Below are 56,759 nucleotides of genomic sequence, written 5' to 3'. Positions count from 1 at the left end.
TACAGGTAACAGTTGCACAAGCTAACTAATATTTTTTTCTACATTCTCAATAAATAAATGCCTACATTAAGTTTCTATTATCTTTGCAGTTATGACCCCAGGATCAACGTGTTCCCGAACGGCACTATAACCATTCATTCTGTGACTGACAAAGACAGTGGTGACTATCTGTGTGTGGCACGTAACAAGATGGGTGATGACTACGTTTTGCTGCGGGTTAACGTGCTGACCAGGCCGGCTAAAATCAAACAGAAGCAGCAGCAATCCAGTCAGGAGGTGGTGTACGGTGGAGACCTGAAGGTGGACTGCGTGGCTTCTGGTCTCCCCAACCCCGAGATCAGCTGGGCACTCCCGGATGGGACCATGGTCAACCCGGTCAAACAAAGAGATGGTGTAAGCGGAGGGCGCAGTCGCAGGTATGAGCTGCTTAGTAATAGTGAATCTTAGATTTGTTAATACATTTTATTTATAGAGCACTTTTCTAGGAACTCAAAGACACTTCACATAGGTTAAAATTTGATTAAAAGTAATTTTCACCTCTAAGATGCCTCCATTGGCCTATATCGCAAAGGAAGTTTAAAGGCATACTATGCAGTTTTCCGGTTTTGTCAAACAGCTACCCCTAGAGTCGCTGTGGAGTACTTGTATTTAACGTTAAATGTCCTAAATACCACTCACCAGAGCCGTCTCTATATACGGCTCTGCGTCTCTGCACTCACGGCCTGATCCCCTCCCCCCTGTATACCGGTACATGTTCAGTAGGATGGAAGTGTCGGACATCGAACAGGCAAAGATAGACTCTGAAGATGTCTACTGACCAGGTAACTGCTAGTGTCTTCCATTGAGGCTGCTTCTTATGTCGCTGATGTATGTGATGTCGCGCCGTAAAGCAATTTGTGATTCTCGTGAGATTTGGCGGGACGCCACCCTCAGACTTGCATTGCTGGTCGTGCCAATGGCGTCCCTCTCCTGCTTTGCTATCGGGATGATTCGCTATACTACGAGTTTGTTTACCATCGAAATGACTTCGAAGCCTACTATTAAGGTAAAAATCTTGCATAGTGTGCCTTTAACTAAGCCCGCCTCTCTTTCAGCTCCATGGCTACGAGCCTAACATTGATTTTAACCCCTTAAAATCAATCCTCTTTTTTCTCTGAATTAGCTTTAAAGTTAGAATTCCTCATATTGCATACTCTGTGACAGTATCCTCGGCCTACATATACACTCAGTGTACCTGGTCCCCCCAAGCTAAAAAATAATCTATGGTCCAACTTTATAGTTATATTGGAGGCTGTGCCTCATGTGACCAAAAAGCTGAGTTAAACCCAAAGATAGCTGGCTAACCCTTTATTCTCACAATTTTACTCCATCCAACTGGCAGTATGTTGTCCTTCTAATACTCTAGGATGGCCAAAAAGAAACCTCTATTGTATCATGTTGCAAAATGGTACTTGCATCCCAAGTTCCCTTTATTAATTGACTGACTTCCTGCTCAAAGTGGCCAGCCATTCTCAAATTCTTCATAAATATTTAATATTTATATTTACCAAATATTTCAAGAAAATTGTTCCATCACAAAAAATAAAACTGCATAAACAGCGATTAATATTGTATTTTTTCTTTTCAGTAGAAATTTCTGGCAGGGCTGTCAAAACTGGGGCCTAAAGGCCAAGGTTGGCCCAACATAAGCTTTGATTTGGCCCGCGGGACCCACTTTGGGCTGACACGGAATTAGTAGCATAAAGATGTCAATATACCAGGCTACTATGTACTAAGTAAAATCAGTTTCAACCCAGTTTCTTCTTAACTGTTAAAGATCTAGTGTGTAGGATTTAGTGGCTTTTAGCCGTGTAGTGTAGTTGCAACTTCCTCGCCTCACCCTCCCCTTTAAAATGCGAAGGAGAAACAGCGTCTGTGAAATGCGTGAAAAAACGTGGTGGTTCAACGTAGCGGACTTGCTCCCTCTGTAGATAAAAACCGCTCATTCTAAGGTAACAAAAACTAATTTTCACATTTCAATTCAATACAAGGTTACACTCTGCACCCTGCATAAAAAGATAAAAAGAAAGAAGTGTTATTTAAAAGAAGTGGTCACTTTTGGTCACCACATAGACGTATACAGGAATTCCAACAAACATCCCTGATCTCTGATGATGAACCAAACTCCCTGATACAAAATGAAGAAGATTAAGATTTGCTGCTCATGATTGGCACCTTTCTACCTTACACACCTCCTTGTGTGGGTCAGAGTGTTGCATTTTAATAAAATCAATTCAGAGCAGCTGAAGGGATTGTTAAGAAGTTGTAGTTTTGGAATACAAAATGTACATGGAGTATAGTCGCTCTAACATTGAACTGATTTTAAATGTAGAGTCACTGAACTGACCCATCACTATTGGCTAGTGGTGTTCAACAAAGAAATCTAATCTTTAGCTTTGCCAGTTGGTCCTGTTTAACAATTAACCCACATTTAATCAACTAAGACATTGAAAGATTCATTAAAAATGTCCATATGTCCATATAACTTATTGGAAACTATTTCCTGACTCTGCGCTACAGTGGCAGCTCACCACCTTAAGATTAATGACTCTTCACTTCCACGGAAAATTACTTCAGGAACCAATTTGGCATGTGCTGCTACAATACAAAAACTCCTTCATATTTCAGCTGTATTTATTGTTTCCTGCTATGACACATAGAACATACTGTAAATACTACTTGTCAGTCTATTAAGGTTGTGCAACCTAACATGTTTCTTTCTGACACATAATAGCTGACTGGACATTGAAAAAAGGCTCACATAGCAGCAAATACCAGTACCTTTGTACTCATCTGTTTCAAAATAGCCTTGAAGATAAATACAGAACCTGCCATACTAGTATGCAAAAAAAATTCAAAAGCAGATTTAGACTTTATTGTCCCAGACAGAGATTTATTTTTACAGTTTAGTTCAACATAGAAACACACAAATATAAACACAGCAATATACAGATAAAGGCAAAACGTAGATAGATAAACAAATTGCTTCCCAATACAACAGTGAATGCAATGGCAGAGGGGACAAAACTCTTGCTGAAGCAAGCTCTCCTCCATTTTAAGGGCCCGCCCATCCACATGGCAGTGATGTGAAGTGAAGACTGAAGGGGTAATCAGTGTCATTTGCTATTGTGAGTGCCAGGCGTGTGATGGCTCTGTCGTTTATGTCGGAGAATTGATGACTGTAGAGGCAGTATGCGTGACGGTGGTAAGTTTGTTTTTGTTAGAGATGGTCAACACGTTGAAGAAGCAGGGGAACAGTACAACAGGATGGGCTGTATTATGATTTTGTAAAGCAACAAAGGGGGGGGGTGCTCAGAGTTTATAAATAATAACAGAGGAGTCTGTGCTGGGATCGTTTATGCATAGAAGTGATGTGTTGATCAAAACTTTATTGCCTGTTGTGAGTAAGATATTTTAAGTTATTTTTCTGCCTTGCCATGGAAAGGCAGGAGGGTGCTAATGACTAGCTGCACGTAGTTATCAGTGACCCATTATGTGAAGTGAGAGAGTTTCTATTGGTTGTAACAGAGTTATTGTAATTAAATAGTCCTAGAAGTGCAACAGTGTCATCAGAGTATTTGAAGTATGTGGTGATTGGTGAGGGGCTGGTCCATATAATAATGTTGAAGTGTAAAGGAAGGGGACACAGCCCTGAGGGGCTCCGGTTTTGGTGATGACAGTTGATGATGATCCTCTACCTATTCTAACAAGTTTTGAAGTGGATGAGGAGTTGAGGGTGTTGAAGTTTCTTGGCCATCTTGTAGCATCAAATTGAAGGTGCAGCTAAGTAATCAAAGGACTGTAGCAAAGTTTCCTGGTGATTCCAGACGTTGGAGGAGGGAGTGGAGGAAGCAGGACACAGCATCCTCCATCTCTCGTTTGGCCCTGTAGTCAAACTGGTGGGGGTCCAGCTGTGGTCTGACAGCTGGTAGGATGATATTCAGGATTAGTTTTTCTGTACATTTCATGATTATTGAAGTAAGTGTGACCTTCAATTCAAGAGTAGTGGTGGTTGGGTTATGTAGGGCAGGGTTTTCTTCGGTACTGGTATGCTGGTGAATGTTTTTCAGAAGGTCCATATTCTGTCCTGTAGGATTCTCAGACGATAGAGCGGAGAATTAGAGAGAGCTCCATGGCACACAGCTTGAGTACCTTAGCTGGGATGCCATTTGGCCCTGGTAACCTTGAAAGCTGCTTGAAAGCTGCTGGCCTTTAAAGTCACCAGGTATATGCAGTAACACCATATAAAGGATTGTTTTGTATTATTTCCATTTGAATTTGTGTGGAGTATTCTTTCCTCAGTAAGAAAAGAGCTATACATGATGGTAGTAAGTCATAATGTATGATGTCCAAATCTTAAAAATGTTTAATTTCATTCCATTATGATATTATGCACACAACTCTTAACTGACAGCCGCAGTCATCCTCAAAAGTATAACAATCAGTATCCCTGTCCTTCCTTTCCTTTCTGAACTGTCTGTAGGTATGTGGTGTTTGACAATGGGACACTATACTTCAATGATGTCGGCATGCCAGAGGAAGGTGACTACACTTGCTATGCTGAGAACCAACTTGGCAAAGATGAGATGAAGGTTAGAGTCAAAGTCAAGGTTGCACCTTCCCCACCAAAAATCCAGGATAAAGACAAAAATATTGTCAGGGTTTTCTATGGTGAAACCACTACACTAAGATGTAACACCAAAGGGGAATCAATGCCGGTCATCACATGGATATCCCCTACAAATAGAGTGATATTTCCTGTTTTAGACAAATACCAGATCCTGGATGATGGGACACTGGTGGTTCAAAAGGTCCAACGTTTTGATGGAGGTAACTACACCTGTATGGCCAGGAACAATGCAGGACAAGATCATAAAGTAATCAGGCTGGAGGTCCTGGTAACATCTCCAGTTATCAACGGCTTAAGTGGAACTGCCAACACTATCAAAGTAACCGCAGTACAGGATCAGCGGAAGTTGGTGGACTGTGTGGCAAAGGGAACCCCGACTCCCCGTATCATGTGGGTTCTACCAGGAAATGTGATCCTTCCTGCACCGTACAATAGCAACAGAATGACAGTTCACCAGAATGGTACCTTGGAAATCCGGTCACCCAAGAGGACAGACTCGGGGCAGCTGGCTTGTATCGCTCGTAATGAAGGAGGGGAGGTCAGGCTGGTGGTAAACTTGGATGTGAAGGACGTTGAGAGGCAACAAATGAGAGGACCAAAAACAGATAGCCTGTCACTGACTGTGGGAAATTCCATGACTTTAAATTGCTCTTTTGAGGGCTCACCACTACCTCATGTCACTTGGATCTTACCCAACGGCACACCTTTACATAGTGGTGCTCGGTTCTCTAAGTTTTTCCACCAGCCAAACGGCTCCTTGATCATCAGCAACCCCTCTGTTGCTGAAGCTGGTATGTACCGCTGTCTGGGGCGTAATTCTCGAGGGCTTGTGGAGCATACAATCACATTGTCTCCAGGGAGAAAGCCAGAGATCAATAACAGATACAACTCTCCTGTCAGCGTCATGAATGGGGAAGGACTTTTGCTTCATTGTCAAGCCAGTGGCGAACCTCTCAGAATAACATGGACACTACCTAGTGGGGTTGTCCTCAACAGGCCACAGAGAGCTGGACGATATGCTGTATTGCCCAATGGGACCCTTGCCATCCAACAAGTATCAGTCTATGATCGGGGGTCCTACGTTTGCCGAGCTGCAAACGAATATGGAAGCTCTCTGCTTTCTGTGTCAGTAATTGTGATTGCATACCCACCTCGAATTACCAACGGCCCTCCCCCTGTGATTTATGCTAAACACGGAGTTGCTGTTCAGTTGAATTGCATAGCAACTGGGATCCCTAGAGTGGACATAGCATGGGAAACGCCTGATAAAACCCGCTTGGCTGTCAGTGCACAGGCACGCCTTTTTGGAAATAAGTACCTCCATCCGCAGGGTTCCCTCATTATCCAAAACCCAACACAAAGAGACGCTGGCGTCTACCGATGTACAGCCAGGAATGCCATTGGCATAGACACTAAAGCTACATTTCTCAATGTGTTCTGAAGAATTTCACTGTTCGTCATAGACCATTTCCATACTGTATGCCCAAGCAACTGCCAACTTGAACATTTTTTAATGATCAAATGTTTTAAAACTGCTGTCACAATGATAAAATAATGAGTTGATTCAAACCTGCAGTGGTGCTTTGAGTGCATCCTGTATAGAGGCTAAAAGTTGATGGTATTTTGTGTATACATAATGTGGATTATGCATAATCCACATCACTGGGAAATATCAATGGGAACCCCATTTTGAGTATTTACTTAAAATGCTATTTTTTGCTAAATAAATACTATTCATTTGAGGAAACTACAATAATGCCTTGATTTGAGACGATCATATGTTCCAGTTTGCCGGTATTGTTTCATTGCATAATGTTAATAGTTATTGCTCATAGACAGATGCTTTTGTTGTTGCCATGTTTTCATTATTTTTGGTTACCTTTCAGTTGTGTTTTGCAGTTTACCTTTAGGCTTATGACTTGTATAGCCTGTTTGGACAGTACAACATATCAACTAAATGATTTACACACTACTAGCAACAATTAATAACTGTAAAATGATCAACTTATGCATCTCATTCCACAAGGTAATGGCACAGGCATGAACAGTTGTAGTTACCTGATATATGCAGGCCCAACCCCAATTTTGGCCAAATATAAATAAAATATATGGGCAAATTTCTAAAATAATTATTTCAAATCACTCAGGGAGGTGGGGCACACCATACTAGGAAAAAAAATGCCAACCATTCGTAATGGCTATTGCTCTTCTATGCCATTGCCTTGTGGAATCCTGTGACTACTATAAAATGTACTTAAAGGGCATACATTGCCAAATAAATTGAGATAGAAAGTATTTAGACAGTCCTTACTTTCACAGAAGGTTTTTTTTAATTCTTTACTTTAATAAGGTAAATTGTAGTTCTTTAATTGTATCATGTTGCTGGAGCATGACTGATTAGCAAAATGCTATCAATCAGAGTTCTTATGTGAATGTATCATCTAAATTTGGACAGTGTGTTCAAAAATCATGGCCGTTGGTCACATATGCCACGCACATTTGTCAACCAGTTACTATATGGGAAAAATATAACAAAACAAAAACAAAAAAATACTTTTGGGGTGCTGTTATCGAAGTTGTAGCTTTACGTCAGATTAAATGGAAGTAGTTTTTTAAATATTCAGGACCAAAACCATAATTGGAGGAGGTATCACACGCTCTCTGTAAAGGAAAATCTGACAATCTAAGTTTATTTTACATTTCATGTTTGGGACTACAAAGCAAGTGGTTAAGCAACAGCATACAAAATTACATCAAACTCTGCCCATAAGTGCCACTCCAGGTATTAACAGTAAAGCAAGTGATTTGACTGATCCTGATCAGTAAGCAAAGACTCTGTAGCATTCTCAGCTGTACATGTATGTTACTTCTGACAATGACAGATTATGTCAAGCTGTAAAGAACTGCATAACTTCTCATCATGAAATATTGTTTAACTTAATTACAGAATTCATTGAAAATATGTAATATGTTGCTAACATTTTTTGAGAGGTGATTTTTGTTTTTTATTTCGAATTTGATACACCATCGGTATCCTTTGCCTTTCATAAATATCCATCTTAAGTATTTTCTGTGTGTTTCCATAACTCAAGTCATATATTTCAATAACTGTTTACCATCTTAGACTCATGCTTCTGAAAAGTGCTGATGCAGGTTCTATGTCCTCATTTGTAAATTATTTGTCTTTGACAGGCCGTGATGCATAGGAATTTCCCCATATTTTAATAAAAGATTTCCCACTTGTTTCAAGTCAAAAACTTTTTATTGCTGAGGCAGGGAAAGCAAAATGATGACTCAAGAATGTTTGCCATAAATGACATCCATAAATGAGAATAATGTTTTTTAAATACCTCAGCAATGGAAGCAGTTTCAGGAAACATTAGTCTGTGACTTTTTCATAATGAAATTATTCAGAAGTTGAATGTAGTTTTTGTTCAGCTGGCCTTGGAGAGCAGAGCACAGATAAAAATCTGAGAAAATGCTCAACTTAGCGTTTTGGATGAAGGAAGTAGGTCACCATTACTCTCGAAGACTAGAAACTTGCAATCATCGCTCTGGGAATACAGCCGCAGTCTCGTCTTCCAGAAAGAAGAAACATCTGGAGCCACGAGGAAATCCCCAATCAGTTCGACAGATTTGGCCTAAAAGAGTCACACTTTGAGAAATTTCAGTATGGGTGACTGTCTTTGTTGGGCCTGGCATTCATTATAAAAGTCATGGCACTGGGGTTGACCAGCACTACACTATGCTGCCTCGTCTACCTTTCTCCCTAATTCTCTTTAGCTTCCTCCTTGCAGATGAAATCAACATTTTCCAGCCTGAAAGCTGATTAGACTGCAGTGATGCATGTTTTCCCCTGTGTAGCTAAAGAAGCCTGACAGCTAAACCAGATTGCTCACCGGGCTCCACTTTGCCATGACCTGTGCTATAACGCTGCCTGTTTGTGACCCAGAACCTGCATGAATACAGCTTGGAAACACTCACATCTTGTGCCCACCTGTTTGCTCTCCTTACTAAAAGAGACAGTCATCAGCATTAAGTAATGCCACACTTTCGGATGTTTATGCTGTTCAGTCACTTTCCTGCTCTGACTTTAGATGGTTTATTTGGGAAATGGACATCATAAGAACCTGAAAAAAGTCACTCTTTTAAGGGATTAGTGCTAATCAAGGCATATCCTCTTCCACTCAGATGCAACAAAACGAGGAGAAGCTTCAGTGAGGGAACCTACTATGATCTATGAATGAGTAGAGATTCTCACATGGCACTGCAGCTGATTGACGAATCAAAGACAGCACAAGGGAGCTCTGGCTGTGGAGAGTTTGTGTCCTACAGCAACACAATCAATACATCTGAACATCAAGGCGCTTCATGTCTGAGCAGCAGAGAAAGTGAGTTTGAAGAAAGGTTGAAAGGACTGCTCCATCAGAGCTGCTTTCTTCAGTGCATTAGAACACTGGGTGGATGTGGAGATTCCTTGGTAATGAAAGCAGCACTGAGCTCACCCCCTTTCTTCCTCAGTAATGGTTGTGATGTTGAAAATATTTTCATCAGGCTCAGATTTAGCGCTTTGAGCTAACTGTAAGTGTGCAAGTGTGATATATTGCTTGTTTTTGACAGCGCGTTCACGAGTGCCAGGTTGCCTTCGTGAATGCTCACGTTCATAGTAAATCATATGAACACCGGTCTTGGTAAATAAGCTACTAAATTGAAAAAAGGTGACAGAAAATTCTGTGGCCTTGATGGTATTTTGTGGCCCGGGGAATCAGCCTGCTGTGAGTTCAATCTACTAATAGTCTATGTGAACATTTCAGATTTCCAAGGCGCATTCTTACTAGGATGGGGTTATCAAACCTCATACTTATTATAATCTATAAGTAATCTGTAGCATCAAGTATTGAAATGACTGTGATGATCGCAGTCAGTACTAACCTCTGTGGTGTACAGTTGCCTATTTCCACATCCAGCCATGTCCAATATTTAACTCAGTTTCCACTAAGTCCTGGGAGAAATATCTGGAAATATATATGTTCACCAGCTATTATTTCATTGTGTCTGCCTGCTGTTTTCGTGCTGGGCAGGTAGTGTACAGTGGCTTTATCAGAGCTTTTTCACTGAAAACAGCCTCCCACTGCTGCTGGAAATAACGCTCAAACATGCTGAAGGGACCTGTGGGTGATGATTCTCTGTGAGTTTGTCTCTAAGAGTGACACCTTTCACATTACACACAGTCATTTCACCCATTGTTGATATGTAAATACTGATAACCGGTGTTGGACTAATTACTTTAAAAAAATATATCATTGGGGGGTGCCAACAAAAGTATATTGTAACTAATTATTTTTTGCGGGGTAACTAATATAATTACTTAAATGTATTAGTAATTAGTTACACTACTAGTTACTGGGGAAAGTAACATTATTGCTGTAATATTATTACAGTTACTGCCCAACACTGCTGAGTACACCTTGATGTTTTGGGAGGTTTGGTAAAACATTTTATTGTATAAATAATATTGTAAGTGGTTAATGGACAGGACTTCACACATTGATGGTTCTCTTCAATCTCCCAGTCAGATTGAACATGTTGTTTAGTTAATTATTGTATGTAAAGTTTTTGTTTGTTGTCTTGATTGAGGCAAAAAAAAAGAAAGACAAAAAAGTCGGACTCGGATGCCGCAGAGCAGAAACGAGTGCCTACCACTCCAAGGGGTTTCTCGACGGTACGCAGAAAATAGCACCATCAGGGGGCGCTGTGGCCTGTTTGTACTGTTCAATACCCCCGTAACAAGGCCCCTGCCAGTCACTCTGCGTTAATTCGGCCGCCGGGACTTTTAAAAGCCCGCAGCCTGTCTACTGTATTTCAGAGGCCGGAGGAAGAATAATTTTGCCTCAACTCAACCCTCCATTTCTGACAGAGTCCTGCTGTTAGCTCTACTTACCAAACAGGTGCACATGTTAGCAAGGAGCAGCAGCTATCTCACTGCAGGTAGCTGAAGGCAACCCTGATGATGACGATGGTGCTGGGAGACGTCATTTATGCTGGATTGGACTCAAACTGACAGCTGCTGGATGAAAGCATCATTGGTAAATTGTTCATTATTATATTCATTATTATTATTTGTGATGACAGACTTGTCATAAATGCTGGCTTTTTAACAAATGGCATTGTTTGTTGCTACTTGTTTAGTAAACCGCTGTGTCTGTTATCGATTATTGGAGAAAAGGCAGGACACACATTGCTTGCACACTTGTAGCCTAATTTGTTGTGCGGGCTGTTGTATAGGCATTTCTAGAGTATTCTTACTAGGGCTTGATTAACAAACCTCATACTTTTTTGTTTAAAATAATAATTTATAAAATAATCTGTAGTATTGGGTATTGAAATCTTTTTTATTCCAATATTCTCTTAAATAAAGTAGGAAATCTGGAAACCTTTCCAATAAAATGCCCCAAATTACCATTGTTTCATAATTTTTTGATGAATGATCGCAGTCAGTGCTAACCTCTGTGATAAATACATTGCGTTTCCTGTGGCTGCTTACACAATAAAGGCCACACTGTGTGTTTCAACCATTGACTATGAGCTTCCGGCTCGGAGAAAACCTGCATTCTATGTAAAGGCCAGCAGGGGGCGCTCCATTGGCTGCAATAAAAAAACAATACCATGCACTCTTATGGTGAAATTACCCGACTTCTCTCTTGTTTTTTTAGCTCAGTAAACAGTTTCCTAATGGGTAGTTTCCAGTCTTATTCCATACAGCATGATGTTCATTGTGTAAATTATGGTCTAATTTTAAAGTTAAATAGACAGCAAAGCAGGCTATGCTTTAGGGCGTGATTGACAGGTCAGTCTCAGTGAGTCCATCCAGCTCAACAACCAAACTCAGATCAAACTGTCAAATTAAAAAGTGATGATCAGATCAGTGTTTTTAATGTATTGTTTAGCTGTAATACGACATTGTGTGACTGGACGAGCCGCCATTGTTTCCTGCTACAGATGAGTCAAAACTGCACAGCCAATGAGAACAGCTCAACCTGAGTATGTCACCTCCGCTGGCTCCGACAAACTGTCATGGCGATGATCATAATGTCAAACTCGAGGCTTCAAGCTTCAAACTCAACCAATGGATGACGTCCCAATAGGTTCACACCTGGTTTCAACACTTTTAATACAAACTAGCAGCAGTTTGCATTAGTAGTAACTTACAGTTAATATAGCCCTCATGTAAGTACAGTAAACAGTAAACTGCTGGTTTACATACATTGTTTTCTGTAAATCCCTCATCTGTCTGAAGGCAATTTGAATCCAGTTCAGGAATGGTGGACTTTGGCAGTTAAAATAACCAAAGAGCTAATAGAACAATAAGAACAAAACACTGAATTTGTTAGAAAAGAAGCTTATTAAGTATGTATGATTGTTAGAAATAAAAAAACACAAAATACAGAGAATTGTATAAAAAGTTCCTAGAAATATCTCAAAAACTCCTCTCCTTTTACACAATCTCCCTGCAGTTATTGTGTTCACTATTTGGGTTCATTGTACAGTTTATCAGTTGTTCTGTGCTCTTATTGTCATGCATTAAAAATATGGCACTCAGTTTACTCACTGATAGAAAAGGTGTCCACTAAAGTAAAAGGCTGGGATCCACTGGTGTAGGCTATATGGCTGTGTGACTGTATGGGCATCCAGAATGTAAAATGCTGAATACTTTTTTATCCCTTATCTGACTGACCGAGCAGTTGTGATGCTAAAATATCAGCAGTTTGCTGTTTAATGATAAACTCATGGTGCTCTGCCAAAATAGCACACTTCATTGTGACTAAATACAGTAATCTGCATTTCTGATGGCAGGCTACATCTTGCCATCTAGGACCTCAACTCTTTTTCAGTGTCAAATAATAATTCATGAAATAATGTATCTGTTGCATTGAGTATTAAAAACTGATTCCTAGTCTGGCATGTTCTTTAATCACATATTGTCTGATATAAAGCAGGAAACCAAAAATGCTAACCTTTGTGACAAATACACAGCATTTCCTGTGGCTGCTTCACAATAAAGGCCACCCTTTGTTTCACCACTTTAACACTTTTAATGTAAACTAGCAGCAGTTCTTCACAGATTACCGGTCTCACATACTCCTCTCAAGATATATTGAAAGTTTACAGCTGTAAGAACCTTCTTGGTCACATATTTGAAAAAGATAGCATTGTTTATTAGAGCCTTGAAATTACAATCTCACAAAGTTTTGTTTCTTTAATGCTGACAAACTGTATTTCATCCGCTTTGTTTTAAACGTATAACAGATACAAGACTTTCCCAAAGATTCTCTCAGGTTCCAGCAGCTGCGTGGTAAACTTTGGACCTTTGGATCCTCTCCCGCTCTGGGAATTAGTGTCTTAAGTCCACGGGCAGATGTGAACATGCCTGTAGGCCAACACGCTGCTGAATTTTGTTTAATTTATTCTGCCTGGGTTAGATGGGATTCACAGAATTGATGTTCTGGACCCCAGTAGTAGAAACAGCAACTGTGAAATCCTCTTTTACGATCTCACTGAAAAATTTATCCCAGCAAGACAAGAGGTAACAAATCGACCTTGAATGCTCCTGAAGATGCATCTGTCTACTGAATTGCAGAGTGCTTACTTGTCTAATTGTGGGAATCTGGTTTGGTTTGTGGCCCAGTTTCAGTCGGCAGCCTGCCACTGGAAGGACAAACTCCACCCAGCCACTTTGCCCCATCAGAAGCTTCGAAATGAGACCAGAATCCCCTCCACAGCTGACTGTCATTACTCTTGCAGTCCCCAATTAGCCCGATCGAAAAAATTGTGGGTCATTAGAATCTGAAGCCGCCAGTTGAACCGCTGATCAAATTAGCTAAACGGCTTTGAGCATAAATCATGCGCCGGCTACCACACATGATGAGTGGAGGAGGTGGTTCAAAGCAGTTAGCCCAAAAACATATGGAGGTGCTTAGGAATCTGTGACAGTTATCATATTTCCTAGTGTTTCTGATCAGCTGGCATGGACACGTAGCCTACACCTGACACACACACACACACACACACACAAATCCTCTCCTTCCTTTTCCGCTGTTCTTTCGCTCTCACTCATCCACAGTCATCACTGAATCACAAGCACTCCATCAAGCAGAAAGCCAGTGTACTCATCAAGCCACAGAAGAGTTCCAGATGGGGGCATTATCAGGTCTATTTGTTCATCTAAACACGCTCAAAGAGCTGGGAGAAAACGGAAAACACTTTTGTTGAAAATAAAGAATAAACAAGTGAAGGGAATAGATCCCAGGTGCTTCACCAATCGAGAGCAAACAGCGCTCAGAGCTCCTGGTTATTTGACCCAGCGCGGTGTCCGGTTTCATCCTCTTCGTGATTTGCGTTGACATTGTGGAAATTCTTGGATGCACATGTGGGTGTCAGTCCCACACTGTCAAAACAAATAGACTGGGTCAGTATGGTGAAATTCTTTGTGGGGTCAGTGCGGTGTCAGTGCTGGTTACGTAAGCGAGGCTGAAGGCTCTCAGTGAGTTATGTATCTGAAGATTTCATTCAAACAAAAGGCAGATTTTTGTTTTCTACTGACTTTGATTTGCTCTGGCTGCTGAAATTGACATTGGTCAACTTCCATGTGGAGGGCTGGCTAGAAACAGGATTTTAGCGTAATTAGTTTATTGCCAAGAGGTGGTCATATGTATAACTGGCCTTTTTTATATTTTTATGGATCACTGTGTGTTGGTCCGTCCAGAACTTTGGTCAAGACTGAAATATCCCAACAATTATTGTAAATTCTTTACACATTTGTTGTCTCTAGAGAATGAACTTTGGTGATTTTCCTTCCAGTGACACTATCAGGTCAATGATGTTAGATTCTCAATGATGTGAGAATGTCAGTTAGCATACTTGCTAATTAGAAACCAGAAACAGGAAACAATGTGCCAACAATGTATTCAGACATCTGTTGTTTTATGGAGTGCTGCAGGAATAAATGACAACACCCAGAAATGAGCTAGCATTTTGGCATCTCCGGTTCCTTCTCCTCAAAGTCAGTGGGTTCTTTGAATGGGTTTTTGGTTAGATGGCTGAAATAAGGTCTGTGGTTAACTTAAGAAATGTTGTTCTACAACATAAAATATAAATACAATGTTATAACAACTCCAGCTGTGACTTTTTTAAGCTCTTGCGTGTTGAAAGCGATTAGAAGCTAGTGAGTGGGTAATTGAGACTACAGAGGTTGTCTATGACTTATCTACTCACTAGTCTGCCTTTACAGCAGTGACATGCGGTCAGGAGAGGAGGGGGAGGCAGAGCTTCACCCGTCATCATGGAAAAAATCAAATATATAATAAACAAATAAATTAAATGGTTATATTTATCAAATGGTTTCAGCGATAAACTAATCTTCTATTTAACTTAAACAATTTTGATTTTTTTAAATTAAAAATCGCTGAATTTTCGCTTTTCCCGTTCAAATGCGGGGAAGAGACGCACGGTGCAGCAGCAGCAAGCGGAGCCTCACCTTGGATTGCACAATCCCTCACAAACTGTGCTCTGCCATGCAATAAGAGCGTGTTACTGTCTCTCTGTATGTCGCCAATCAAACATTTCCAACACTTTTACTATATATGCCCCCCTGACTTTCCATAGTTTAGCGCTGATCTGTATAATATATGTGTGTGTAACCTGTTTCGTGTGCTCAGCGATCTTACAACGGCAGTGAAGAGGCACTAGGTGAGGCAGGCAGTTCACTTGCCTCATGGTAGGGGGCACTTGTGAGCCCAGAGATTCTTATGCTACTCTGCAGCTGCAGAGTAAGTGACATCGAGCTAGCAACAATCTTACAGTCCGTAGTTACAATTAGCAATTTTGTAAAGTTTGTATGTGTAAAGAATGCTGATATGAGATATGAAACATAACCCGTTCACTGCTGCCGATCAAATGGTGAATAATCTACTCTGTTGGGTTCATATATTTGTAATTCTGATGAAGTCAGTGCCTCACCAGCCATGAACCTCACCGCATGTCTTTACAGCCACATTGTGTTTAAACTCAAACTTATATTTTAGTTACACAATTTTATTACAAGTTGGAAGTTTCGTGGTGGTAACATTGAAGTCACGCGACTGTGGTGTTGTTCGTTTATAGACTAACTTTTAATCCTTTTGCTTCTGACTAACGCTTCAAAAATCATCAAAGTGTTCATTTGTGAAGATTATCTTGCTAAACAAAACGTGCAAGAATCATAAACCTTTGTTCGCCATAGGGCTTATTTTCTGCAATTTCTCCATTGGCTCTTTGTTGAAACAACCAGGCCACCAAAATACGTCATTCCTTGGAGAACAGCCAACCAGCAGGCCTATGCTTTTTTTCACTTAATAGCAAAAGCACAAGGCTTTACAATCTCATTTTCCTTTGCTTTTTGTGACTCATGGTGCAACTCAATAATCATTTAGTATGCCCTCTTTTACTTCTCCTCAGCGCTTGGTTACTCTTACCTCCGTACATCATCATAAGTTGCAGAGCAATGGTCTGAGAGCAGAGGATTGAAAATCAAACTCGCCCTCAAGCAGGGCAAATAATTTAGTATTATCAATGATGGTAAAATAAGTGCAGAAAAGTCAAGAATAAAGTTGTAGATAGATGAAATAGATAAATTGGTTTTGTTTACTTACATTTAGCCTATAAATGATTTAATTTTCTGTTCCACTGTCAGGTAGGAAGGAAATGATGAAGTGTAGCCTTGCACAGTCAGCCACTGAAGGGCCGATAAGGGAGTGTTAAAGTGTGTTGGTTAAAGAGCCACTCCACTAATTTCACAAATCAAGATCAGTTTACTTGTCATGAGGAATATTATTGAGCCTGTGACTGGACGAGAAGAAATGAATATTTCAGGGTTATCTCAGCTTGAACCATCGTCATCTCCCACTGTACAAAAATGAAGCCAAAATGTCCGGGATATGACTGCTGCCATCTTGCGCTGGTGATGTCATTTGGAGCCAGGTCAGTAGTGATTGGGGTTGCCGCCGTGGCATCAAAGTCCTGCACGTACGCCTGGCCAACTCAATCATGTCGTGAAACCCTGTTTTTATCGCTACAAATAACTAATTTGGCCCATGTCCCATCTGCTAACATGGAAGCAACAGGCTTTTCATTTATACTGCAGCCCGCCACAAGGGGGCGATCTTGAACTTTTGGCTTCACTTTTGGGGAGATGTCATGTCATTACGTCATCTTGATATATGCTGATGGCTTGAACATGCAACAATATACTATAAACTATATTACAAAAGGTCTGCGTTACAAAGTTGGGGTGTGGGGTTTGAGTGGGTGTTTACGAGGAAGGAAATAAGCTGTTGAGTTGAATTGTGGGAAATGAGAGCGGGACTCAAAAAGTCAGGATAATCGCTGCCTCTACTGCTTCGATTTTGACTCTTCTTTTTTTAGATTATTTCTTCCTCCAGAGACTGTCATAGTCATGGAACAAACCTCACTGGACCCAGCAGGATCCATATGTAACATACTATATACAGTAACCTATTTCTTATGTGCCATCCCCAACATTAAAGCCCCCTCTGCTCAGAAATCTTTGTTTTTCTTGTTCCTACAGTTGAATGTTTGGTCTTCACTGTGCAGAATGCTAGCAAGAAAAGAGCCTTTGTGTGTAGTTTCCTATAGGCTATTAATAATTGGCTCACTGGTTGAGGCTCTTGCTGTTCGCCCGTTTTAAGCCCACGTTGCCCAATTCATCCCATATGGATCGGCTAGGCTGCTTGGGAGCGACAATTTTTATTTGCTGAACCATAAATGAACTGCAGCAGACTTTGCTTAATATTCCTAACTGGTTTAAATACTGTCATTATATAGAACTTGTAATTTTGCCTTTGATTATCTCAGACCACCACACTGGTTAATTAATATCAGCATTTGCAGCATGTGTTGACACACTTTGTCAATCTCTGCTTGTAATTACCACCAGGAGGCTGACATGAACGACTTCTCCCAGTTGACAGGTCATATTTATGCTAAATCACACACACAACGCGAATGCAGGATTAGACTCCAGTCTGCCAGCAAATCGTTAACAGGAACTGATTTATGCTCATTCAACCTGAGAGGAGAGCTTAACAGTCAGCTCAGCTGTTGTCTGTTTGCTAGGACTGAACCTGCAGACTCTCAATAGAGCCCCAAATAAAGATATCTCTGTTCCTGTTAGGTAACCTGGGTTTAGAGCAGCTTCTAACAGCGTCATTCAAAGAATGTCATCGTCTGCGGGGACTGATCTCTGATTCCTTTTTCCTTTTCAGGGCTTAATGAATGAGGCGGTCAAGGGAAAACAGCAACTTATCCCAGATCTGTGCTCGCACTTTAATCTTGATGAATCGGAGTCAAGCGGGAGCCGCTCAGCCGAGAGCAGCGATGTGCCAGGTTGCCTTTCAAAGCAATCATCATAAGGCCCCTTCTCAGTGACAGCACAGCCCGTGGCCCGAGCTCGCCTCCCGCCACTCGTTTTGTATTCAGCACACTATCTTCCATCGCTGTGTCACAACATTATGGGAGGAATGACTATGAAAATTACATGCACCATGTGCCCAGTGGATACGGATCACACAGCATACTGTTGACTGCAGTCAGACATCTATTAATCTGTGTTCCTGCTTCTCTGATTTGGTGCCATGATGGAGACAGTTCTGATAGAAGAGCCACAGTGCCCCCTGGTGGAAGAATTACATACAAGTTAGGAGTCTGTGTGTCTGTATGTGTTGTGGGGGGGGGGTTCTATGTGGACTCAGATGACACAAGTAAATTGGTATTGGTACAAAAAGGAAAGAGAAATGTCTAATCCTTCAATGTCAACATGGATACATTTCAGAAGGTTTAGTTGAGCATTCACAATTTGAAGACCTTGAATCATTAACTTCAAGTCAATATTTTCCTTTTTGTAATGTAGTATATCAAATAGCATATTTAATAATGTTGAAATAACTGCAATTTGGTACTAATTATAATGAAAATATGAAGAGACAATATTCGAAGACAGTTGTTGGAGTTATTTGTGGTGAGTTTATGAGCGTTTTTTCAGAAGAAACTCCTTACGAGAACTGTTCAAATATTGAAAGCAAAGCCTCTATTCGCTTATCACTAGAAACTTTACTCTCTGTTAAGTTGTATTACCTGGCCTGTATAGAGAAATTTTGACCTGCTGGGCACTGACTAAAAGACTCTCTAATGTTTCAACATCTTCTTCTTCCATGTATTACAGTATTTATTACTGCAGAGCACAAACAGACCACAAATATTACAGTTTATGGGAGGACACCACAGGTGAATAGGGTAGAAATTAACTTAATTTAACTCATAGATATCACCATGATACTCCCTCAATTGATTACTTCCATTAAGACAATACATTTTTATATTACAAGTTTTCGGAAATGTTAAGTTCAAATATGTTAATTTGCATACATTTCCATACATTTCCAGAAATCTGAACATTGGATAAAGCCAGGTTAAAAATTCTTAATTCATTTTGTTGACATATTTGAGTCAAAGGTTTTTACAGAGGGAATTTTAGATATCTATCTTTATCACTCCATAAATCAGAAAATACTGTCAACAGCTTTAAAAATAAATCAATGAAACTTCCCCAGCTGATTACTTTTTGACAATTATTTTTTGTATTACAAGTTATCTTAAATGTTATGTTTGAATATGCAAATGAGGCATTATGTAATGCTAACTTTTGGTGAAATCTACAGATGCAAACAGACTCAGTGTAGTAAAATAAACACCTAAATGTGTATTTGAGCTAAAGTGTAGAGCTAAAAACAAGCAATGTAACAAGGACTTGATGTGCCATTGCTTGAAACAGACCTATGGTAGGTTTGGTGCAGATGGAGACTCAGAGGGTGGGAAGCAGAGGACATAATGTTTATATTTACCTGTGTGCAGTTACCTGAAAGTTTCTGTGCAATATTGATTCTTTGTTTGATTGAAGATGATTGTTTGCTACTGTTGCAGCAGCTAATCAAAATATCAAGATATTGCATCAACTGAAGCGACTGTCAGTTTGGTATTAATAGAGTAACATAGAGTGCTATCAGAGTGTGAACAACATAAGTGGATGGTAAGAAATTCTGGAGTCAAAGTAAAGAAAAGACAAGTATTTCTCTGGAGTACATTAAATATGTATGTTTGAACACTACTACATATAAAGGTGCTTCATTCCTTGGAGTTTAAGTGATTCTGCGATATAGACTTGAAGGATAGGTTGGGTGATATTCTATCTTTTCTTTTTTCCAAAACAACGATGAATGTACCTACTCAAACTACCAAGTCAAACCTGGATATAGAGTTCAATAGACCTTTTTCACTGCAGCCATTTGAAATAGTAGGGTAAACACAGGCGTTACTAATGATACTAATTAAGGTTCTGTTTCATTTAGGTCAAACATAGTCTGGTTTTGTTTTCATTCCATTTTGGCTCACTAAGAAGGCTCTGCTACACTAAATGGAATGTAACCGTAATTATGTTTACCCTACTGTTTCATGTCAAAATTATTGTTTAAGGGTTAGGGTTGTTAAAATTGTTTATTGACAGTGGCACAAAATATCAAATATTAAAGTGTAGATTTTATCATCTTTCAAAGGATTCGGTTTTTGTTTGTAGAAAAATGAAACAATCTCGGTGAAGTTAGTTCAGTGTATGTGTTTGTTTCCGTCTCCAGGTCAGTCACAGTGTGGTTGGGAGTGGTATACCTCACTCTTAGCTGTATCATCATGATGCTACTACTAGGTGTCAGAAATCCTAAACATAGGGACTTTAAAGACAAAAAACACATATCAGTCAAATCCTGACATCACAGCATAGAAAAGCAGTCACTCTTGTGTTCAGACTAAACTCTACCAAACAGGACACTTCAAAAGGACACAGGTCAGTTTGGGTTATAGAGCTGCTCCTGTGTGTGATTTGTTAATCCAGGAAGCGGTCCAGCATCCTCTGGATGTTTTGGAAGGCATCTCTGCCCAGGTAGTCAATCTGCCCGACCTCCCACTGCCTGCGATGCTCCAGCCGCTCTGCTTCCGTGTCTGCTGCCGTCTGCCATGATGAAGTGGGAGAATAATAAATCAGTCTTCAAAGGGAATTTATCACAAGGAGCATCAGATTCTCTATTCAGGCGGAATTTTGGGTTCTAGTTTCAAGCTCTCAGAATGTGCAGTTGAGCATATAAATTTTCAGAATTGGTAGATTGTCATTATTCTTTCATGCTCATCTTATGAAGACTTTCAACTAACCTGGGTCTCATTATAAACTCATACATTCCAGTATCATCTCTGATCTGTGTTGAGTTTCAAATAAGGCACCTTTAAGTGTTTATTATTATTATTATTATTATTTTAAATTAAAGGTTTAATTGTTAAAATAAGTGGTAAATAGCTCTACATTCCAGAAGCCATCACTGATATAGTGTTCAGTCAGTAACAGGTGTCACCCAGTCCCTCCTTTCTGCAGTAAACAGAAAATACATTTTCTGGTATCCCGCTCCCACTTTGTCCAATCAGGAGAGAGAACTCCACAAAGAGGCGGCCCTTGGATTTGTAATTAATAAGATAACTCTGGTAATGTGCCTCCCAACTCACTGCTGATGTTTCGAAGGTACAGTACAGCTGTGGAGTTGGAGCTACAGAAGAGAGTTAGAGTCAGCATGAACGATCACATCTGTCAGTGCTGTCAGTGAAGGAACTTATTTGAGGCCTGTTTATGTGTATAAAAATAACATGTAAAAAGAGCAAGGCACACCTCAAAACACACCTCATGCTATGAGAAATATAGATGTGTTTATCTGACAGTTATTTTTTAGATCATGATTTGATATGTGAAACATATACTCAATGTATAAAATATACATAAATATACATTGTTATAAATTAAACTACCCAGTATATAAAGCTATTAAAATATCCTCCTTGACATTAAAATGCTGCATCATTGTTAACAAATCACTCTGAATTGGGGCCATTTTATTTGTAATAGGGTATTTTTCCATTGCCGTACTGTTACCTTTAGCTTTCAAATTCACAGTCAAGTTTCAAAATCTCAATATTGAGCAACTGGAATCATGGAGAGTGTATCTTTAAACCACTGGCTCTTATATTTTGACCAGTATTGTAATCAGGTAGGTATAGCAGTCAGATGTTTAACATACAGGATGTGTTTCCGTGTCCGTGGCACCCTCGCTGCCCCCGCTGCCCCCGCTGCCCTCTGCTCCAAACAGTGAGTCCTGGATCTCTGTGCTCTCAGATGATCTTGACTCTTCCTCCAACGGTGTGTTATCTGTGAGGGAACTCTACAGACACAGTCATGTCACTCACAAATGCTTTACAAAATATGCTAACGTGAGCACATGATGTGAGGCTAAAAGTGTGAAATCATACAGTGGCAGAGCAGAAATACGACTTGGTTCTGCTTCATTCTCACTGTGGAGTGCTTGATAAACACTGCTGATGTATGTGGGCGTGTGTCTGTTCAGGCTAATCTTACAAGCTTGTATAAACACAATACATCAAGTTGAAAATGAATGAAACAAATGACAGAAATGCAATGAGAAGCTCTGAGGCCTGTGGCAGATAATAGGCTCTGTTGTTCTTTTTTCTGCTGGAGTCAAATGCAGTCAAGCAGAAATACTCATAAATTAACAGTCTCATCTACTGGAACTAACAAGAGGCACTCGAGCTGCCTAATAAGCCACCATAATAATCACAATGATATATCATAAACACAAGCTGCTATGCTAATAAGGCCATTCATTAAGCTAACTAATGGATTGATTAGCAAATATCTCTAATGACTACAACTTCAACAAATATGTGTGACTTTAAATGAACTTTGTGTCTAAAGGGTTTTTTTTATGGGTTTTTCTTCTTTGTTGATGGAGCTAGCAGTTTCCCCCTGCTTCAAGTTTTTGTGCTAAGCTAGGCTAACATCCCATTTCTGTCCCGGATGCACAGACCTGGGGTGGACATACCGTGGGTGTGCAGGGCCTTTACTGTCACTTGGGAAGAACACAAAAATCTGTAATCAGCAGCTTCTTTACACATCCAGCAGATACAGCATCCAGCAGTGTTAATACATAAATACCGATGGATGCAGCTTTAAAGATTCTAACTTTGGGCGGAGGAGTGTGGCCATAACAGCGTAATATCTGACAGAGTCGCAAAAGAAGAGATGATAAATATTTTGATGTCTCGGTTTACCGTCTTTGGTTCAGACGGTGAATGAGGCCTCTCAGAAGGAGGTGAAAAATGTGTGAGCAGTGAATTGGAGCTGTCCAAGGTTTTCCTAAATGGCATCTTGGCTTCCTGTTCTTGGATCTGCAAAACAAGGGAGGATGTTGAGTGTTGGGATGACAGCCGATGCCAGGGCTGGGCAGCCATGTGTCGCGTTTGGCTGCCGGTCCGCATGTTTATGTCACAGCCAAACTCTGCAGCAGCTTATGTGACTGATTAACAAACCTTCAACTAAAGAGGGGGAAGTCATCAGTGAAATGTGCCGCTCGAGTGTTTGGAGTGAAAATCTGCAGAGCGTCCACCAAACATGGCATATGCTTGACTTCCTGCACAGCAAGTGGCACTGCTGAACAGTGCATTTAAAATCTGAACCTTATATAGATTATATACAGCCCCAGTCAAACATATACCTATAGACATTTTTAACTGTGAAACTATTGGTGAAATGTTGTTTCATGGGTCCCATATTACTCTACATCTACAGTATACTCTGATTTGTCTCATATTAAGCTCAATGCCAGTTGTGTAGCAGCTAAGTTGTGCACAAGAATATTGCTTTGACAGATATAAACAATTAGCAACAACACTAGTCATTATTCATGATGTTTTAGCTTTTCTTAACTTGTGTGAGTCATTTTTTAATTCATGTCACATTAGCTCGTAGATAAAACATAAATCCAAACTGAGCAAAGTGCCGTACTTGAATCAGAGGCCTTTTATTTTATTCATAAACTTTCATTCCCTGACTGGTGTAGCATGTTAACAGCGTGGTTGTATTAAAGTGGGTCTGGCCACTGAACCAACTCTTTGAAGTGGTTCACTTTCAGGCAAGATATGACTCTCCAACTAATCAGACAGATAAAGATTTCAGATCACACAGATGTTCGTACCTGTTCTGGTTTCTCCCGGTCTTGGCTGAGCTGTTCCCCTGGTTGAGAGGATTTTGAGTGACTGACGTATTCCTTCCACCACAGAGATACAAAGTGTTCCATGGTGTGTGAGCTGCCGTCGTCCGCCTTGCTGCTGGAGCTCCAGGGTTTCGCTGGTCCTAAGAAATGGACGATCTTTGCATTGTGGCCGAATCTGCAGGGACACAACTGCAGTGTATCAATTAAGTTACTAGAGGATGGCACAAACAAAGGTAAGGTTCCAAACCAAGTGTCAGTGTGTACACACTTTTTTATAGGACTTTATATGCCCCAGATACTGTTTTTATGGTAAAAGTGTTGTCAATTTTGTCGTACTTCAACTGTTCTCCAAACTAATTTACGCTACAATACGAAATGTTACAATACGATACGGGACGATACGATACGTTACAATGCGATATGTTAATATACGTGAGGATACGTTATAATACATGACAATACAATACATTACGATACATAACAATACAGTACGATACACACAGCTGCCTCCATGTAATAATAATTGAAAACAAACAACATTAACAACGTAGCACATACTGTTCCAAATCACAACCTTAATTCAATTTAGTTTCCATACAAATATGTCAAAGAAGCATCCGTCTCAAGGTGTGTTTCAACAAAACATTCAGCAAATTTTAGACACAGCACTATAACACACAAACTCAATAAAGAGAGATGTAAGTGGATGCAAATAAACTCAAGTTTAAGCAGAACAAATTGAAGTGAAGTATTTAGGTGAGTACAGTGTTATTGTTACTGAGAGAAAAGCCCAAATTATCTGTTAATCTACTGATGAAGTAAACAGAGTAACAACCTTTAATCATGGCTAATGCAAACATTCTGCAAGAAAAATCTATGTGAGCCTGAAAATGTGGTTAACTCTAATCCACAAAGTGTGTAAAGTATAATGGGACAGAGCTAGCGGCGGTGCACACACACTTACTGCTGGAAAGCAGGGAGGTAGCTGTAGACGGAGCTGGCACTGAGGTTGTAGACAAATGGCAGGTGTTTACTGATGTCTTCCACTGGCCAGCTACTGAAGAAAGAGTTCAGCAGGCCCTGGTCCCCCCCTGATAGCAACCGATATGAGAATAAAAATTAGTGAAACATGCATAAGTAACTTCTATTCTCTTCTTAGGGGAGCTGTCCAATAAGAACCTGCATTAAAACATTTGGATTCTCAATAATCAAAGTGTGTCAGTGACGGCTGCACTACATAATGATGGTCATAAATGATGGAAAACGACATTATAACAATGTCCAGGTTGAAGAAAGCAAACCTTACCATTAATATATGAATACATCTAATTTCTACTGATGGATTAATATAAAGTTGAAAAGAGGTTAAGAGTATATGTCTTCTTTAAACTCCTGTGTATTAACATGTATTTGTATTTGTGTCCACCTGATGAATGTAAGTCCAGTTTTCACTTTCTTTTAACTCTGGTTTAGCAGGTAGTGGGTTTTTTAGAGCTTTTTCACTGGAAGCAGCTGCCTGCTGCTGCTGCTGCTGGAAACAAGGTTGCTGAGAGCGCTGAGACTGAACCAAAACAGTACATTTGTGGGCTGTGATACCAAAACAATATCCTTCTGCATGTGTTGCTATCACAGCCTCTACGGTTTGTTTAGTTAGCTGGTCTGCTCCGTGTGCAGCTGAGTGACTGAAACTGCTGTTTTTCTCATCTACGCTAGTGAACTAAGGATTTATTTTCGACCAAACCAGAGTTGGTTATTGTTGGAACAGTGGAAAGGCTAACAAAGACCGATCATTTTGTTTCTATCCACTTTGAATGAAGTGATGGTGTCAGAATGATATGCGAGATTAGATTACAGTTTTTATCTATGGAGTCTGGTGGGGAGTGACGATAATATGGCTGTTTCTGTAGGGATCAGGATAATCTGAGCCTGTCAGTGGTAAAAACAAGAACTTTTAGTGGATGCTTCATTTGTCCCCAAGGATTAACTTTAGCTTACTTGTTGTAGCCATTGTAACTCTTTTCATGAATATTTTCACATCTGTTAATTAAGGATTTATTTTGACAAAAACTGTGTTGGTGATAATTGCAAAGACTGCAGAAAGACTGATGACAATTTCTATCCTGTTGTTTTGATCTGAGATGCTGTTGCTAAAAGGAGTCATCCAGTGGCAAGTGAATTCTGAATCATCTTTTGTACAGTCTACTGCAAAAACCACATACTGACAGAGGCAAAATTTCACAATTGAGAGCCTATGAATTAATAATTCCGTAATATTAGTATTCTTTCATGTGTTATACATTGCCAAGATAAATGTCTGTACTGAACAATGGACCACTTTTACCACAGAGAGAAACGCAATGAACAAACACATCCCTCGCTTTCTTCTTTTAATTTCGTATGAATGTATTCAGTCAGTGTTCAGAGCACACAGCGTTCTCTACTTGTTAGTCTCAACCTAGACATGTAGTCATGTATTACCGTCAAAGCTGCCATGCTGCAGGGCGTGATCTAGGATGCTGGCGTGGGTTTGGAGGGAGGGTCTAAAGACAAACACGCCAGAGTTGAAGCAGTCAGGCCAGCCAGGGTCGGGAGCCGCTGACAGCTCATCTCTCTCAAACAGCTCGTCCACGTTACACAGAACCTGAGAGGGAACCATCAGAGGTCAAATAGGTTTGTCTGAGAGACTAACATTTTTAGGTTGCATCTGCCAAGAGACAAACTGACAGTTTATTTTAGAGGGTCAGTTCACCCAACTTACAGAGAAACAAAACATGTTTTCTAACTTCCCTCTAGTGGTATCATGCAAATAGATTGGATAGTTTTGTTCAGGTTTTCAGATTGGTCTCTGACATTTCTGCCTGCACCCCAATGAAATGCACCTAAACTGCATTTCATTAAAAAATCTAGTTTGTGCAGCTCAAAACACTGCAAGCGACTATTAAAAAAAAAAAAAGAATTAAATTGGATGTGGCCTACGTGACATCACCCATAGGTTTCTGAAGAGCTGTTGTGAAGCTCAGTGTGGTCGGCTCTGTCCATAGCCATCTTGACGGCTCCCAGCTAATCCAAAAATTAGCGGCTCTGGCTCGGAGTAAGAGCGGGTCATTCACTAATCGGAAGGTTGTCGGTTCGATCCCCGGCTCCCCCCGCAACATGTCGAAGTGTCCTTGAGCAAGATACTGAACCCCAAATTGCTCCCGATGCCGTGCATCAGTGTGTGAATGTGTATGAATGTTAGTTTCTGTTCGATGGACTTTGCCATCATTGACTGAATGTGTGTGAAAGGGTGAATGTGGCACGTAATGTAAAAGCGCTTTGAGTGGTCGGAAGACTAGAAAGGTGCTATACAAGTACAGGTCCATTTACCATTTACCAAATGCATTGTGTGTGTTAGCCGGGCTGAATGAATGTTTGAGGAACCACAGTTTATGTTACTTCCATGTTGGCTTCATTCGCCAGCTTCTGAGGTTGCCATTTGAGTAAGACATATACAAATAGTCTGCTTTGAACAAAAATCGGTGTCTGATGTGTTTTTTCAATGAAAAAAGTATAATTTCCACCTTAAGTTACCTAAAAAGGCATCCTTCTACCTCATTAAAAATCCCATAATTTATGAATATGCTAATTCCTGTTAGACACAAGATGTCTCCTACTTCACTAGTCCATTCTCAGTGTATGTGCACTGGTGGCTTCAGGTTTTTACATCACTATTTGTGATGTCATAAATCATGCTCGTAGTCCCCGCCCCTTAAAATCAGATTTAGTGTCAAACTTTAAATGTCATATCATTCTGCACAGTGAAGCTCAAATATCCAACTGTAGGAGCAAGAAGAAACACTGAGATTTGACTGGAGGTGCACTTTAAGGTGCTCACAAGCCAATATTATTAACATGGTGATAAACGCCACTCATTCTATCCTTTAAATATATGATGACTTCAAAACTTTCAAGTCATCATTGCCCTTATAAATCTGAATTTCCTTAAGACATTTGTAAAATGTTTTACTGCTTGAATTATTTAGATTTTGCAAAACATATCCAACAAATTTAAGAAAATCACTGTAAAATCATTGCAGAGTAATAAAGTCCCATGGGGTCTAAATAAACTTTTTAAAAACAGAATTCTTTTTTTTTTAAAGATTGTAGTGATTCTGCCCTACTTTCTGACTGTGTTTAATGAATTGCTAGAAAATGACCCACTTTCTCCTACTTGTGCATAAATCTTACAGTAACTTAAAAAAGATAAAGACCCCACCCCACACAGCCGCTTCCCTAAACTTTTCAGCATCACAGTGGACAAGACAGTCCCAAACAACGCTGCTGTATGGCTTTAAAAACTACTAAATATTTTAAATTTTGAATATTCTCTGATACATATTTAATTTTAGTGTTATTAAAGCCTTTAAAACTCTTTGACACATACAGTCATCTCTTCACTGATACCCATGGTAATAAAAAAACATTTTGGAAGTGGCATCTGATGAAAATGTGACATTTGAAACAATTTATCAGTATATCACGACTGGGACATTCCAAAATACAAAGTGACCTCTTCAAATTGCTTCTTTGTCCAGCCAACAGTCGAAAAACCAAAGACTCTTTGTTTACCATAAAAAATGACAGGAAAATTCAGCAATTCATTACATTTAAGAAGCTGGAAACAGAAAATATTTAACCTTCTTGCTCAAAAAATGCTCAATTCGCAAAATAGTTGGAAAGGACCTTTTGTGGCCAAAAAGGAGAAGTTGCAGTATTTTTTGTGGAAAATATGGACACGATGTACACTACAAAATACATTTTGTAGAAACAACAACTTTGGGTTTCTTTCATCCCAAATAATTAAATTATATAAAAAAGAATCTAAATATTAAAACCTTTTCTCTTCTGGATCTCAGACAGCATTTATTCCAGCTCCAGCCAGACTAGCCACAGACACATACAGTACATGTGTACAAGTAGCTGCATGTGCGTCAGTTGCGGTATGACCTTGAGACTCCGTGTCCATCTCTGTTTACGGAGCTCACTCTTCAAACATGCCTTCTCCTGCTAACATGAGAACATGTTTGCAGTGGCTAAACAGAGGAAGAAGCCACAGCAGCGACATGTTCCAGACATGTCCCCTAACATCTGTGTTGGCATCGATTTTGATATGGACATTGTTTGACATTGGCCAACAGTTCAGGGCACCTGTGGCTGACCCTTGAAAGAGTAAAGACGGTATGTTGGCTGATAGATAGCTATAGATAGTAATAGATAGTGATGTACAGTTTGACATGCTGATATGCTGTAGCGGGATATGCGCAATATCTGCTTTGGTGTAGTATCACTTTATTAGACGGAGCTCTCTGTGTTTGTTTCAAGGAATTATTCCTTTTGAAGAGTGAGCAAAGCTGGTGGTTTAAAATATGTAAAGACAGCTTATGTGTATTATTGTGGCTCTTAGTTTGTTCTTGGTTGTTAGAGACATGAAACCTCTTAGACTGTTATTCTCCTACTGCATTGAAATGTATAGCTCAATAAACATTCCTGGTACTCATTTCTAACAAGCTGCTGAGGTCGTTCACAATAAAAGCCTCCCAATGTTTTGCCAGTGGAATGTTGTTAATGTGAAGGAACACTAACATGAAATATTTGGTTTGCATTAGCAATTTACACCTTAGCATTAACAGCTCCAATATGTGTGGGGAGTGTCCAATGATGCTAACATTTGTTTGATGAAAAAAAATAATAATAATAATAATAATAATAATCGAATGTTCTCTCCCATTGCCTGTACATGCACATGACTACCAGTTTTGGCCATAAGCAAACATCACAATCTAACTTCTGCAAAGCGCCATGAGGAGAAAACTGAACAAGATGCCAATTTCTGTGCCACCCCAACGTGAGAAAATTTTAATTGGAAATTGGCTCCGCCACTGCACAGTGGTAGTATCACCACCCGGGGACAATGAGAATGAATCCTGTAACCCTGGACTGTTACAACTTTCACAAAAATCTACAGAATGTCTTCAGAATCATGTGAAACAATCACAGAGACAATCTATTACATAGTGCAATCAGCATATGTTCCTGCGTGTTCAGTGTACTCACAAGTGTGTCAGCATCCAGAAAGACACATTTGCTGTACTGGGTCAGAGTCCAGCAGTGGATCTTAGTGAAGGTGATGCCGAGCTCTGGACGTCCCAGCAAGGACAAGTTGATGCGGTCCTCGCTGTCCATCAGATCCACGATAACAACCTCATCAAACACATTCTTAAGGGCGAGCCTGAGATATAAAGGTTAATAAAGTTAGGGGCTAATATCAGCTTTTCCAGTCCACCTCAATTTAATTCTGGAGTTCAGAGACACACAGACAGCACTCATGCTCAAGAACAGGAAAAGTATCACTCACCTAGACTGTTCTGAGATGTTTGGTGTCACCATGATAACGATGCTGCGAGATGTCCCATGATGCTGTAAGCTTCGAGCCACCACTGTAGCTCCCATGCAGTATGAGTCTGTGGTGGCCAGAGTGACGAAGGCCTCCCCAGCTAGAGAATGGTTGAATGACAGGATTAGACTGATGACTGTACTGATATCATTGTCTGCCTCAACAACAGAGTGTAAAAATTGCATTTCCCCAAGCAGGGTTAATGAAGTACTAAAAAATCTTTTTATTTCACTTGTGTACACAGATACTGGGAAAACACTCAAACAAAAGCAGCTAAGTATAAAGCTATTTCATAATTGTTGCTACATTTTTGTAGCCTGGTAGTATGTGCAGACAATTGACATCACTTTACTTTAAAACCAAGAAAATGCAACACTTTTTATGATATTATTCTCCATTCCTTCTTGCAGGAACATTCATGTTAAAGGCAGAATTACATGTAAAACCACTTTGGTATTTTATTTGTTTGAAACTAATGTGATATGCTTTGCTATGCTTGCTAAAACAAAACCTTTAAAAACTTGCAAACATAAATATTACATTAGGAATCATGATGACATTTCTGTACTTATAATTATAATAATGATAATAATGACATTTACCTAATATGAATTGAGTTTGAGTTTTGTTGTTGCAAGATCAGAATATTGGCCTCATTATGTAACAAAGCCAGGGGCAGATCTAGAGAAATATTCATGGGTGGCAAATGGTCGGCATGGAGACCTTAAGGGGAGCAGAAATATATGCTGATTTTATCACAAACAATATAAATATTTGCTCGGAAAAGTCCCCAAATGATATTTGAACTCAAAACAGTTCCATTATTGTGGCACATTAGTAAATCATTGGATAGAAATATCTAAAGGTGGCATTAGAAATCAATAAATTATTTCCAAATCTTCAGACATTTTTCCAAATTTTCCCAAATATTTGTTACAAAACATGGATATTTGAAGGCACAGACATATTTTTATGGAAAGCTTACTGTGGTGTGTGTGTGCGTGCAGGTATCCTTGCCATAAAAAAATCAATAGCTGTTTTAAGCTGTTTTAAATTCTCCAATAAAATACATTCAATCATGCAACACTTATGGTGAGACTTTTTTTTTTTTCATGCGCTGGTCAGTTTAGAGATTTTGGGCTATTTTGCTTCCATAACTTGGACTTGCTGTCTTCTTTCAGACAGCGGAAAGAAAAACGCCTAAAATATATGTGTGTTTTACTACACTTTGTCTATTTGTGTCTGTAGATTTCACCAAAAGTTAGCATTAGATATTCCCCATTTGCATATTTAAACATAACATTTCAGAGTGCCCTATGCACAGCTCGCTTTTGATAGGAAACCGTAAGGAAATGGGCAAACTTAAACCATCAACGATGGCTCTGTTCCAGCAGTGCGGTGTGTTTCACAAGTCAAACGGCCCATTGAACTTTTACTACTCTACAGGGACCCGCCCCGCTCCCAGTTTGGCAACCACAGGTTTATTTATTGTATGAGAGCTTCAACAGCAACCATAACAACACTGTTTTAGTGAAGTTAAGCATGTTAATTATGTAGAAGTGACACTAATGCACTGATCCAGACTGAAAAATGGGTTGATTTCTATCAATATATAATATATATATGACTTAATCCTAATGCATTTAAGTCATTTTTCATGCAGTTATGCAGAATTTGATTTTACTCCCACTCCTCTAAGAAAGCTCTTGGAAGTAGCCTTCAAAAGCCCACATTTGTCCAAACCTTCATGTGTTAACCAAAGTGTCTTGAACTACACACACCAAGCCAATTATGCTCTTTGAAAAATGACTTCCCACTGTAAGACTTTATAACATTTTCACACAAAAGGCTTTTATTTCCATTACGGTTTCACCATGAGGGTAAAAGCTGTTTCATGTGGAGTATTAAGTGTGTGGTCGTGACAGGCGTGTCCGAGTCTCATTTTGTTGGCCTGCAGTTAGATGCAGAGGCATGTAACCTTTTGTCTGCAGCAGTCTCTGGGCTGCGAGTAGTGTTAAATTTCAATTGGCACACAGTTTGAGCAGAGTGTGGAGTGTGGGGCGCAGAGTCTATTCTGATTTCAAGTCAAACTGGGTCACTACTGCAGGTTCTTTATAATTCAACAACCATAGGGAATTACAGTTCTGTTCCTGAGGTTCAGCTGGAATTGTTGGGCAATTTTGGGAAGCTATAAACTCACTTAACCTGTGTGGAGAAGGTCAGCTAGCAAACAGCACTTTTTCTCCTCAATAATATAATAATTATATAGAGTATCATTTGATATAATTTATTTTATATATATAATTTATATGACATAGTCACCTACCTGACATTCTTGATGTCTTAAACCTTCTGCAAATCCAGTAACTTTACTTATCCACAAAGGTGATGGTAATTTTGACGCAGAAGGCCTCTCATACAGGCTTCCAGGAGATCACGAGGGCCCAGATGACAGTCGCATCTTTGCACCAACCGATACGGGAACCTTAAATACTGACAGGACGAATTAGTAATCTGACGCTGCACGATGAAGTCACATCCCATTCTGTTTTTATCTTTATCAGAGTAAAGAGTGGAGCCGAGGCCCCACGTGTCTGCTCATCTGTTTGTTGAACTTGGTCGTTCAACTAGTAGAAAGTGAGGTTTGCCAAGAGTTGTGCAACAGGCTCAGCCTTCACAAGCTGCCCTCCTGGCCCTCTCCTGACGCAATGTTTTACAGTCACTTTCCACATGTCAGTGTATCGTTCCACAGAGGCATTTTCCATCAATTCCGTGCTTCTGTAACCCCTTAAAATCCACTTTTTTACTCTAATTTCCTCTAAGAATGAGATGCTTATTAACGTCAACATGATGTAAATGTGCAAAATTCAACCAAAAGGCAAATTTTCATCTCAGTCTCTTGGCAGGTTCGTTACACATTAAAGCAGCAAATAAAAACCTTCAAAGTATTATCAAACAATACTTTTGGCACTTCCCCTTGCAACGCTGAGGACCCCCCGTGGAAGACCCAGGCATTAAAGCAATGAAACATTTGCATTGTAATGAAAGTAACAATATATCTGACTCGGCATTAAACCTCAACTGAAATGAGTCATCATAATGCAGCTGATGAAAAAATGACAAAAGGCAAGTAAACTGTACAACACCACTTTATTGAAAACACGTACACGCTTTAAATCGACACTCAGATCCAATCGTTAGATGTAATATACCTGGATTAAGTCTATGCTTGTAAAACTGAGACACATTTGAATACAAAAATCAAAAAAAATACACTTCAAATCCAGATCACTGTTCCTTATAATGAAATGCTCAAAGCACACGGCAGCATCAAGCCTAAAGCAAAAGTCAGCAGGCATCTATGCACATCATTCTCAAGTATTTACAGCTCACAAGGCTGCAACTCATTTTCATATTTCAGCATCATAACAACAATTCTCTAACCTAAAATAGTTTTTCTGATACTTTATGTGCTCATTTGTGATTCTAACAAACGGATGACACACAGGCGAACAGACATGAATAACAAAATTCAGAGAACTTGGTGGTGATCGGAAGAGATCACCACCAAGAGAAGTGCATCAGCATGGCCTTGGAGCGAAAAGAGCGTCAAGCTGAATAATACAATTGATAAAATACAATACATCTCCATCTCATCATGTCATTTCTGTCTACGATTAATTCCTAAAAACCTTATTTTCCTAAAACGAGCCAAAACAATGTCGGTGTGGAAAAAATACAACAAAAATCATGTTGCTTGTTTCATGTTTCACTTGTTTTAAAGCTTTATTTATTCTTTTTTTATTAATAGGGGGCGGTGGAACACCTTCTAAGGATGGCTAACATGTTAGCAAACAGTTGCCTGTGTACACATCCAGCAGCAGCCCTGTCTCCTAGAAATTAAGTTTATATGGAACTAATTCACAACAGCAAATACATTTTGAGGGAAACATAACGCCAACTGAATGTTTTTGATGAACATAATAAGGAAATGTTAATTAACACAAAAATGTTGATACTTAACGTATCAGTAAAACGGTCACAGCATGTCTCATTTTGCATAATCTTTCAATACTATGTGGTTGTATAATGGCTTTGTTTTGGGGAAATTGTGGTATGTTTTATTAAACGTAATTTCTAGGAGACAGGGTTGCCAGCCGACACAGCAGCATCCGCGCCTGATGAATGTGAGGATGATATTTATTATTCTCGTACTTAGATCTCTCCTGACAGAAAATATCTGCTGCATTGATTGGTGCAGCTTTAAGAAAATAAGATTTAACTCACATTACAGACAAAAATTCATTTTGCAGTGCACAGACTTAGGATCAGTCTCCAACATGACGACAAAACAAAAAGCAGATTTTTATACTGTATATTACATTTTTATATGTGATACAAAAGACCATAAGCAATTTCACTTACAATGACCCGTCTCTAAATTGCGTACACTTAGTGGATGTATACATGTAGTCAGTTTCTGCTTTGTGTAACCTCTATCTGCATCACAATCAGCATTTTATATTAGAAAGCTCCTTCTGCTGGATTTAGATCCAGTAAGTGATGATTATGTCAATGCAACTAGAAACATATTTGTATTATGCTGTAAAAAGGATAACAGTAAGTACAACTTTTATTTTAGGCAGGCCTTCATTTGTAATTCCCATTTTTTCTTTGTATATTTTACCATGTTCAAAGGCATACTATGCAGGATCTTTCTGTTGGTGTTTTAAAGTTTGCCCCTCCTTCCCAATTTAACTGAGAGCAGCGATGGTAGAACAATGTAGACAGTGAATAGGAGTGAGGGACTGAGAACAAAGCAGAAATAGAGAAAAGAGAAATAATTATTATTTATAATTAATAATAGTTATTTTTTGATTGTTTCACAGCAGTTACACCTCCGCACAATCCTGCATAAGGTGCGCATTACTGGATTTTGTGCCAAAGCTGCACTGTCTGCGGTAGCTCAGCCCTTCCCTCGGTCAAACAGACACACAGACCGCATCTCTTTATACATTCATAGTGTCTATCTCCACACTTCGTTTCAGTGCTGTGCCAGTGCTGGAGAGCAGAGGAGAGAGTCAGAAACTGCAATGTGCCATTACATTTTTATAGAACTCCGACCTCAGACCCTGAGGGCTACAGGGTCTGTGCAGATACACACTTTCAGTGGGTGATGATTGACAGGGATTATGTTTTTATGGGTCTATACATTGCTTTTACTCTTGGAAAATCCTACCTAGTATGCCTTTTAAGTAATCAATCTACCTCTGTGTTTACAGGTTTTCTTGGTAAATTCAATACACTGTACATTTCATAGAGTTTGTCTTCTCCAATAAAAACAATGTTCTCACCCAATAGTTTACACTTTTTCTTAAAGTTGCTGTTAACCTGCCGCAAATTAAATTCTATATTTCCATAGACGTACCTTTCACATTAAAAGCCTCCTAGCAGCTGGGGGGACAAAGCCTCAATCTCTTGTTCCTGGTAGGCTTTTACTCTAAAACATCTGCAGGAAGTCTCAAGATTCTCTGACGGTAGCTTAACAGTGAACTGATGGAATTAGTGCTGTGGAAATGCACATCATGCTGAGTTTCATATGTGAGCCACGGAGATACAGGTGATTCCACCTCTGCTTAATGTTTTTACCGGCCTTAATTAGCTGTTAGAGCTGGCCACGCCCCTTGTCGACATTTGAATACCTGATTGAGTTTGAGAATTCACGATATACGGTTTAGCCATACTGAGGTGTGCATTAAAGGGTCAGTTCACAACAAACAAAGAGAAAAAACAGACAAGAACAAAACAAAGGCTAGATACTATACATGTTCTTTTCTTTGTGATTTGGGTGAACAAACCCTTTAGGATTTAAGGTGCTAAAGAAAATACTCTACATCCATTCTGATCCAAACAGGTAAAAACACAAAAGCTTTGTTCGATCCTTCTTAAATGCCAGCTGGGGGAGGGGGGGTCTGCCACAATCAAGAAGGCTTTAATTCAGAACATCTTTTCTGTAACAAACACCTGATTTGACTTGCATGATGCCGTGAACCCTACCCACATAGCACCTATGTTAAGCTAAACACACCTTTTTGTAGTTACTAGAGTGTTAAGGTTTAAAAGACATATTAGGAAAAGAAAACAATGCATTCATGTGTACAGTAGTTGCACACAGACACAGAACAAAAACACAAAGCTCTGTGCAAAATCACCATCTGCTGAAATCCTCAGCAAGGTAATCAAAGCAGCCCCACCGTCGATGGGGATCGAGTTTTGTTTAGTGAACAGAAAATCAAGTTGTATTTACACATTAAACGGAGAAAGTTTCGACTGAAGGTTGAACGAAGAGGAGTTTTGTAGAGAAGGCCACTGACTTGTCTTGTGCGTGTGCAGAGGGTGTCTAGGACGTCCTGAGCAGGTTGCTGAACACTGAAATATGAAAGAAGAGAAGAATTTATGCAAAGAGTGACTGGGTTAAAGAGTCCCAAAGCCAAACCTGTCGAGTAAAGTCTGTTCACTTCCTGCTGTTGACCACTTGATGTCAGGCTAGACTCACGTTCAGATTTGGATACTTTGTAAACAAGTTTCAAGCTTTTATTTTCATTATGCTTCATACGGCTACGTCAATACATCTGTGAGACATTGTACTTTTTTCTACACTATATCTATCTGAAAGCGGTAGTTAGTTAAGAATTTACACACAAAACATATTAAGAGCTTAAATATGATGCACTGTTATGTATCCAACAGTGTACAGGGTTTCTGTAGACAAATGACAAATTACGACTTATTTCACGTCAATGCTGGGGGGAAAGGATATCAAGGAAAATCTGAATCGGTTCCATGTCTGTTACTACCCGTTGAATAGGCCAAAATCCTATTTAAGGCAATTTAAGGCCTAAAATTCAGATTATTGACCTATTCCAATTAATTCAGGTTAAGACCCTATGGACAGTATAAAGGAGATCAGAAGTCCATGAAGTATTGTTACATTGTAGAATTGCTACTTTCACTTAATAATAAGAACTCCTCCATCACTAGCCTTTTTTGACCCTTAGTTGCAGCATAACAAATCCAGTTGCAGGGAGTAAATGCATGTCACCAGATCTCAACCCAGTTTAACACCTATGGCAGATTCTGAAGCTATGTTTTGTATTATTTTCAAGCTGTTCTGAAGGATTTACAAAAGCTGCAGTAGGTAATTTTATAAACTATCACTATATCCTGGCAGTAGTACATGCAACAGATAATCTGTGAAAAAATCGGGTTCTTCCTACTCAGAGGTAAGAAAAATTGGTGATTATTGAGTTTCATTCCCAGGGCATCAAGTACAGATGCTTTCAGACCCTGGGGACTCATTCCCAGGGTTCTTTATATCTTTCTTGGCTCTGATTGTTTTGGTTTTTTTCGGTTTAGGCCCGGTAGATTCTTGCAAATGCCATCAGGAGCTCTAGAGCGAGCCAGAGATTCTTACACAGATTATCTCTCATGTACTACTGTCAGAACATGTCAGCAATAATGACAAAAAGTTATTTTTATAAACGTTACCTACTGCAGCTTTAATATACTTTATGTTGTTTATTGTTCGTCACCCACCAGTGACAAACAGTAAGACTCTTTTTACAGTAAGTATAGATTTTTCAATTAAAGAATTAAAGAAAATTAAAGAAACCTACCTTGAGGATCAGACTGAGCACCACTGTGGCCTTTACCGCTCTCTGGATCTGCCCCTGAATAAAGAACATTTCATCAGTGTGACCCCTGTGATAGCAGCATTATACTTCCTTTTATATGCGACTATACTAATGTCTATATATTGGCATTCTAAAAGCACACTGACCCCCCTGCAGCTTAAAGCAGAGCTTCTTCTTCTGGTAAGCAAAGTAACTGGATGCTGCTCCTAACAGAGCGACTCCAACAGCGCTGACAATCCCTGCAATCTGTCCGGATCCAGCTTCTGTAGGACAACAAACAAACACATTGTTACAGCAGACTGCGCCCAGAGTTTGTGTATGTTCAACTAGAACTATCAGTCTTTTCTGGGCCTATAATAGTATTAGTTTGGGCAAATGTTTTCTGAAGCAATATGTATAATTCAGAAAGGTAGTTTTATCCCATTATTTGGGTTAGCTGAGCTTTTTATCTACAAACAAACATTTGGTAGGATGCTACATCACTTGTTTTGTTTTGTTTGCAGCCATCAGTGCAAACCGTAAGAATTGATTTTGTTCTTTCCATTCCTCTGATGTAGCTCCTTTACCAGCAGCAGAACATCCTCCATGATAAACGCAAACAAAAGGAAAAGCAATCCTTTTGTTTCAATTTCAGCACATTTTCAGTAATTTAATTCTATTTGTGTAGTTTAGTTCCACAAAAAGTTAACACACAATGCTGAGCTGCTTCTCAAATGAATCTTCAGGTTCCTAGCTTTATCGGCATATACTGTTGCTGCTACCCTAAAAAATGTTTTTTCTAAAACATTTTTTAATGTGATCTTAATAGCATTGTAGCAAGTGTAATTATTTGATAGTTGATAAATAAAGGCCATGGTTCCTAAATTGTGAACTGTCATAACCAAATTTTTCCACAAGGTGGCGGTAAATAACCTTTAGTGACAGCCAGAATCTATTTGCACTGGCAAAAAGTTCCCCCAACCTACAGTAAGGAAAAACTGAAGTTAAAATGTAAGTAAGACAAAAAAATTAAAACAACATAAGCAACAGAAATACTTAAAAGTGTGACTGTCAAACATGGAGATACAGTCAGCGGTGAAACCAACACAATGAAGTAAAGAGAGAAGCTGGATTAAAAGTGAACACACAAAAGCTCCAAGGCAGGGTGGGGCACCGAGGCAGCACACACACAAAGGGAGAAAGACACACATACACACACACACACACACACGGCATGAAAAATAAGCCTGACTCTTCCTTTGACTGGCAAGACTTTAAAACCACAGTGAGTCATGAGGGAGAGGTGTGTCTTGTGATGGTGCAGTGTATTAAAATAGGGCGTCGCCAAGACACAAGAGACAGGAAAACGAAGCAGAGGAACAGCCTACAGTATGACTTACTGCTGGAAAATGCTGAACATCTGCGCCGTCTTTCCCACACATGCAGGACACCTGAAGTGCCTGCTTCTATTTCAGTCATGATTCAGTGCTGGATTTACCCCGAGGGCCTGAATCCTATCCTGATCGCACACACATTTATTAACCCTTTTTTAACAAAGAATTTTTTCTTTATGTGTTCTGGACCAGGTTTTTATGACCAACTGAAGTTGTTTGGGTTTTCTGTCTGTACGTGGAACAGGTTTTCAATGCACCACACACATCTGTGTATGAATAGATAGAGGATAGAGTGTCTTTGTTCTCTGGATATAAATCATGTTATGTCGACGATACCTGTGGAGCAGTATTTGGCTTGATGCTGCACATTGTAACAACCTGCACCTTGTACCAGATTATACATTACCAATCTTATTGTTAGTTGTAGTATAAGACGTAGTACCATATCTACTATGTATCACGAGTATACTGTGATACAGTCAGTAAGGCAATATATTAATACTAATTTTAGGAAAACTGTTCCTAAAGAACACCATATGCAGAAAATCAGAGTGAAAAAAGGTAAGAGTAAAATGGCTCACTACCACAAACCATGTCAATTGAACAGGGAGGCTCTCTGGGGCCCCTGAAGGTCTGGGGCCTACCCTGAGTTGGTTTGGTCTCCATCCTCTCATTAATGATAAATCAAACACATTGTCAACTAACTGACAATTCCACAGGTTTCCTTTATTTATTAAGCATTACATGTCTCATGACTTTCTTACATTGCAATCATCGCAGCAATGTTACAAATTCCATAAAGACACGAGGCAAACCAAAGAAAAGCCTTAACTTCAAAGAACCCCCCAAAAATAAATATCCCGCCACTTAGCAAAGAGTACACAAAGAACTAGTCATAGGATAAAAAGTGCCAAAGGGAAACACCATCATCTGATCAAAAATCAAAATAAAAGCTTGCAGAGTGCTGTGAATGCTGGCTATGTTAACAATGTGTGCAGACTGCTGCTGACCGTGGAGGATCCAAGGTGTTTGGACTGACTGTGAGTGCACAGGCGGGTCCTGACATGAAGTGATTACAACAAAAAACACTCAGCAACAAAGACTTTGCTTTATGCACATGCAGTGACAATGCTATTTTCTGCAAATGAATCAAGGTTACTAAAGGAGAATTGTTTTGGAGTCTTAAAGTACGGCTCAGATCTTCAGTCAGAGCGCTCTGTTCACTAACTGATCAAATCAGACACTTCATTTCCTGTCATATGAGCTTATTTAGCACTAAATCAAAGACTAGATAACGATGAAGTATCAAGGCAACCAACATGAGCCAAAATTAATTATATTTCAGAAAAGTACCTGATACACTCAGAAATGTGTGGTGCATTCTGCGTGGTCCACACATTAAAAGAAAGGTAACATGAGTTCACTCCACTGCAGCATTAACGCTGTAACAACATACGAATGAGTCATGGCACTTCATGAACAGAAGAGCTGGGTGGAGAGTGAAAGAAAAGGGAATGTATGTACACACCCAAACACAGTATGTCTGTTAAGTCCGGAATTACAGGGTTAAAGTTAGTTTTAACTGTCTGTGTGGTTCAGTGATGCAAGCATCTGCACTCTGAGAACTGTGGTTCCAAGGCTGCCATGGAGGGAACATTAAGGGGGTTGATGATGATGACGTGTATCCCCCAATTCCTAGGGAATTACTAGGGATGAGCGAGTACACTCTCTGTCTGTCTCTGTATCTGTTCAACCAACAAAATGATCTATATTCTTATCCGTACTCGGAATGGACAGATGTGGGAGGTGCTTAAACCAGAAGTGGGCTTGACCTACTGGAAGTTGTCCATTTAGGCCTGACATTAATATGGGTTGATCAGAAGTATGTATTTATTAGAAAAATATTTACAAAATTGAACTTCAGACCAATATTTTGACCACAAGAGTAAGAGAACTATTTACAGAAAGTTTTTCTTTAAAGTTGCAGTACAGATATTGACACATTTTTCTCTTTTGTATCGGATACTCGTTTCAGCTGAGTACTCACTCAACCCTAACAATTACTGCCATAGGTGGTTCGATACAGTTAACACCAATCACACGGAGCTCAAGCACAGACATGCGGCTGTGAATGTCCAGAGAGGTCAGAGGGCACAGGAAATGCATTCTGAGTGCTCAGAGTTTAGAGCTGCACTGCAACAAAACCGTTTGAAATAACTTTAAAAAACACAAAAAATGTATCCCAATGATCATCCAGGAAACGAGATTCCTGTCTGAACACCCTTACAATATATTTCTTTCAAAACCGAGTCAGTCATTGAACGAAACACACTTTGTAAACACACTGCATACAACCTCAGACCTGTGAGCTAATCAGAACTAAATGGACTGACGCTTCATGGAAAAGCTTGCAGCAGGTCCATGGCCCTCTCTAACAGAGGTGTAAGGGTTTGCTTTATGTTGGAAATCCACATATAGAATTCCTCTGGCATGTTAGCATTTAGCATCTTCAGGATTTGGCCCCACAGAAGGTCTGGATCTGCAACGACACACAATCGTAGCAGGGTTTTAGCAAAAGATACCAGACCAGGGGTACCAATGTGAAGAATACACCTGTCCGAAACTAAAGCCAATTAATCCTCAGAGACACCCGTTCGGTCTAGTGGACTGAAGCTAACCTGATCAACATTTAAATCCAGCTGACAATTCCAAATGTCAGAATGATACCAATGAAGACAAGAAGGTAATGAGCTGCTTTCAAAGCCACAAGAATAATGACAAAACAATATGCGACGACGGGAAGTAGAAAACACCACCGACATTGTTTCAGCAACAAACCAGTAAATAAATCAGCGAACACAACTTCCTCAAAGGCGCAACACAGGAAAACTCCCAACAAAAGCTCAAGGGCAGATCAGTTCTGCGGGAAGACATAGCGACATCCACAGTGACATTGACGGAGCATGGAGACAAAGACAGGAAGTACATAAAGATTAGATTTACCTTGAGGCTGATCAGCACCACCTGTAAGGAACACAGACGCAAATCAATCCACAATGTCCATCATGGTCAGATATTTTTTAAATGTTTAAAGATACATACATATAGAAGATGATCAATTTTGTGCTGCTAATCAATATCCGTATCGAGTACCAATGACTGTCTGGAGAACTGCACATACACTTGATTAAAAGGTTACTGTAGCACTTCACTATTGCACTTCCATAAAGTGCCATAAAATCTCCTGATATCCTGACATTTAGTTGCTAGTTTTGGTCAAGCTGCAAAAACACCAGATGCTACATTTCCCATAAAGCAAACAATAGCATCTTTTTGTTAGACCCATCCTGTTGGCAAAGGGTTTTATGGCAGTGACCATGTAAACGTAACTATTCCAGCACAATTCTAAAACTTCAATCATGAATAACATACTACTTACTGTTCTATATTAACAGATATTATTGTAGCTGAACTTGTGCTGAATACAAAAAAGTCATTTTGAAAATACTGCTTACATTAGTTCAAATAGACAACATGAGCATGCCAAAATCCTCAGCGTTAAAGTACCCTCAGACTCCAATTAACTTACTATTGGAACTTATCAGAGGATCTATAGAATCTGCGCCCTATTGTGCATTTAGAGAAGTTTCTGGTGAAGATTCAAGTCTATCTTTTTCGACTGTGCATGCGTAAACGCAAGGCTGACGCCCAATAAAAAGGCACTGGATCAATACTTATCCACATTCTGCAACCTAAGCGGAGCAGAGAGTGCTGCTCTTTGCTCTGGGCAGAGCCAGCTTTGGTTTGTAATGCCACTTTCCCCATTGTGCCTTAACCTGGTGCTGGCTGTGTAATTTCTATTTTGCAAAAAGCTACTTTTTTTTTACATTCCACAATGACAATGTTAATTTTTTTCGTTGTTTGCAATGTGTTTGTATGGAACGTGATGGTTTATATTTATAATATATTTATTTTTGTGCTGGTTTATAGTTTGAACCACTAGTGACGTGGTATAACATTTGTTGTTGTGCTGTGACTTATCGGTAATCTCGAGTAGCCACCATTGGATGATACGAAAGTAGCCCAGGAACCACTTTTTCTTTGACCTAAGTGCTAATGCTAGCATGAAGTTTAGCAGGTATAAACGTCTTAGGTTGAGGTTGATGGGAATGTTGTCATTTTGCAAGTATATTATTGGATAACATTCTGATGTGATAATGGCAAACTGATATATTGTATTTTTATATACAGTGGAACAGAAAATTATGAGAATAAAAACGTACCCTGAGGATCGGAGCCAGGGTCCCCCGCACGACCTGAATTTAAAAGAAAAAAGAGAGAAGAAAAGTCAAGTAGGAAACCTTATTACTTTCTTCCACTGAACAGCAGACTCCGGAGAGGCAGCACTAAAAGTCTGGGTGTTACTTGGTTCTCTAAACAGCAACCTCGTCACTATGCTTCCTCTTATACAAGTTGATTTTTATTCCATATGAGTTAAATTCCAGCTGAGAGGCTCTGTGCGCAGTACGCTGCAGTTAATAACAGGTTACACAAGTTGCTGCTTCATGTATACGATCATGCAGAATCAGATCTGACACCCAACCATGTGGCTCTCATTACTCTCAAAAGGCTGTGGGTTTTTATTCCTTTTCCTTTCTTTTGGTAAAAGAACAACTAATTACTTCCATGCTCTGACCAAACAACAGTATAGAGACACAAAGACAAAGACCTTCCAAAACAACAGACAGCGTCCGTGTCTTTCCTTTAAATGTACAGTGGAAACAACCACCGTCTGAGACCTGTCGTTTTGGAATTTTTGAAAAAATCCACAATAGCCCTTTTTCAATTAAAAACCATGACAGCCCATGCAAAACACGAGCATTAAACCAGTGTTTATTTATTCAACATAAGAAGAACATAGCTGGAACCTGCAACAGTCCTTACTGACTTTTCTGATGTTAACCACAACTCATCATTTGGGGTCCTACATTAAAAAAAAAAACACTGGCATGAAAATCTGAGCACACAGACCCGGTTTGAGTGAAAGGATAATAAACTGGGATATGCTGAGCACACAGTTTGGAGGAAATGCTGAAGGAAGGCTCCCAAAACATGCATCTTCTTCATTCTTTAAAGCAAATTTTTGAATGTTATGCTGTATTTGCTTGTTATACCAGCTCAGTACAAACTGGTAAAATACCCACTTAATATCCTATCTGCTGTATAGACTGAAAACAAGTGAGTAACAGCATCCCCCAGCCTCACATATAAATGATGCATTAACTATCAAGTAGGACAGTGTCTAATTTATACTCTCTGATTGGCTAATGGTTACTCGATCTACGACCGCTTTTATTCTGAAAGTCAGAGGTCAGTTAAAAAAAGACACAAAATTGTGAGATTGACGTAAAATTTTGAAAAAATGAAATCCCCCCCCCCCCCAAAAGTGACACGATAATAATGTGCTATATATAATTGTTATGGTCCTCTCATATAATACACAGTTCAGCTCTAATTTCAACCCCACAATGCGTACAGTACATGCATGCACACAGGTACAGTTCAAACAGAACGGGCTTTTATCTTCATTGTGTAGTACATAACATTAAGTTATGTGACACTGATATTTCTATGGAAAAAACTGCACGTGGGGACAGTTTGAGTGCCAAGGCACATACCATAGAACCACGTCACCCTGTGTGAAACTGGCCTGAGCACGCAGAGACTCCTCCCACTCTCTATCTGTTAAAAAGAGTCATTTGACCTCCATGATGCCTACATAAACAGTCAGATCAGAATTTGTCAGCGTTACCATGACATTAAATACATGTTGTGCCATTCTTTTGAGATTCTTAGCGTGGCTGAGTCAGCGGTTGTGAAGGACAACAAGACACAACAAAGGAAAGGAAGCTACATGAGGAGATACCAACGCTCAGTTAAAACTACAACCAATGTTCAGGGGTGGGGGAAAAAAGTATATATTTCTCTGTTTGTCAAAAATAATTATTAAAACATGTTACTGTGGACTCCGACTCCATTTTGGGCAGCCTCTGTAAGACCCTTGGTCAACTTTCTCCTTTCCTGTACTTAGATATGCTAAGTACTAATCTTTGTTGAGAAAACAACCACATTTTAAAGATGGTTAAAAGATAAAAACGACGTATAGTCTATAGTCACAGTCATAACTAATGTTAGCAAAATCTTAGCTAACTAGCTAACTAACAATTGATGTAAATTAACTAGTGAGTTAGCTAGCATTTTGCTAATATTATAAGTATGTTTGTTTATATGTTGCTTCTATCTTTTAACCAGCCTCAAAATTGTGTTTGGTATTTGGTTGGTAGAAGGTTGACCAAGGTTCTGACCCTGGCTTGCTAAAGACTTGTTATTGGACCAAAAATGGGCGCAACTTAGAAGGTGTCAATTCTAACCATTGTGACGACGATAATGGTCCTATCTCAGCATTTGTCTAATTGCTATTTAAATTTTCTAATGAAGTTTACCAAAAGCAGTGCTTACCTAAACAGAATAACTATGAGACTGTGGGGTAAGAGGGGTCTGTTAGCAGACTAACCAGCTGGGAGGAAGACCCTCAAGGCTGGCTTGTTAGCTACCCCCACTGGTGCTTCAGGAGCTTCTCAACGCTGAAAAAGTTTGAGCACTTTCTCGATTTGCCATCAATATTTGTATAACTGCCAGTATTCAAAATCTATACGTTTGATTTCTTGCTTCAAATATTCTCAGAAGTGAATTTACAGAAAAGAGTAAATACGTTATCAATGTACTCAAACTTCTCTTGCATCGCATTAGATTCAAGCTCAGGTGGGAACTGTGTTGGGCTGAAAAACATCAACAGTACACTGGGATGTAATTTGAGGATGCAGGGGTGCTGTTTATTTAACCGTGAAGACCTGCAATGTGAACAGGCTAATGTCTTTAGGTGACATTTGATCAAGCAGCTGGCACCACAAGTGAAACAAGGATAAACAGAGCAGCAGGGCTCTAAAACTCAAATCAGAATATAGAAATGTGTCGGGTGGTACTGATGTCTTACCTCCTCCTCCTTTCCTCCTCCTCCTCCTCCTCCTGAGCGGCCTCCATCAGGCTTGTAGCTCCCGTCATTAATGTCAAACAAGTCTGAGTCATCAAAAGTTCCGCCACCTTTGAGAAATGAGCAAAATGTATAAAAAAAACATCATTCCTCTCACATACAATTCACAAACCGTTAATTATTATTATTATATATTATATTACACTTCAGTGCATAAAAGGCTTTGATTCACACGATACTAAATACATTAGATACATACAGTAGATACATTCATTGTTGGTTTGGCTGCACATGGGATTTGTTGACAAGAAAAGTATAGAACATCACCAGCCTTGTCCTTTAACATCTATGTATATTAAGAAGTCAAAAATACAATATGAGCTGAAATATTTGTAGACTCACCTCCTCCACTCTTTGGTGGGTTAACAGCTGGTTTGTCAGGTTTGGGGTTGGGGTCTGTGGGTGCAAACACATTATCGGCATTATTAGTTGTGTAAATAGAGGAAGAAAACAGATTATGGTGTGTTTGCATGTTATGAGATATCTAAGAAATATCTAAAAAGATATTGCAGTAAATAACGATAATGGTTGCAGATTTACCATCAAAATTCGTCATATTTAAACAATGCGCCTTTCTTTGTAACTAACATACTCGAATCGTGATCTTTACCTAAACCTAACCAAGTACTTTGGGGACCTAAACCAACCTAACTGTAACCGTTTCACAATGTTAACATAGGGTTGGGTAATGTTCACCTTTGAATTGGTACCAGAATTGTGCAGTACCCTATGGTCGCTTTTTTTGGTACTTTACTCTCTCTGTAATAACAAGTGTTATTTCTGTTGTAAAAAAAAATATCCAAATGTGCTCTCAGGTACCGAAATTCTATTCTATTCATATCAGAGAGACTTTCCAACATCTTTACCTGGGCCGAGAGCATCCTCCAAGTCAAAATCAAAGCCACCTGTAACACACACATACACACTTATTAGTAAAATACATTCATTGTCAGTTTGGCTCTTCACATGGGATTTGCTGACAGGAAGAAAAATGTAGATATCACCAGCCATATATAGATATATTTGTAGACTCACCTCCTCCACTCTTTGGTGGTTTAACAGGTGGTTTTTCAGGTTTGGCGCTGGGGTCTATGGGTACGAAGATATCATCAACATTCATAATGAATCAATACAGAACGGAAGCAGATGCATTATGGTGTGTGGCACCAGAGCACAGTTTTTGCATGTAGCAAAATGAGTTACCGGAGGACTTTAATGGCAAAATGTATAATTTTTAAGTTCTAATGAACCAAAAGAAAAACTGTCAGCTGTCTTATCAACTCAGCCTTCTTTTATTTGGTCACAAATCTGACTGTGTCTATGATTACAACAGCTTTACCTGGGCCGACGGCATCCTCCAAATCCAGTCCAAAGCCACCTGTAACACACAAATAAACAAATACATTCATTGTTGCTTCAGCTCCGCACATGGGATTTGTTGACAAGAAGAAAAACACAAAATATCACCATCCTCATCCTTTAACATCTGAGTTTATTGAAAGGACAAAAAGAAAAACAATAAATGAGCTGAATTATTTGTAGACTCACCTCCTCCACTCTTTGGTGGTTTAACAGCTGGTTTGTCAGTTTTGGGGGTGGGTTCTGTGGGTACAAAGATATTATCAGCATTCATAATTAAATAAATACAGAAAGACAGCGAATGCATTACGGTGTGTAAATTTAAATTATTTAGTAACAAGAATTATGTAAAAGCGTATCACATACGCAGCTGAAGGCTACATATGTGATATTGTGCTAAAACCTAAAAGCTACATGTTCCAGACGAAAAGTCTCACAGGTGGCAGACGACACTGAATGAAATTAACAGCATTGTTCTTGTGTTGGGGGAGGGATTTAGCAACTGATATAGGAGAATAATTACGTATGCTTTTAAATAGTGAAAATATGGAAGCATCAGCCATTAAACTCCATACCTACCAGACCATAATTAGAATCACATATCACAAGCATATCAGAGAGACTTTCAGATTTGATTTTGATTACCTGGGCCGAGAGCATCTCCTAAATCAAAGTTAAAGCCACCTGCAACACACAAATACACACACTTTAAACAGCAAGCTCTTTGGGTAACCTACATTAGCTGCACACTTCCTGGTCTGTGTGTGCATTCATGTAACAGAAGTGCTAAAATACCACATAACCACAAGTAGCATTACCAACGTGTGCGTGCCAGCATCTGGGTCATGGGTTGATCTTTTTTTGAAGCTCTCTAGTTAACATCACAGTATGCAAAGGGACAGTTTGACTGGTGGTTTGTACGTCTGACATAAATTTCAAGTTTAGTTGGACCATGTAATGAGCCACTGGTGAAAACAATGACCCTGGTACCACAACTACACTGAGATGTTGGTAATACATTTATCCCACCAACACCAAACAACTCAGAAATGAAATGTTATTTATTAATGATAGATTGCGTTCTGTGACAGAGGAAAGGATACAAACCATCATTATCTGGGGCCTTCGGTTGCTCTTTGGGCTTTGCAGGTGTTGGAGCTAAGAAAAAAAGAGAATTGAATTAATATCTGACAGCATTTCTACCCAGCATACCCTCGGACTTCAGTTTTCCTCTTAAATCTCATGTTACGTAGTTTGACTTAAGGTACACGTATTAGTATTGTCATTGACCGTTTTTCAGATCAAGAATTAACTTTCACACTCATCCCCTTTAAGGTGTGATGCTTCTATTGAGTGAATTCAACACTGTATGGTTTCTATAGAGTGCCGCAGGAATGAGTCCTAAAACCCAGAAATTAGTTAACACTTCTTGTTCCCTCACCACAAAGTCTATGGGTTGTGGTTAGATGTCTGAAATAAAGTCTGGGGTTAACACAAGCATGAGAGATTTTGACGTTTCGTTATACAACATAAAATGTGTCAGTAAATACCCCACCTTTGAATTGAAAAAAAAAAAAATTGGTTGCTAACAAGTGGCTAAATAAGACTACAGAGATTGCCGGTGACATTAAACGTCAGCAAACCAAACAAAGAGACTTATCTCCTCACGAGTCCACCTCGAACCTTCCAACTTGTAGATTTGAATTACGAGATTGAATCACGAGTCGGAAGTTCAGCGGTGGTGACGGTGAAGTCGTTCATTTATAGCCTAACGTTAGCTTTTTACTTCTGACGATTGCAATTACGCTTCAAAACTTGTAAAAGCGGTTCATTCATGAATAAAACTTACAAACTATTGTAAACTCTTGTTCAGCACAGACCTTATTTTCTGCAATAATACAAAACCCCATTAGCTTTTTGTCAAGGGAACCAGGGCGGTGCTGACTTCTGGGTTGGACTACAAAAACATGTCATCCCTTCACTCTGTAGTGAGTCATTTATAGATTATAACAGACAAATAGACACCAATGACTGATCCATCATTCTGCTCCATCGCTGACAGCCACTCACCTATATCATCGATAGCATCTCCCAGGTCAAAACCTGTATGAGGAAGACATGAGGAACACCATTAAAAATCAACACTGGTAGTAACGTTTTAATTTGTTTAAAAATAAACCACAGCGGTCAGTTTAGACTCCTCACTTCAGTATTCTCTCCGCTTTCACTCACAGCTCTACAACCGGCAGCAAGACACTATTCTGTGTTTTTCCTTCGTAGCGGGAAGCACATGTGTTCTGTGTTTGGGTGTTGCAGGGAGTTGTACAGTATATTTGCCTGTTGCTATGGCAGCGCTGACTGGTACACTGCTTTGAAGCATGAGTCACTACTGAAACTATCGAGTTGTTTCCCTCACAGAAGAGCACGTGTCAAGTTCCGATGCTTTTAGCCCGGGAGGTTGTAAAACCCACAGCAGAGGGACGGGCTAATCTTATACGCACATTCTTTTGGAGTTTATCTCACAGTGGCGGGCGCTGTACACAGGAAGCCACACACTGAAGAGCAAACCACTGCAGTTTTAAACAGTGACGGATTTTGCTGGTTTTCTCTGGAGAACAGTGTCATATTTGGCTCTATGATGACTCCAATATTATTGAGCAACAAACATTTCCAGCTGTTTTTCTTGCTTCTATTTTAGTGTTGGTTCTGTAGGTTCTGTGAATGCTTATAGGGCATATAGATTGTGAAGGGAGATACTAGGACGGGGTTTTGAAGTTTGTTTCTGCTGATTTCATTTTCAGGGTGTCTTTTCAGAATGTTTTTTTGTTGTATATCTAATGTGTCGTGTGAACAGGCTGCAGGAAAAACGGACATACAATTTTTAATTTGAATCTTTAAACACGTTTTACAAACCATGACAACACAAGATAAATAGACAACACTATGAGCAATCACTTCCAACTAAAGAGACCAATACAAAACAACACAACCCAAGACAACACAAGAGGTTTACACCCACCCTTTTTATAGCATATAACCACTTTTATATAATACTGGACAAACAAAAGTTACAATATTCCTACCCTACTAATGCCAACAATGGCCATATATTAGTTCATGAAATCTACAATAACCTATTTGTAGGCAGAAACAAGCTGTAAACACAACACTGTTATATTATGTAAAAACTGTTAGCAAACAGTCGGCTATTTTAACACCGAGGTGACACTGAGCAACAATAGGATTCATTTGGAGTCGTGTTTGTGTGACTGGTTGACCAACAGGGCCGATATTTAGAGAGTAGGGCAGCCAATGGCCGATATATAATGCCGATATCAAACAAAGAAAGGTCATAATTCAATTATTCCATGCACATTACAATCTAATATACATATATGGTTTTAGATGGGAAGCTGAGCCAGTAACATTTTTTTTAATGTGGATCTTTTTATTGATTTTAATCAACTTTCGGGTACTTTTGGGTAAAGGCACGAGGATTCACAACAGTAGGTTAAGCAGGCTTTAACCAAGATACGTGTTTAGTTAGCACTTTTTTGACAACACTAGTTATCTTATGGGAGAGCGAGCTCTGAGCGACTGCTTATTTAAGTGAACCTAACACCTCCACACAAACATTCAGAGACTGCTGTGACATAGCTGCTGCTGCTGCCTCATGGGAAAAACTTTATTAAAAAAATCTGTTTTCTATCATAGCAGTAACATGTTTGAGAGGTCGAGCTTTTCCATTATTTTGAGACCGCTGTTGTATGTGTTGTTTTACTTACTTAACTTGAAAATGAATGTGGATTGGGTATGTAAGGTTATAATGTAATGTTGTGGCCCTAATATTCAGACCTATTTCATCTTCAGGCTGTATTAGAATAACAGAGTACAAATTTGCGTGACAGACCCGATGATGACATTTAAATCTAAAATGATTACTTCCTTTCCTCTAAGAAATCCGACTACGTACTTCTCTATTTTGTGGCTTTCAACAGTCTCACTATGTTCCAGATGCTGTTCCAGTTTCTGCTAAAAAGTTAAAAATAACTATTAGCGAATATGATCAAATTCGAAGCTATAAAATCTCTTCAAAACACCAGTCTAATCTAGTTCAACCAGACAGCGTGCCATCTACTTCTCATTTGCGTGCCTGTGGTTTTACTCCGCCAGCCCTCAGCCTCCTATACAGGAAGGAGGGTGCAGAGTACTGTAGAAAGAGTCTAACTGTAACAGCTCTTTGTGTATTTGTACTTTTCCACGTCTTTTAGCTGGCTGTATCTGTCATATGGCTTCCTGTAAATCTGTTTGCATTTTTATTTTCACTCCGCTCATGTTTCTTTCCTGATTGCTGTGGTTTCAGTTGTTTAATATTGTCTTTCTTTGGCTTCATACCTTCATACTGAAACTGTCTGTTAGAGGAGTTATTCAATTTAAGTTGTTAATAGCCCCTTTGCTATTTTGCCCATTTGCTACATCCCCATCATATTCCACTATCTCATTTCAGCTCATGATCTCTCTATTAAAATCTCTTTTCCACATGACCCAAACTTTCATTAATTTGTAAAATGTAAAAACACGTTCATCTTTTCCAGTCACACATCAACTACACATGATAAGTTGTTTCCACTAATGGCAAATATTCCAGTTCACTCCAAATAAGAGAGAAATCTGAATTAAACAAGAAATCTGGTCTTTTATTCTAACAACTGACCAAAAAGAACTCTAGTCAACAGTGAGGACACTAGAGCTGCAACTAATGGTTACTTTCATCATTAATTAATCTGTCGATCATTTTCTCAATTCATCAACTACTTGTTTGGTCCAGGAAATGTCAGAAAATCCAAAACATCCCAAAGATATTCAGTTTACTGTCATAGAGGACTAAAGAAACCAGAAGATATTATACACACACACACACACACACACACACATTATTTCTGCAACAATTAGCGATTGACTCGTTAGCTGTCAACTAATACGTTAATTGCCAACTATTTTGATAATCGATTAATCATTTGAGTCATTTTTTAAGTTTCAGATTTTTGCTTCTCAAGTCTGAATATTTTCTAGTTTCCTTAGTCCTTTATGACAGTAAACTTAATATCTGAATATCTTTTCACTTTAGGAAACAGCAATCAACATTTTTCAGCAATTTCTGACATTTTATGGATCAAACAAATAATCGATTAAGCATGAAAATGATCAACAAACAAAAATTAAAGCTACAGTAGGTAACTTTTAGAAGGATAACTTTTTGTCATATTTTCTTAAATTTTCACTGTGTCTTGACACTAGCACATGAGACGGATAATATGAGATCAGATGCCTCTGGTTCCTCCTAGTGCTCCTAATGCCATTTTAAAGAATCCATCAGGCCCGAATGAAAACAACCAATCACAACCAAGAAAGATAGAAAGACGCTGAGTTTTGCTGAGTCTTATTCCCAAAGCGTCTGTATTCCACGCCCTATGAATGGGACTCAATAGTCAACTATCTTTCTTGGTTCTGATTGGTTGTTTTGTTTATTCAGCCCAGTGGATTCTTGCAAATGCCATTAGGAGCACTAGAACGTGCCAGAGGAACCTGATTTTTTCACAGATTATCTGTCTCATGTACTACTGTCAGGATATAGTTAAAATATTAATTTTAAAATATTTTATAAAAAGCACCTTCTGCAGCTTTAATTTAATTTTTGCAGCTCTAGAGTACACTGTGGACATATAATCTGGATTTTTCCACAAGGTATTTGAGGATTTTAGCAACATGAGGGCAGTTTAAGTTCTGTAATTAAAAGCTTATATATATTTAGATATTTTACATGCTAAAAAAAGTCCCATGAGTTGGTCAACCAATATAACCCTAGTCATCCTACACCATGAACCACAGCCTGCTATCTATTCAGCAGCCCTATGAATAAGGCTTTACATTTAATGCCTGATTCACTGCTTCATTCAGTGAGGCTCAATTGAATACAATGGGTTAACATTAAATGAGATGGTTTTCAGTCGAGGACACACCATGCAAGTAAATCAAACTGAGCTCATTATAACTCCACAGTCTCCTCAAATCAGCAAACACATGCTTCCTCCTTCAGGCTGTGAAGAAGAGCTGAGGCGCACACTGACCACATGATGGAAAATGCGACAGATTTACCATGAATACTAATAACCACTGATTTGTAGCAACAAAAGTTCAACTTTGCAGTTTCTGTGCGGCTCACATTAAATGTCCTTGGTTAGGTAAGAGCCCTGAGGCTAGCTGCCAGAGAAACTTTGCACACTTTGAAGCCTTAAATGAGTCTTTCCTGCGTCACCTTAAAAGGCAAGACCACGAAAACACGTAACATAACCATAATGTAACCATTACACAACCTACAATTACTGATAATAATTCCCATAACAGGCTTACCTAAGTCCTGTGTTAATGTTCCAGTCACGAGAAGAAGAAGTAAAACGATCCTTAAAAACATGGTGAATTTCACTTTTGTCACTACGCAGCGACTTTAATTTCGGGCTAATTGTAATGTTGTTAATCGTTAGCTACGCGTTCATATGCAGAGCTTTAGCTAGCTAGCGAAGTATTTGCGGAGACTGTTTTCTTCCGCGGACTGCAGACAGAGCTCGGCCGGTGTCCTGTTTCAGTCGGTTATGAGTCAACTTTGCCAGTGAACAACTCTCTGGGTGTGGCAGCAGGCTCACCGGGGCGTTACAAGCTTATAAAAAATGAGTGTATCATGTTATCTGATACAACTTTTGATTGAAAGAGCCATAAAAAGCTGCCTTCAAGTCAAGCCGCGCCGAACTCTATGTGAAAATAGTGCAATTTAAAGTGTTTGTCAAAGTTAACTGAAACTTTGGAGAAGTTTGCATTAAAAATTGGCCACTGCAATGTGACACTCAACCCGGCAAACATTCGTCCTTTATTGCAGCTCTACTAAAAGACTAACTTTTATATCCCATTGTCATGTTTTTTTCTTTTGTCCATAGACTTTACAGCAGCAAAACAGTATAGCAGAAAGCACTATGCAAAAGTACGGAGCCCCTAAAGTCCCAAAAGGTAACATTTTTGTATCATGTGCGTACAAGTTACTTAACTTGTGCGCACAAAAGTTTGAATTCTATTGAAATAAAGTGCTTCTTAATGGAACACTTGTAGCTGAGTTCCTATTAGTTCATATTATATTAGTTATTATATATGTCACATTTTAGTACTCATATTACTTTGGGCATTTGGTATATGGTTCATGCATTCACTGATTTTAATAACATTTTTAAATGAAAATCGTCACAGGAAGAAAAACGAACCAAGGCAATATTCAAGTCTATGTCCCAGTATGGATATAAAAAATAAAAATACATAGATAGAAAATGGCTATGCTGGAAAGGCAGGGTGCAGAGAATGTTAAAGGCCCACTAGGTATGGTAGAAGGATTCTACTTCAGTGACTCTGCCATTCCTCTGTATTGGTGCCATTTTCATGTTGTGACTTGTTGTGAAATTAAACTTTTCTCGATGGATTTGGAATTTTTCGTAACAGAACTGAAAGTAATAGGACTGAGTTTTTAGCATGACATACTTAACCACACCTTGGAGTGGTTTATCAAAACTGTCTCTTTTTTTTAAATGATAAAATCTATTTTCTTCAGAATATAATGTATTATACAGATATATTTCATTAATATTTATGCATGTAATGTATAGGGATACAAAGCGTGATCCTAATGTTCAATTATGAAGAACATTTATTTTATCTAGTAGGACTCAGAGAGACAATAAGACAAGTGGTGTTGCCGTACCACAGCAGAAGTTGTTTCTCAACTGCTGTTTCTCTGTTTCATTAGTTGATGATGATGATGATGAAATGTAGTTTAGTGGAAAACTAGAATGAAATGTGAGTGTCACGTAGGCTGTATTAGCGTAAATGAACATGAACAAGAGCCAATATTGACATAGATAGATGGAATAATGACAGTGCAGTTGTCTAATCCTAATGTCCACACTCCTATTGGCCTCCACATTATGTAAAAAAATAAATGAAAAGCTCATCCCGTGTGTTTGTGAATTTTTAAATAATTTATAAAGGCAGGAAATGGTGGGTGGGGCTCTGTGGCTATGGCACTGGAGCAGGCCTTAATAGCATCAAACAAATCGAATTACTTTTTTATTAAAATAGAAATGGCAACTTTTCAGACTTTTATTCGTTTTCATGCAATATTGAAACCACACTGAAATGTATGCACGAACCAACATAAGGGTTAAAATCACTAAAGGCCTCAACCTATAGACTAAACCTTTGTTCACATGAAAGGAGGAGGAGCTGTCGGCTCATGGGTGTGGGTTAGTTTGCCCAGCTGGCCCTGCATTAAGCCAACGGACTGTGCTGAAGCTTGTGTGCCACCTAGTGTTTCATCTTAATGCTTCTAGTTTGGACTTCTGTTGATTTATACTGTGCCATCTTCTAAAGTCATTGTCATGGGTTACGAGGGGCAGGCTCCAGCTGTTTGAGGGGCAGGGGTGAAAAAAATGAAAAGGGCACCAGCACACAGAAAGTTGTGATGCGTTTATCGTAAAACAGCTTAGTCATGGTTAGGATTAAAACCCCAGTGGGCATTTGATAAGTTTTTATAGAGGCATCCAAGGTGGCATTTTGAAAGTGGAGAGTTTGATTTTAAGGGGCGGGGCCTACAAGCATGATTTATGACATCACACATAGTTTGGAGTTTGCAACTTATGTGTGATGTAGAAACTCGAAGCCACCAGTGCACATACACTGAGAATGGACTTCACAGTGAAGTAGAAGACATCTTGTGTCCAGCAAAACTTTAGAAATGGACAACATTTTCGTATTCATAGATTTTGGTAGTTTTAATGAGGTAGAAGGAGTAGATTCTTGAGGGGATCTTTAAGATT

General features: G+C 39.3%; 3 protein-coding genes across 5 annotated transcripts in view; 1 reads left to right on the top strand and 2 right to left on the bottom strand.

Moving 5' to 3' along the window:
* The window catches only part of mxra5a (matrix-remodelling associated 5a), a 16,528-nt gene extending 8,610 nt beyond the window's left edge, over positions 1–7,918 (top strand). For both annotated transcript variants that reach the window (XM_051427246.1, XM_051427245.1), the window contains exons 6-8: positions 1–5; positions 90–416; positions 4,523–7,918. The exon at positions 1–5 is cut by the window's left edge and continues 914 nt beyond it. In XM_051427246.1, coding sequence (XP_051283206.1) covers positions 1–5; positions 90–416; positions 4,523–6,110 — 1,920 coding nt within the window. In that variant the 3' untranslated portion in view covers positions 6,111–7,918. The remainder of the gene's footprint in view (positions 6–89; positions 417–4,522) is intronic.
* Positions 7,919–18,923: 11,005 nt separating this feature from the next.
* On the bottom strand, positions 18,924–32,929 carry gyg2 (glycogenin 2). Of its 2 annotated transcripts, XM_051427291.1 has the most exons (9): positions 32,637–32,927; positions 30,272–30,410; positions 29,971–30,145; positions 26,356–26,518; positions 24,842–24,968; positions 23,860–24,052; positions 22,937–23,053; positions 21,889–22,029; positions 18,924–20,780 (listed from the first exon to the last, which is right to left on the bottom strand). In XM_051427291.1, the coding sequence occupies exons 1-9, from the start codon at positions 32,641–32,643 to the stop codon at positions 20,655–20,657; spliced, it is 1,188 nt and encodes a 395-aa protein (XP_051283251.1). In that variant the 5' UTR covers positions 32,644–32,927; the 3' UTR covers positions 18,924–20,654. The 2 variants fall into 2 exon arrangements, with proteins under 2 accessions (XP_051283251.1, XP_051283252.1); XM_051427292.1 differs by lacking the exon at positions 22,937–23,053 and having other exon boundaries at positions 32,637–32,929.
* A 514-nt stretch (positions 32,930–33,443) lies between these two features.
* cd99 (CD99 molecule) lies at positions 33,444–55,322 on the bottom strand. The gene is made up of 16 exons (XM_051428343.1): positions 55,264–55,322; positions 54,259–54,350; positions 49,918–49,950; positions 48,955–49,005; positions 48,493–48,531; positions 48,037–48,090; positions 47,828–47,866; positions 47,524–47,577; positions 47,355–47,393; positions 46,831–46,884; positions 46,460–46,538; positions 43,661–43,698; positions 42,381–42,401; positions 38,151–38,267; positions 37,987–38,040; positions 33,444–36,739 (listed from the first exon to the last, which is right to left on the bottom strand). Exons 1-16 carry the CDS (start codon positions 55,320–55,322, stop codon positions 36,711–36,713), a joined length of 852 nt encoding a protein of 283 aa, XP_051284303.1. The 3' UTR covers positions 33,444–36,710.
* Between the last annotated feature and the right edge of the window lie 1,437 nt (positions 55,323–56,759).

The sequence above is a fragment of the Dicentrarchus labrax genome, unplaced genomic scaffold, assembly GCF_905237075.1.
Source record: "Dicentrarchus labrax unplaced genomic scaffold, dlabrax2021, whole genome shotgun sequence".
Classification (NCBI taxonomy): domain Eukaryota; kingdom Metazoa; phylum Chordata; class Actinopteri; family Moronidae; genus Dicentrarchus; species Dicentrarchus labrax.
The sequence above is the reverse complement of the archived record's forward strand: the minus strand, read 5'-3'. Positions and strand labels throughout refer to the sequence as shown.

Excerpts from the sequence above, each read along its gene's own strand:
- gyg2 (XM_051427291.1), bottom strand. Across the intron at positions 26,519-29,970 it reads TTCTGGATGCTGACACACTT|GTTCTGTGTAACGTGGACGA; the intron begins GTGAGTACACTG and ends GTTCCCTCTCAG. Across the intron at positions 24,969-26,355 it reads GCAGCATGGCAGCTTTGACG|GGGGGGACCAGGGCCTGCTG; the intron begins GTAATACATGAC and ends GGTTGCTATCAG.
- cd99 (XM_051428343.1), bottom strand. The coding sequence starts at position 55,322 with ATGGCACCAATACAGAGGAATGGCAGAGTCACTGAAGTAGAATCCTTC. Across the intron at positions 48,091-48,492 it reads AGGAGATGCTCTCGGCCCAG|AACCCACCCCCAAAACTGAC; the intron begins GTAATCAAAATC and ends TTGTACCCACAG. Across the intron at positions 47,578-47,827 it reads GGAGGATGCCGTCGGCCCAG|ACCCCAGCGCCAAACCTGAA; the intron begins GTAAAGCTGTTG and ends TCGTACCCATAG.